Source organism: Rhinolophus ferrumequinum, chromosome 5, assembly GCF_004115265.2.
Source record: "Rhinolophus ferrumequinum isolate MPI-CBG mRhiFer1 chromosome 5, mRhiFer1_v1.p, whole genome shotgun sequence".
NCBI lineage: Eukaryota > Metazoa > Chordata > Mammalia > Chiroptera > Rhinolophidae > Rhinolophus > Rhinolophus ferrumequinum.
This window is the reverse complement of record NC_046288.1, coordinates 12,526,674-12,591,882: the sequence shown is the minus strand read 5'-3', so window position 1 is coordinate 12,591,882 and position 65,209 is coordinate 12,526,674. Positions and strand designations below refer to the sequence as shown.

The 65,209-nt window shown below is 42.0% G+C and overlaps 1 protein-coding gene across 4 annotated transcripts; it reads right to left on the bottom strand.

Moving 5' to 3' along the window:
* Positions 1 to 5,817: 5,817 nt before the first annotated feature.
* Positions 5,818 to 40,718, bottom strand: BEND4 (BEN domain containing 4). Of its 4 annotated transcripts, none has more exons than XM_033106792.1 (5): positions 40,099 to 40,718; positions 31,805 to 32,371; positions 22,276 to 22,367; positions 15,789 to 16,029; positions 11,791 to 12,136 (listed from the first exon to the last, which is right to left on the bottom strand). In XM_033106792.1, the coding sequence occupies exons 1-5, from the start codon at positions 40,574 to 40,576 to the stop codon at positions 11,919 to 11,921; spliced, it is 1,596 nt and encodes a 531-aa protein (XP_032962683.1). In that variant the 5' UTR covers positions 40,577 to 40,718; the 3' UTR covers positions 11,791 to 11,918. The 4 variants fall into 4 exon arrangements, with proteins under 4 accessions (XP_032962685.1, XP_032962683.1, XP_032962686.1 ...); XM_033106795.1 differs by having other exon boundaries at positions 11,995 to 12,136; positions 15,860 to 16,029; XM_033106794.1 differs by lacking the exon at positions 15,789 to 16,029 and having other exon boundaries at positions 5,818 to 12,136.
* Positions 40,719 to 65,209: the final 24,491 nt, after the last annotated feature.

Below are 65,209 nucleotides of genomic sequence, written 5' to 3'. Positions count from 1 at the left end.
TAGCTCCTGGTTTTAATTACTTTTCTAACCAGTTTCTCAGTCCTAAACTCAAGATTACTCCTAGCCTATATCACAAAATGTTTCTCACCCCTGCTTCAGATAACTACTTAAAAGCCTGTGACTTAGGCTTGTTAACTGTAATCATTGTAGCCCAAATCCCCCCCGGCCATTCCAGACCTCTCTCTCAGAGAAACAAACCAAATGAGTTTTTAACACTCCTTCAGGCCAGTCCATACCTAACCCCTGGGTGAAATCAAGATAATTGGGCTTGAGTCCTACTCCTGGGGCCAGCACTTTTAATTTATTAACTAACATCTGTTTCTACTCATTTAGGGGCCGTCAGGGTACGAGTTATGTCCCAGCGAGGCTTCCAGTGCAGCCTGACCAAGGAAAAAGAGACCCCCTTTTTCCTTATTTAAGATCAGATAGGGTGAGAGTTCCATGAATCCCCAATAGGTAGGGACTACTCCCTTTCTCAGCTTGAAGCAGATACAGAAGAGAACCCCTGTCCCTCAACTCCCCACAGAGATTTATGGGGATCACATCTCTCAGGGAAAACTATGGCAGGCAGTTAGAGACAGGTCATGGGGTCTCTGCATTCTTACATGTCCAACACAATCTATGGGGAACACCTCCTGGAGACCTTCCCAATTTGTCTTTATCTGCCCTAAGCATTAGCCACTGGTAGAGGCCACCACGACCTCCATCTCACCCTAGCCTCATTACACCGTCATTATAATATCATACATATGCCCAGTAGTTCATTAATATCGTTATAACAGACTGAACTCTGGGAAGGGACATGAGCAGTCTAAGAGGGTGAGGTAACAGCCACTCACCAATCACAGGTGTCAATCAAGCATCCCATACCCAGAGGGCAACAGCCCATCCCAAAGAAATCAAGATAAGCCCCCAGGCTCCTGCGAGCCACTGCTTCTTGAGCCTTGCCTTTGCTTGGGTCCATTCCAAACCCTTTGGAGTGTACTTTTTCTCCTGACAATGCCACCTTGAGCCATTGAGCCTTGCTTTTGCTCAGGGCCTGCTCCAAACTCTTTGGAATGTACTTTCTCTTCTAATAATGTTACCGGAGAGTGGGCCCTTCTCGGCGCGATGTCCAGGTTCTTGGCGTCTTGAGCAAAGAACTGAACGAGATACCGAAGTAAAGTAGCGAAAAAGCAGTTTATTTAGAAGAAAAAGTACACTTCAAAGAGGTAGAAGTGAGCCCAAGCAGAAAACAGTGGCTCAAGGCCATTATTAGAAGAGACAGGGATTGGAGTGGGCCTGAGCAGAACAGGCTCAAAAGGCTCAAAGGTTCAAAGGCACTGACTGGCGAGGACTTGGAGTTTTTATCCCTTTTTTTTCTCTAGAATGAGCTGTTCCTTTCGTCTTGGGACCACTTGATGGACACCTGTGATTGACAAGAGGCTATTACCTCATCTCTTCAGACTGTGCATGTTCCTTCCCAGAATTCAGTCTGTTACAATATTAATGAACTTCCGGGCTTATACATATTCTAGTGATGGTATAATGAGGCCCAGGCGAAATGAAGGTAGTTGTGGCATTTACTGTGCAGGTGTGAGTGACCGGTTTAATCTAGTTGGGTATTTTGTACCCATTTATTTTCTACAAATGGGTAGATAATTACAGTGAAAAAGGGAAGTTTTGGGCGCAGAGGGGAGGTCTTTTGGGTGGTCGCATTCTGTGGGTTGTGTGGACATGCAGGAATGCAACGACCCGATGCCTGTCTCTAACTGCTTTCTCCTTGGGAGACGAGATCCCTGTAAAATCTCTATGGGAAGTTGAAGGACAGGAGGTCTTCTCTTCTGTATCTGCTTCCTGCTGGGCAGGGACGTACAGCTGTCCTTACTGTGTTTCCTCGAAAATAAGACCTAGCCAGACAATCAGCTCTAATATGTCTTTGGGAGCAAAAATTAATATAAGACCCAGTATATATTATTTTATATTATGTTATATATTAAAGACCCGGTCTTAAAGTATAGTAAAATAAGACCAGATCTTAATTTTTGCTCCCAAAGACGTATTAGAGCTGATTGTCCGGCTAGGTTTTATTTTCGGGGAAACAATACCGATTGGGGGATTCATGGAACTCTAGCCCAATCTGATCTTAGATGAGAGGAAGAGGTCTCGAGATCTGCCTGGAAAACCGTGCTGGCTTCTTTGGCAAGGGCCTGGTAATCTTGCTGGGGTATCATCTGTATCCCCAAGGCCCCTGAATAAGGAAAAATAGCTTTTGGTTAAACACTTAAAAGTATTGGCCCAAGCAGCAGGACCCAAAGCCATCGAAGCAGGGTGGCTGTGTGATAGAAATTCTTTTTAGCTTCGTGGAGCCCGTGGTCTTTTCTTCTGGTTAATCTGTTCATTCAGGTGGCGGTGTTCACCTAGGAGCCTGGAGCAGGGGTAGGGGACTTCCTATGATTCAGGTTTGACCCCTGGTGTGGAAACCAGCCCGGGCATTGTGCTGAGAAGGGCTCCCCTCTCCGGTAACACTTTGGCTGAGATGGTCAAATTGAATTGCCTTGGTATGATAGAGACAGACTCAGTGGTACTTACTTCCTCTCATTTTATACCTCATTCAGCTTTTTTTTTTTTTTTTTTTTTTAAGATTTTTCTGTTGGGGAAGGGGAACAGGACTTTATTAGGGAACAGTGTGTACTTCCAGGACTTTTTTCCAAGTCAAGTTGTTGTCCTTTCAATCTTAGTTGTGGAGGGTGCCGTTCAGCTTCAAGTTTTGTCCTTTCAGTCTCAGTTGTAGAGGGCACAGCTCAGCTCCAGGTTCAGTTGCCGTTGCTAGTTGCAGGGGGCGCTGCCCACCATCCCTTGCAGGAGTCGAGGAATTGAACTGGCAACCTTGTGGTTGAGAGCCCACTGGCCCATGTGGGAATCGAACCGGCAGCCTTTGGAGTTAGGCGCACGGAGCTCTAACCGCCTGAGCCATCGGGCCGGCCCCCTCATTCAGCTTTTTGAATATTTTATTTGGGGGAACAAGTTGCTCAGTGGAAGTTGGGGTTTTCTCACAATTTATAATAGGTCTTTGTTATTTTTCTCCATGTAGGTACCAAGCCATTGGTTGTATTACTTTGATTTTCAGGACACGGGAAGCACATACAGTGCTAAGCAGATCAGGCTTTCAGTAAATATATTGCATGACTGTATAATTAACTTTATAGGGATTATATCATAATACATTTGGTTCCTTAATTATGTAAACTGTGTACTGAACAGTGTTTTTTAGAATTTGCCTATTTTGACTATTCTGGACATTTCATATAAATGGAAACATGAAATATGTGGCCTTTTTTTGTCTGGCTTCTTTCATTTAGCATGTTTCAAGGTCCCTCCATGTAGTATCAGTATTTCATTCTTTTTTATGGCTGAATAATATTCCGTTGTGTGGATATACATTGTGTTTATCTGTTCATCAACTAATGGACATCTGGATTAGTTCCACTTTTTTGGGTATTATAAATAATGTTCCTATAAACATTTGTGCACATTTTTGTGTAGACGTGTTTTCAATTTTCTTGGGTTTATACTTAAGAATGGAATTGCTGGGTCAAATGATAACTCTATATTTAGCATTGTAAGGAACTGCCAAATTGTTTTTCAAAGTGACTGCACTATTTTACATTCCTACCAGCAATGAATGAAGGTTTCAATCTCTTCAGGTTCTAGTCAACATTTGTTAGTGTCTTTTTCATTTTAGCCATCCTAGTGAAGTGGTGTCTTATTGTAGTTTGATTTGCATTTCCCTAATGCCTAGTGATGTTGAGCATATTTTCTGTGTTTATTGGACATTTTTGGATCTTCCTTGGAGAATGTATATTCAGATCCCTTACCCACTTTTAATTGGACTATTTGTTTTTATTGTCAACTTTAAGGGATCTCTATATGCTGGCTTCAAATCTCTCATCAGATATATGATTTCCAAGTATTTTCTCCCATTCTGTTTTTTGTTCTTCATGGTGTACTTTGAAGCACGTAAGTTTTTCATTTTGAAGTCTAATTTACCTATTGTTTTCTTTTGTTGCTTGTGCTTTTAGGTGTCATCGTGAAGAAATCATTGCCTAAGGCAAGATCATAAAAATGTACTCTCATGTCTTTTTCTAGGAATTTTATAATTTTAGCTCTACATTTAGGGTCTATTTTGAGTTATTTTTTGCATATGGTGTGAGGTAGGGGACCGACTTCATTCATTTGGTCTGTTGTCCCAGTACCATTTGATGAAAAGACTATTCTTTGTCCATTATGTTGTCTTGGCACCCTTGTTAAAAATCAATTGACCACAAATGTAAGGATTTATTTTTGTTGGCCATCTGAGTTCCTTGCATTTCCATATGAATTTTCTTTAAAGCTTTTTAAAATTTAAGTGTTTTTCCAATCTAGTAGTGGAGGGCACAGCTCACACTGGCCTATGTGAGGATCCAGCCGGTAACCTTGTTGTTAGGAGCACCACGTTCTAACTAACTGACCTAAATGGCCACCCCCATTTTAGGATCAACTTGCCAATTTCTGCAGAGAAGTCAGCTGAGATTTGGATAGGAACTGCAATAAACCTGTAGATCAAGTTGGGGAGTATTCCCACCTTGACAATATTAATTCTCCCATTCCATCATCATGGGAGGTCCTGCCATTATTTTTAGATCTTTTGAAAATACTTCCAATGATGTGTTGTAGTTTTCACAGTGTGTTAAGTCTGGCACTTATTTTGTTAAATTTATCCCTGAGTATTTTATTCTTTCTGATATTATTGAAAATGAAATTGTTTTAATTTCATTTTCAGATTGTTTATTGCTAGTGTACAGAAATACAATTGATTTCTGTATATTGATCCTTTATCCTGCAACCTTGCAGAATTTGTTCCTAATACTTTTTTGACTTGTAGTTTTACCTTGTGGGTCCTGCTACAAAATATTAAAAGATCCAAGTCACTTAATAATCCCCTTTTACTGTTTAAGAATAATAAAATAATTTTAATTTAACTTTCATTGAGATCCCAATTCGAACCCATATTATTTGGACTAAATTCTTGCTCTTTCATCCAAAACTACCAGTTAAAACATTGCATTTTCTAGTGCAAAAATAAAACATCTTTATATTTTTCCTAAGATGAAACTATGTGTTTTATCTTAGTTTTTACTTAGTCTGATTTATGAAATAATACTTTTTCAATTTCGCGGTTCAATAGGAGTTGATATGTCACATATTTTATGCAATAACTGAAAGTGAGAAGCCACAACCACGCCCCCTTATTCAGCCATAGCTACTTTGCTTTTGTACTCAGATCACTGCCTAAAACCCACAAACAACCAACATTTGTTTATTGTTAAAGGTCATGAGTAGCAGCTGTACGGTCTCCCCCCTCCATATTAGAACGCTACTGTGAGTACGAAGCTTGTGTGTTTAAAGTGTGAATGTACAAAATTCTGGATGGAAATCTTGGATTACATGTCACTCCTAGATTAGCATTGGTTGTCTCTTTCATTCACTAAATCAAATAAAATTTTTCGATGATTTTTGGCCAGTTCCCTGACATAACTGTCTTTCATTTGGGTATTAAGCACTCAGAGACCAGCAGAAAAAAGCCTTAGTATCAGGGAGAAAAATGTGAAAAAACCCCAAACAAACCCAGAAAATCACCTTCAAAGAATTGGAGAAAGACGCAAAAAGTTAAGACACTTAACAGAGACTTGACATTTATTGTGCAATTTTTATCTCCCAACAGAACATGTGGCATTCTAGAGGTATATGAGGTAATAAAATCAATACTCCAATTAGAACACCTGAAATAATTGGCTCTAGTAACAAATGTTTCTTATAATTAAAAATATTGAATGTTTAAAAAACTCTTATAACATTTTAAGTTCCTAAAAGAAATGTGCCTAACACTTAAAAAACAACTTACTCTTCTATATAAATTGTTCACAAAAAAATCTTGCTATTCTATATTACACTATGCATTTATAGTTTTATTAACATATCCCTAGTGGGTATTAACTCTACACAGTACAATCAAATAGAAATTATTCATAGAGAATCAACAAGACTCCAACAATAAAAATATTAGGATCAATGGATTTGTCACAGTTTCTCCACAAGTGTTCATCATAGAAAATAGAGTAAAGGCAAGTTGGCCCCAGTGTTAGGCTGCTACATGAAGTTCCAGAGAGAAGAGACATAAAGGCAATGCTTAAATTGGGCAGGGTCAGGCTGGACCAGTGACCTTGAAAGTTTCAGGACCCATCTCTAGGTCTGGCATGCCCTGTTCCCAAGAAGCACAAGCTAGGCCCTCAAGGACTTGGCATGCTCTTGAACTTAAACACAGCCAGAGGTGTTAAAGCCACTACAGGGAAGAATCAACAGATTACTGTATTTTCCTACAAAATCTTCACAACAGTTCTCACAGTGACATCATAAAGTAAAACCCTCTCTTCCACACCTGACTCATCAATTCTAAGGCTACAAGTACAACAAATGTGAAAAGTGAATGGAACATTGGCTAACTGATGTCCAGTGCCACTTCTAATATCTAGGAGTTCCAAAAATATATCAATTCACTCAGTTCTAATTTTTGCTTTTATATCCCTGCATGTTTGTACCGGGAAAAAAATCTGAATACGTGATTTTAATATATTCACTGTTTTTAAGATTTTTTTCTACTCTTCATCACAGGATCTTACATAAGTCAAATCTTATGCAGAAACCTTGGCAGTTCCCAGAGGATATGTGACTTATATGCTCCTACTTAAGTGTCAACATACTTTAAAGGTGGTTTTTAATAATACAAATAGCAACTTTCTCTCAAAGGCATAAAGAAAACAAATCCATTCCAAAGTGTTGACGGGCTCTGAGAACTTTGCTTTGACTACTGGGGAAAACTCAATTAGTCATTCTGCCTGCTGAGCCCTAACTGACCCTTTCATTAGCTGAGGACCTTGGGCAGCAGTCTTATCTAGAAAACGGGGATAACAACAGTAACAGCCTCAGAAGGTGGTTGTAAAGTGCTTAGCAAAGTACCTGGCAGACAAGAACTCAGTGAGTATTAGCTATAGTTACTACTCTTGTTGCTGTTAGTGGCTTTGGATGGGCCTAGTTTTCCAACATGGCTAAGGCCCATGTGCCTACTGGTATTGGTGAGAGTGAAGTGGTTTTTGAATGAGTCTCATTAACAGATGTACTTTTATTACAACCTGGGGAATTTTGATTCAATGAAACCCTAGTCAGCTCTAGATGGTCATGAAGAAAATTAATCTGGTCAATTTTACCACAAAATTTGGTAATTTAGTGCTTTCAATAGCCAAGCTAAGCTGGTCATTAGATGAGCAAAGTACAGTCCTCTCAATGTTTCTTGCAATTGAATATACTGTGGAGGGTAAAGTCGTCTCCAATGTGTAAATGTATCAGTTCCAGTTTTGAGTTTTACATATTAGGAGGCAAATATTACTGGGTTATTATTCTTGCACTCCATGTAGTCTGGTATCAATTCTTCACTCTCGTCTAAAAAGCAACAGAAACAGAAGAAGCAATGCCATTGGCTGGAAATGCAAGTAACTTTACAGAGGGCCATCAACTGGGTGACATCTTCCTGTATCATTCCAAGTGAAGTGGTTATTTTTAATCCAGTACTTACACCAGTGAAAGAAGCCATCACTATGTTTACAAAAATATATCATAATGAGACATACTGCTGTTTAGACACATTTATGTTAGAGTTCTGACTCAAGCATTCTGTTTGACATGTTTTGCCAAGCAGTTTTGGTAAGTGTCGCCACACACATCAGCAAGACTTGCACCATATGTGCAAAATCGTTTTCTGTTACATTTCTAAAAATTTGTATGTAAGAGCTGTCAAAAATTACACAGATCTGTACTGTGAAATGACATAGCACCGAATGAGAGACGTTATAGATTTAAATCTTTTCTAAAAAATGAAGTTATCTAAGAGCGATTTTAAAAAATAACTGAAATCTAAGAAAAAACTAAGGAGGTAGTCAGTGGGTATTAGGTTAAGGTTCTAGAGTACAGAATGAATGACAGACTCCAGATGAGGGCAACGTCATGTTTGGTTTTCTAAAAACAGTGCATGTTTAACCTTCTATGATGGTCCATCTGTCTTTCTGACAACAACAGAAGGGAGGAAAAGCCACTGAAGGTGGCAGGAAAATGTAGACATCATGATGCTGTAGATCCCCAAGTCTGGATCACTGTCTAGACTTGGAAAAACATCTGATATTATAAGAATAATCAGTGAACTGAAAAAACCATTCTCTGACACATGGAGTAGCTGGATCAAATAACAGAGTATAATAAACTTTATCTCCCTATAATCCTAATGGAGCAGTCTCTTAGGTCAATGTGTTTATGACTAATGAAGGGCTAAGAAAGATCCAGAATATAAAATCACCCACCAGCTCAATCGCTGTGAAGTAGCTACACACACCTCTCAATTCCCCTACCAAAGAGATGGTAGCAATTTTCTGCAGATGCTCTAATATCCTCTACATTCCTCGTGAAGCCTTATGAAACACAAACGGTGACAAGAACCTAACGCTATGATGAAAATGAGGAACGAGAGTAACGCCTGGGTTCAGGGCTGGATGAAATAGTTTCAAGTAAAACGGGATGGTACAAACTTTAATGTTTAGTTTTTGCCCCAAAGTACTTGACACTGAGGTTAACCATAGATTCTGAATGTGATTTCAGTAACCACTCGCAGGACAGGGCTCCCCTCCATAAGTTCCCGGGCTATGTCCTCCAGTACAGATCACTGAAGGGTTAGCCTAAGCCCCGTGGGACGTGGGTGGAGCTTCAGTTTACTGGGAAAGCAGGTATGCTCTCGGTGGTGAGATGCTAATTTGGGACCCGTCAGGCATCTCATGCTGCAGGCATGGGCTCTTCTGGGAGCCGGGATGCTGGCCACACCCACTCACTGACAAAATGTCAGGTTTAGTCTTTGGTGTCAGGCCAGTCCTGCGACCTCCTCCTTTCACCAATGAAGTGGAGCACAACTGCATCCTGAGCTGTTTTAATTCAATCTACTTTACACTAATGCTCAAATGACTAAAGGAAGATTCTAAGAGCTGACATGAGTCTAAGTTTCTTGTCATGACAGCAATTTGTCCAATTCCAGAAAAAGATGGAGAAACTTAAATCAAGAAAACAAGCTACCTCTTCAGGTCTCCAAAGAGATCAACTGAAAGGCTGACAGAGGAGTGACAACATCCAATCTCCTTAGTTGTGAGCTTTTAACCTTGCTACACAAAGGCCATACTACGTAGTTTTACAAAAAAAAGAAAAAGAAAAAAAAGTCAGTGAACAATCTTCGTAATCCCTGATTTGAAAACTCAGGTGACTGTGCAGGCACCCACCACGAACCAGGTAACACCCAGCCTTACAGGTGAAGCCCCTATGGCGGCGTGGGACACGAACCGCGGGGAGCAGACAGCAGAAAACCTAAGCGATCCTGAGCAGAGCCGTGTGCTGTTAGCGCCTGCAGCAGGCGGTGGGCTAGGCTAAAGGAACACGGCTGCACAGTGAAGAGTTCACGGAACATCGCACCGGGGGCAGGGGGTCGTACGTCCTAGATCCAGCAGAGGCATTGGAACTGGCTGTGTGACGCTAAGTCACTCATGTTTACGGGCCAATGTGTAGTAGTTCCAGCATTTTGCAATTTGTGAAATACTGAAAAACAGCTGATAGAGAAATACTTCACCCAGAAAGTGGGGGGTGGGGAGGGGAAAGTGAGAGGCGACCAGGTGTGCCTTTGGAGCAACGTTAGTATGCAACCACGTGGCCTGGGCACAACACAGACGAAACAGACCCCTGTGATGCTTACATGTGAAGACGTGTGCTATTCTCAAGCTTCCAGGAAAATGTTTTGAGTTGCAAGTGTTTGCTTTTTAAAGCAGTGATCAACTACTGCTGCTATTGATCAAAAAAGGACACGTGCTCAGTCAGCAGTAAGGATCACTGAAGTCCAATGCAAAAAAAAAAAAAAGATGATAGATGAGATTATGGTATTTTTCTTCTGGCCAAGATTTAACGTCACCAAGAACCTTGTTAGATATTGACTTCCTAGACCTCTAAACTTTTCAAGAAGTAGCTTTCCTCTTCCTCGGCTAGCCAAAGATTAGTTGCCCAGTTCTCATACGCAACATCACATACCTGTAACCAATATCCTGTAAACAACATTTGCCTTTAATTCTTTTACCTCCAAATTTTAGCTAACTTGCCCAAAACAGGACTGAAATATTTGTTCTCCCCACACCAATGAACAGATCCAACAAATGACCATCTCTATAAACATTAAATTTTTCAATGGTTGAAACTAATAATCATTACAAAAACTAAAGAAGGACCTATTTCTAGGGGTGTACATATAATTGGTGCTAATTATTGAATGTAAAGGGTAATTAAAAAAGGCAGAAAAAACCCTCCTTATAAATGGATGCTCATAAACTTTAAATGAATTTCCAACCAATTTCCAAAATCCTTAGTCACGTCTACAGATGACATTACAGCCTTCAATAAATGCTTCCCCTGGAGCCCTTTGCTTCCAAAGAATGTAGTAATCTGGACTGGTCTCATCAATGACACTTCTCCTGACATCCAAACCCGAAGCCCTCAGAAGTAGATTCTAGCATCGCTACCGCATTTGTTGATAAGAACTGTTTCCAAAGACACTACTAATTTCACCTACGGAACTCACATTAAAGCGGGGAAAGTGGGTAGGAGTGGTCCAGTGTGAACTTAGCCAGAGCTTGCAGTTCAGGGGAACGTAGGGGGAAGGAGGGATACAGCAGCTGGGATGAAACATTTTCATCAGTGACAATGAGAAACATACGGTTTATGCAAATTCTAAAGATCAACTCAGCACGGGAAGGCCCTCAAATTTCAGAGAAATTTCAGAGAAACAGACAAGCCCATTGCATAGTTGTCAAAATGGCCTTGAAGCTATGTGTACACACTTCAGAACATCTGGCCAATTCAATGAATACCATCAGTCATACGGCTTGTTTGGTCTTCAGTGCACCAAAAACCTAACTGAAATTCTCATTGATCAACCCATCACTTTGGCACCGTGTCAACAAAGTCTGATTGAAGGTTGTGGGAATTGTGGATTTAAGAATCTAGAAAATCAAGCATTTGAAAATGGTTTTGGATCTTTGGATGTTTCTTGACTGACATAAGGAAAACTATTACTGTTTGTAAACTCCACAGATCACACAGTGCGCCTTCCTGATCAACAAGGTAGGAGTTTTGTGTTTTTTTTTGGTAAAAAATAACTGAGAAAAACAGGTGACTTCTAATTAATTACTGTCTAGAGCTGGCCTCTATTCCCTAGTTTCTATTTAATAACAGGCTCTGTCAACGGATACACAGCATACTTGTATGATGTCACCTATCCTATGTCTTTGCTGAGAAGTATGAATTCAAGTCTTTGGAAAACATAAAGACAACTTATTTGAATTAAGAGAACGCTTGTTCCTTGTCCCTTTAAATAATTCCGTGTCTCCACCTTTGCCATGGCCAGGACACTAACCCCATCTTCTGTGGGGACCAGCTCTGTTCAGGAAGCAGACTAGCTTACTTGAAGATTTCAGACAGGTGACCAGCTCACCTATATATTCTTTTCACCCTCACTGTCTAGCTAGTCATCATTTAAAGTCAATCGTAGCTTTTTCTTTTTATAATATTCTGAAAATCTGTTGTAGGCTTCACAGATGCCCCAAACAGCCCTGAAATGGATTTCTATTCGGGAACTGTGGCAATAGGTTATGGTTTACGATGTGTGAAGTCTGACAGAATGACATGCTTTGGACTCTAAAGTAATGGTAACAGGACATTCACAATTGGAACTCTTGAGAGGACCGGCTGCTACAGTGGAAAGATTCTGTCCACTACTCCCCAGACCCATCCTGGGAATTCTTACTGAAGACTTCATCCTGGGAAGCCTGGTGATCGATCCCTTCATAAAATGAGCCGCCATTGTGCAGGAAAGTTCCCACCGCTCGCCCCTGCCGGGCGTGGCCCACGGCATCACTGAACACTTTGTTGATTTGTTCCTCTGAGGGCATCCACCAGTCGGGGTTGGAGGTACAGTGCATCCTAATGAATTCTGTGGGAATACACACAACAATAAAAAAAGAAAGAGAGAACAAACAGCTGGTTTTTGCAGAAGGGGGTAGGAGAGGCTGCTTAAACTTGAACAGAAGCTCTGTAAGAAAGGCTTTATGGGAAATCCAATGCAATGCCATGATGATGTCACTCATTAGACCCAACTTACTCCATATGCATTTTCTACTCACGTGCAAAAGTCAAAGTCACGCAAGTGAGAGCAACATTTGCTACTGAAACGAAAGGTACACTTGATTTGTAAGACATGGTAGGCGCCCTGCTTGGTGAAAGTTACAGAGCACATTTCAAAATCCCTGTTGTTACTGCCTCCCATTTTTAGAACGTTAACGGTCTCCAGAATCGGAGCAAACGTCATTAGCACGGGAGTCTTCAACCAGCTACTGGCTGGGAGGTGAAGGGCAATAAAATAAACTCTCAATGAGTAAGAAACTTCCTGAAGTTTAGTTCAGAAGAGATTTCCACATTCTTAAAATGTTATACGCTAGGCTACACTTCTCTCTCTCTATCTGGTGTCTATACATGCACTGACACATACTTTTAAACTGGGATTTCCTCTACATATTTGATTTCACCAGAAAGCAATGAGCACACCTGGAAGAGTGAATATACACACAGTACCTAAGTCTCCAATGAAACCAACTGGGCCTCCTTCGGATTGCGCCCCATTTCCCCTTTCTGTGTTTTTGGAGGGCGTTGGAGCACATACATAATTGCTATGTAGCTATTTTCATATGAAGAGTTAGTTGTAAAATGAAGTGAGCGTTTTTGGGAAACGTTCTAAGTCGAGCCACATTTTTTGTGCACAGCTGACAGCAAGTTCAGAATGACTGCCATTTACACACCATTTCCTCTCTAGCAGCGCTCCCTGTCCGAGACAATCATTAATAGTTCTGATGACAGGACGGGATTTGTCTGAAACTTCTTGTAAAATTCTGGCTCTACCTACCCTTATGAGAAGCTAATGCTTTTAAGTACCTGGACCAGAAAAATCTCAGGAACTGAACTGTCCCCATCTCAGGAGACTCTAGCTCAGCAGAGAAGCACGGAGTTAGTTGGCACCCCTTTCCATTTCGTGCCTGTCGTGAGAGACTCACTCGCCTCACCTCAGTCCCCGCTCTAGTGGCCTTCTTTGGGGGAAAGAATTGTGTTCGTCACCTCCTCAACCTGCAAAATTGCCAGGAACCAGATGGCTTATTCTGGGGTGCAGGCCTGGGAAACACGGAAGGAGAATCCTCAAACCTTGGTCATGGTCATTATGATGCTGGGCAGAGAGAAAAGAGATATTCTGGGACCTCAATGGCTCAAATATTTAGTCCACTTGCTGTTATGCTCCCTGTGGTTGCAGCTATTCAGTTGTCCTCCAATCATCTCCAGCCAGACTGTCAGCTACAGAAGCCAGGGATTCTGTTTTCTATTCCTCTTCTGTGCTCTTCCAGTTCCTACTGTATTCACTAAGTATTCAGTGCCTGTTTAGGAAGTTCCCCTATCTCTGTTCTGATCCCCAACTCTCATATGAACACAAGGAAAAAGGAAAGACTCACAGGATCAGCGAGAGGAAATAAAGGCTAATGGATGAGGACGCTGCAACCCTGCCACTCTGAGAATGTGTGGCTCTGTGACACCTCCCACCCCCACCGCCTCAGCAGTGCCCAGTGCAGTGACAGGAAAGTCCTTAACACCATGGCAGACTATTAAAAGCCCAAAGCAGAGCTCATTCTGTTACACAGATATGAAGCATCTTCACAGGCCTTCTTCCCTCTAAGGTTAAACCACCTTCAGATTTGATTTCCTTCCCAGAAGCCCCCTGCTTTCCACCACTAACATGTCCCACGGTCTGAGGCTTCCCTGGCCGCTGTAATCTTGCTCACCACAATGAGGACGTCTAACCCAGGAGTCGCCAGGGCTAAGCCTTTAGGGAGGGAATCCCTTGTAGGTCCCAGGAAGGCCCCAGATTTCAGCCTTTGGGACAGACATGCAAATGCTCTAACCAGCTCCCCTGGACACACAATCACCATTTCTTGCCTAGGTAGTCTTCACCCAAGGGTTGGGTGGAACCCAAAGAGGCATGAGCTGGAGAATGCAGATCCTGGTGAGGCAGCCTGGACTGCATCAGTGGCAGGGGGTCTGGCAGCATTCTCAGGGCAGCAGCACTGCTGCTCTGGGATGTATGTTAATCCCTCAGTTTTACCGACTTGCTACTTAACATGTAAAATGTTTAGTAAAAATTTCTGGAAAGGACTACCACTGAGGCCCATCATCCTGATTCCCTTAGAAGCCTGAGGGCAACTTCCAGCGCACACCCTGGGGAATCAGGGGATTCCCCAAACTCACCACTGCCTCTTGTTACTCTTGGTGAGTAACTCTGTCAGCTCTGATGATGTTGGAAAATAAGGAACACTATGACTAGGTGACTCAGACAGATGCTGGAATTTTCTATCACACCCAGTCCCTCTGAGTAAGTGAAAATTTTTGGACTGGCCAACGGGGTGCTCTGGAGCCCCTGGGACTAGTTAGTATTGGTGTTTCGTTCCAGGTGGTTTTCTGACATATGGGCCACCTGCGTCAGGGTCACCTGGGGTGGTTGTGAGGTGCAGCGATGCATGCCTCCCCGTCCCTGCCCCAGACCTGCTGAATCAGAAGCTCAGGGTGGGCCTGGGAGTCTTGGCTGCTAACAAATACTACGCATGTGTCTTCGGTAGCCCCGGGGCAGCGCAGGAGTGAGTGTCCTGTCCCATAACCGAGGCCTGATCAGTGACCGTGTTTCTCCCTGACTTCCTTGCCAGGAAATATTTTCATCCCTGTCTAGAGCAAATCATTGTTAGGTCTTCCAACTAATAAAATTCCTACCGAACTGCATAGGTTAATCTTTGAGCTTTTTGACATGAACTTTTCAGGTGTGAGCGGTGTTTGCTGGCACTGTACTGTTTCTGCTTGTTTGTGTCTGTGTTTACTTGCACCTGGGGAATCAACTGCGGACCTCTTGATTCTCCCCCTCACCCTCCGCCTAATACACCAAGTGGGGATCTGCTGCAACCTCATCAGCCGTGAACACTGAGGAAATGGTATTCTCGAAGCAGTATTTTTAATACAAAAACCCCTTTTTAAAAAAAAAAATTGAAGGAAGGTTGACTGGGCAAAGAGTACTCCAGACACTAAGGAAAATTAACTCTAAAGAAATGTAAGGAATTAGGGGCAAGTGCTCCTCAGAAGGCAGCGAGGTGACACGGGGGTGGGGGTGGGCCGCAGGCTGGCACATAGAAATGGGCTGTATCATCTCACTAATTTAAAACACATACGACGTCTTCCCTTCCTCTGTGCGTTTCCCAACGCTCCAGTTTTGCTGGAGGTGGCCTTCTCTGGCAGCAAAGAACATCTGGATTTGAAGCGTGAAACATGAGATGCTATGCAATGCTTATGTGTGCCATTCAGTGACAACACCACGGCTAAAAAGCAAAGGGAGATTTTTCTAAAGAACTTCATGATCCCAAATAGATGGGCCACCGGAACCCTACACGGTCTCAGTGGACAAAAACCCCAAATACAGTAACGGCTGAACACTTGCACGGGGGAGCCACAGCCAATGCGGTGAAATGAGATCACAGATGGTGACACTGAGCGGAAGGATGCAGTACCTCGGAGGCATGTTACTTTAACTGGATCCAGAGGGCGTCTTTCAGGACCTGTCTCTCCTGACTGCACTGACCTTTTCCTTTTCCCAAGGCCGCATGAGTACTTAAGCTCATCGGTTGTGAAAACAAATCTGATGAGGTATCGAAGGAGCCGTCGCCCATCTTTCTTTGAAGAGTTTACAGCCTCGTCCCACTGTTTGCTCGTTATGTAGACAGGATAGTTGTTCAGCAGCTGCTTGCTTCCCTGCAAAAGTGAAATATTTTCTCATTACCTACTTAGCCAGCCAGCCAGCCAGCCAGCCAGCCAGCCGCCGAAGCCATCTCCATTTCAAAGGCAAACATGCTTTCTAACCAAGTGGCTAATGCTGACAATAAACCAGGTATTGAAGAGCACAAGTAATTGCTCACACTCAGAATGGGCCCGGTTCAAATTACATTTGCATTTTCTGTAACAAGAGCCAATGAGGTATAATGAACACCTTTGAAAGAGGAGCTATTTATAACTTGCATTTTAACAGGTAGGTTAAAAGGTGTCAAGATCCAATGACAGGGAACAATATTTAAATATAACCCGGAACTTTCTTTTTCAATCTATTAAAATATGCAGAAATGACTTTGAAGAGTGTGATCAAAAAGGTCCCTGCACCCTTTGGTTGGCAGTTAGGTACTCTGAGAAATGACGCTGGTGGTCTGTTTTCCTTAAGGTATAATTTGTGTTTACGCACCTACCATCCGATAGCCATTGATCACATCACAGTGGAAACATTAGAAAGTAAATTTAAAAAAGGGAGAATTGCGAAAACTGAAAGAAATCATTAATGATAATGCAAAACAGGTCTCTTCAAATTATAGCTTCTTCAAATGCCACTATGTCAACTGAAAATTTTTCTTACCTTTTCACCTTCATAATTTATGTCTGCTATAAAATTCCCTGGCTCAATAGCTGCAGTGGGACTAATTATGGGAATTTCTGTAACATTTATAAGTTGTGTTTAGTCAATTGCACCTGTACAACCATTACTTTAGTTCTGGTTGGTCATAAAATTCTACAGTCCAGGACAAATTAATTAACCCATGATCTCTGTTTTAATGTACTCCTTCTCCAGTAATTAAGGTGTACAAAATAAAGGAAAACACATTCAGTTTTTACAAGTCTGCAAATTTACTACAGGTTATAAATTTGGGTCTGATAGGGTTTTATTTAAAAAAGTGTTTTGTTCAGTTAAACACTGAGAAGGGTAAATGGCACAGGAGCCAACAGGAAGGAGGCAGCCAGATTTGGCTCTTACTCTGTCACCGAATTATACCCTTTAAGAAAGGCCTCTTAAGGGTGTATGGTTTGTGACTGAATTTAGAGTCAGCTTGGGTTTGAAATGAATCTTGGTTCTGAATATTATTTGTTGTGTTTCTTTCTTTCTTTTGAAATTAGTTTCAGGTGTACAAAACAATGTAATAGTTAGACATTTCACCCCTCACAAAGTGATAACCTCCCTCCCCCAATCGATTACCCCTCTGACATCATATATAGCTGTGACAATTCCACTGCCTCTATTCTCTACAATGCGCTTCATATCCTGTGACTATGTATATATTATAGTTGACATTCATTATTGTTCAGCTTCAGCTTCAGGTGTACAGTGCAGTGATCAGGCATCTACATCATCCCTGAGGTGGTCTCCCTAATGAGACAAGTGTCTATCTGACACCCTACAAAATCTTTACAACATTATTGACTACGTTCCCCAAACTGTCTTTCGTATCCCCGTGCGATCTTGTGGTTGGTTACCGACTGCGCTTTCTAATCCCCTCACTTTCCCCCTCATCGCATCCTCCTCCCATCGAGCAACCCTCACTTTTTCTCTGTATCTCTGAGACTATTTCTGTTTAGTTTGCTCATTTATTCAGTTCTTTAGATTCCACATTTATTGTGTTTCTTGAGCAAGTTTTTACTTCAACTCGTTGGACTCAAGTTCCCTGTTTGTAAATGGAAAGAACTAAATTATCATGGGTTTAAGACACAAGTATTTGGGAGCACAAGCCACCTCTGGCTCTGTGTACTACAGATAATCAAATGATCAGCAGGAGCCCAGATGTCCGACAGGGTCCCTCAACGCAGGCAACGGCCGGAAGTAAGAGATGGAGGGATGACGCGCGTGTGTGGCCGAGCAGATGGAGAAGCGAGCGTTAAGATATGGAATCAAGGGATCAGGCAACTAATTCAGTGAGTCGGGGGGTTTGTGGGAGACTGAGAAGTCAAGACGATTCCCAGGTGAAATGGTGGTGCCCTTCACAAAGATAAGGAACAGAGGGTTTGGCTGGGGGAGGATGAGGCAGAGAGCAAGGGAGAGAATCCCACCGATTGCCAGGCACAGGGTGGGAAGGGGTTCCACGGGTTCTCATTAGTTGACTCCTCGGCCCTCAGGGCGGCCGGTGGGGCCTGGGGCATGGTGGGATCCAGGGCTGGTTGCCTCAGCCGGTGAACTGCGTCAAAATATTTCTGTGGAAGAACCTTACTAATTCCAGTTTGTAGGTGTGCGGTGAGGAGTCCACCCATCTCCCCACCTGAACATAATCCCATGAGGACTGGAATTGTCATCTGCTCTATTCAATGCCCTACTCCCAGGGCTGAAACAGTGCCTGACACATAGTAGGTGCAACACACATATGTCAAATGACTGATGCCGCAAACACTATGTGGCTGGCACAAAGCAGACACTCAACAATGGTGCTACAACGAAGAGTTGTTTTTTTGTGTGTGTTTTTTTTTAAACCGCTGTGGCACTGGGACATTTAAAGAGCTTCTCATGAATATTAATTGGCAAATTTAAAGAACTTTAAGGAGAGCATTAAAGACAAGGGGCCACTAGAAAGGGCTACTGAAGACAGAGGACTTCCACTATCCTTGATTTAAAATCATCCTCCCAGGTATGGCCCCTGTATGTACACTTGTCAGCCTTAGAAAAGGAGACTGCGCAGCTAGTTTTTAATTCTTTCATGTATTTAGCACTGTACAAGTTTTAAATCCTTTCCCAAGTTCTCACAAGTCAAAAGGCAGAGCTGGGAACCCTGTCTCCAGATTCAGAGTTCACCCCTCAAACCAGAGTTCAGTCTATTTCAAGATGGGAGATAACTCAGATGAGGCAGCTGACGATCCAAGGAGCTTTCTCAAACCCTTATAAAAAAAAAAAAAACAACGCTACTCAGACAAAAGAGCTCTACAGGATTTTCTAAAATGTAGTTCTCCATAAAATGTAGCCCTCGTACAATGTGGAAATACCATTTGGAGGTATTTTTTCCCCCAAAAAAGACAAAAAGCAGCTCAAAATAACTCAAAATGTTCTCTGTTAAGGATGACATTTATCATATGTAGTTAATAGAAATAAAATGTGAGAAATAATACTAATGAGAAAATGCTCAAATGCCTGATATGACAATGAAACTAATATAGTAATAATGAGGATGATGGGTAATTACAGGGTAATAACCCTATCCAGAGGAAATGGTGGTATTTCCCCTAGTTTTATGTTTTTATAGAATTCTGATCTTCAATTAGCCACCAACAGGTTATTAAACTCTGACTTATCGTTGAGTCAATTTTGAAAAAACTAAAACGAACAGTGTTCTTTTTATGCCTTCACATACTCATAACCAAATGGAAGATACAGGTATACATTGATTTTTAAGTAAGTTCTGAATCTTATGACATTTATTTTGGATCTGTATTTTAGAAAAATAACTTCAGTGGGGAGAATGGAGAAGACAGAATCTGGTGCAATAGTTCAGGTGAAAAGAGAGTGAACTAGACAGAGGAGAAACTATTCAACAGGCCTGTAATATAAGTGGATGTCAGAAATGAGGAAGAGGAAAGAGTCAGTGATGCCTCAGAAGTTTCTGCCTGGGCTTGGTGCTGCTTTTATTGCAGAAAAGAGAGGAGTACGAATGGGTATTAAGAGGAGGTGTCATGAGTTCAGGGGCGCATGGACATTCCACAGCTGGCCAGGCAGGTGGACACACTAGCACTGAGCCCTGGGGCTGGTGGTCTAGATCTAGTTTGGGGGCTTGTTAACCTACATGTATTTGATGTTCAGAAAGAATGGACAGAGAAAGGCAGTGGAGAGCAAGAGAAGGGGATGAAGGATAAAATTGTGGAGAACAGTAGGTGGAAAACTTCTTAAAGCATCCTGGTGAGAAAAGGATAGGGAACCAGCAGAGTCCTGACACAGCAGAGTCCTGACACCAAGGGCAAGAGAAAGGTAGAACATGGAGGAGGGTGAGGGCTGGCAAAACGGCCCCTGGGCTGACAGCTGGGAAAGCCAGCCGAGTCCGCGTACAGAGCATTCTGACAAATGGGGGGGTGCAGCCGGATTATAGGGGTGGAGGAGCAAAAGTAAACTAAGAGGGTGGAGACAACAGATACAGACTAGTCTTGGAAGTGTTTAATCACTTAAAAAAAACGGGGTCACCATTCAGCAAGTGCCTTCAATGACAGGCACTGGGGATGCCAGTGGGGATGAGACCTGGGCCTAACCTTCAAGCAGCATGATGTACTGTGGTATAGCAGGACATGTGCTGACAGAGGATGTTTTAGGTAATAGAAGGAGAAAGAAAAGATAATAATTGAGAGAGGAGCGAGGGAGAATCAAAGGGAGGCTTATTTTCAGGATGGGAAGACTTGAGTATATGTGGCACTCAGGAGAAATGACCCATTAACAGGAGAGAAATCAGTGCACAAGATGAGGAATAACTGATACCCAAGTCCTAGAAGGGGAAGGGCAGTGCTAGGTGAAAGGACAGCTATGGACTAGCTGGCACTGGCCAAGGGGGAGTGGCATTGCTGCCCATGGGGCTGTAGAGTATGCAAAGGCTGAAATAGTGTGGCGGAACTCAGCAGGTTGAGTTCAATGTGGTATCTCTAACTTTTTTGCTGAATTCAAGAGAGGGAGGCTGGTAGGACTTTGGGATAGGCTGGGGCTGGAGGAAAGGGGCAGATGCTGAAATCCCTCCTCTAAATGACAGGGAAAGGGAGCAGTTTCCAAATAAGTCTCAGGCCTCCCCGAAGATGAGAGAGTCTGAATCTGCAGTGAACTGCCTCCACCTTTTTCATGTGCACGGAACTGGAAAGTCGTGTGTTTTTGTATTTCTTCAGCAGAGAGGCATGGGGTCAGGTGGGAACAAGAGTGTAGTTGGATCTACCAAATGGGAAGCACAGGGATGGAACTTTGATGATTTTAACTAGACACAGGGAATGCCAATGGATATATGACCACAAGAGGACAGAGGGTCAATTTCCTACCATTATTAGCATAAGTCACCTTTCTAAATAAAGAAAATTTAACTACTTAAATAGAGCATTATCTATTATTGTCAATCCTAGACATTTATAACCCCAGTAAGGTACAGTTGCTTCTTCCACTGGATTTAGGTTCTAACGTCCCTACTGTGTTTCCCTGAAAATGAGACCTAACTGGAAAATAAGCACTAGCATGATTTTTCAGGATGCTCGTAAAATAAAATAAGCCCTAATGCGTCTTTTGGAGCAAAAATTAATATAAGACCCGGTCTTATTTTCAGGGAAATACGGTAGGGCTTATTTTATATTACGAGCATCCTCGAGGCGGCTGCATGGCTCACTTGGTTAGAGCGTGAGCTCTCAACAACAGGGTTGCCAGCTGGATTCCCACATGGGCCAGTGAGCTGCGCCCTCCACAACAAGACTGAAGGACAACGACTTGGAGCTGATGGGCCCTGGAAAAACACACTATTCCCCAATATTCCCCAATAAAAGAAAAAAGTATAAAATATGTTTTTTAAAAAAGCAAGTTTTTTTATATTACAAGCATCCTGAAAAATCATGTTAGAGCTTCTTTTCCAGTTAGGTCTTATTTTCGGGGGAAACACGGTAAGATGAAAATAACATACACTCAAAACTGAGCCTTGAAAATCCTATAAAACCGTACCATGTTTTAACAATGGTTACCATTACCATCAAAACAGACCACATCTACCTGTTGGAAGAGACGGGTGTAAGATTTCTTCCATTGAGGTCCAGAGGAAGAAAATGCTCGTGTTCAGGGGCCCTAATTCATGGAAAACACCTATCTAAACACTTGAGAATCTCACTCAGCGTGGGAGATGCCCCAGAAAAAGGCATTCTGGAACACTGGCTCTGCCTGAGTGAAGGACAGGTTGGTGGCTCCCATTTAAAGACCCCTCTGTGCCAAAAGAATGGTGGAAAAGTTGCCCACACTATTTTCACTGCTATTTCTCTTTTATTCCCCTTAGAGTACACAGTTGAATCTTTGTGAGTTAAATACATGCACCATCTTTTGGCACAGTCTATCTACTCACAGGTAATAGACCCCAAAACCTCAGAGTCAAAAATGTTATTTTGCTAGCCAATCTATTCCGGTATAGATGGGTAAGCCATTAAGATGCTTCATCTGCAGGAAATTCCACAGGGAACGTCTATCTTTTTATAGTAGAGACCTACCTCGGTTGGCTGGTCAGCTGGCTGTGGGGTCATGAGTTGGTTGTGATGCTGCAGCACTGTCTTCAAGTAATCTAAAACAGTCTGGCAGGGCACTGGGGGGAAGAAATTGCAATGATTACACGTGAGCTCTTCTGTCACAAGAAGAAAAAAAACACTTTGAAGTCTAAAAAGATTTTTTGCTGTAATTTCTAAAAACAAGACTTGCTAAAGGAAATAGTCTTGCATTTGACATCCACAGTTATTTCAGTTTGCCAATACAAAACAGATGCTATGTTTTGGGGAGAACTTTCAAGTCAAACTTACTCTAGGATGGATTTGGGTCAACAATAGTGATCAGTGAACAACTCACAGACGAGACATGTCTTGTCTTCCCCGACTCAAGTTGTAACATTAGTAACCAATGATGGTTTTTAAAATGAAAGCACTGAAAACTAATGTTTGACTAGTTTTTAATCAAGAATAAATACTCATTTTTAATGACAGATTTATGTCTAGTTCTTGAGTAAGCCAGAATGACATGCGATTTAGTCCTGTTTCCCAAAAGGAATATACTTGACCACATGGTTCTTACTGGAAGTGTCCCATTCTCTCTCCTTTTAAGAAACTCAATTTACTTGGTCCAATTCAGAGTTGGTTATTATGCATTTCATTAATTGTGGCACTATTTTTTTGAGGCTTAGTCTTATAGAATCATGAATAATTACAATAAAACTGAACAGCTAGTCATTCAACACAGAGCCTGACACTTTTTGTGCCACTGCATAAATAATTCCTACATCTTAAAAAGATTTATATTAGAGCCCTTACAGGAGTATTAACTAATTATTTTTAAATGTCTTGAAAGCTTAGTTAGTAACCTAATTTATACAAATTGATGCCACTATCTGTCTTAGCTATATGTTTTCTTAAGATGTTTTTGTCAATTAAAGAAAATAATATTTAACCTGAGCCCCAATTTTAAAGTATCACCAGTGAGCTTTCTTCACTTTTTCTCAGAACTTTTTTTCAAAGATGGCAAACAGAAATTATCATCTTTATCCACTGTTAACAGCTTTGGTTTTTTTAGGCAATATCACATTGTGACAACAAATCAAAAACTACATCAACATCTTTTTGAAGAATGTGAATGATGGGAAGTAGGAGTAGGTTAGGGAATTTTTCTTCTTGCCAAAAAAGTATCTTCTTAAATAACCATCCTTACAGACAAGTGTCTTGCAGTCCTATGTCACAGGCCACTCTTTAATAGTCATTTAAATATATTCTTCAAACTGGAGAAGGCTCTGCTCAACAACCACAAAAATCAACAAAAAGAAGGCATACCTGTATCACTCTGAAGTAGGCTTTTTGTTAAACCAAAGTTTAAAATGTTTATTAAACCAAAGTTAAATAAAACCTGTCAAGTAAGTACCCCTAATTTCACCAACCTATTCAAAGTCTAACCCACTTTACTGATTCCATAGTGAGAATGATATCTTCTTGCGATGGGCACCAATTACAGGAAAAAAGCAGAAGACCTGAGAAGCTAATGGAGACAGGAAAGAGGTTTGTATCTGAGTTCTGGTTTTCACTAACTGTGGCCTCTGGGACCCCATTTAACATCTGTGTCTAAATCTCCTGTCTAACGAGGACTAAGTCTCTAAGTCTAAGAGAGGAGACAGATACAGAAGTTAAATGGGGTCCCAGAGGCCACAGTTAGTGAAAAGATCCCAATAGAAGGACTTTGTCCTCATAGTTTGTGGTTAGAATCAAACACAACTGTACATACGTCACTGCTTTGCCAAGTAACACGTGCAAGGCATTACTTTGGATTTAGTTAGGAAGTTTTGGTAAAATTTGTCAACACTCATTGACTGATTAGGATTTGAATGAAACTTCTTTTGATCTTTTACCCATATTTTAGTTATTAAGATATTTATGAAAAGAATGTTTAAATGAAGCACAAAAATGCTTACAAAACTCAGTATTCGGTATGACTTTAATCATGTCAAACATAATTACGTACATAGAGAAGAAAGTGGAAAGAAATAAGCAGAAGTGTTAATAATAATTAATCGTGATATTTTAGTAGCAGACTTAAGGTAATTATTACCTTTATCCTTTACCATCCTTGTAAAAACCAGTTTTAAAAGATGTCTGCATGGGCATGTATTGTAATAATTTAAAAGCTGTCTGAAGAATGTCTATACAACTGTTGTCTCCCCTTCCTTTGCTGTACGCTCCCTTCAGGAGAATGGCTCAGAGGCCGACGCTGCCATTCTCTACACCCCCAACACTTAGGCAGCAGTGCACAGCCAGCAGCAAGGCCCACTGACTCAAACGTGTGGGGAGAAAAATGGCATTTCCGGTGTATTTACTGCCTGCAGGGGGCGCTATTTAAGGCAAATAGGTTGCCCAGGTTGATATCTGGGGTTAAGGCTGAAGGCCAAGAAGACTGAAGAAAAGGTTCATACTGTATTTCCCCGAAAATAAGACCTAGCCGGACCATCAGCTCTAATGTGTCTTTGGAGCAAAAATTAATATGAGACCTGGTGTATATTACATATTACACCTTATATTATATTATACCCAGTATTATATTATACATGTTCTTATATTAAAATAAGATCAGGTCTTATATTAATTTTTGCTCCAAAAGACGCATTAGAGCTGATGGTCCGGCTAGGTCTTATTTTCGGAGAAACACAGTACTCTGCCAATTGTTAAAAAACTGAAGAGTCACGGCCCTGGGCCCTCTGAGTTTTGCGCAGTCCAGGCCAGACATTGCTCTTTTGGCCTCCAAGGAAAGAGAGTGAGGTCGGGCTTATGGCAGCAAAAAGATCTACAGGGTTGGTTCTCAAAGAGCTGATTATGCCCCAAAGGCCTTTATATCTAACGTCTCCTCCTGCAAATTATGAATTTTAAGCAAGTCACTCTAGCTGATGGAGAAGCTACCACCTCAGACCCACTGGGCAGGTTTCATTTATTCACTTACACATTCTGCCAAAGGAAGTCAGATGTATCTAGTACGTTTAATGAGAAAATAAATGAGGGACCCCAAACTGTAGTTACTTCTTATTAAAGGGAAGGGAGGATAATGTCCTTAGCACCTATCCTGATATTGATATTTATCATTTTTTTCCTCCTCTATGTAGTAACATTTTACAATGTGTATCGGACAATCCTGGAAAGAGTATAAAACACCTGTGAGGAAAAACAGCAAGGTAGGAAGATCAACAAAGTAAAAATTGAGAGGAACGGGTTGCAAATACTCCACCTGGTATCTAAGCTATCTACATGAATGTGCTGCTCTCACAAACAAAGATGCCCTCTGGCCTGGATGGCTTGTTTCCGTCAGCATAAGTTAGTTAAATCCACACAGACAGCGGCTTTAAGACATTCTAAGATAATACTAGTCCATGAGTGCACTGACAAAAAAGGCGGGGGAGTGATCCTTGGGTCATTCTTGGGAACTATTTTTTTTCTTAATGTATCGACTCTGGCCTTTACGAACAGTGTGATCCTGGACAAGTTACTTAACCTCTCTTAGCCTCTGTTCGCGCATCTGTAAAATAGGAGTATTACAATTATCATGCAGATTAACTGAAATAATACATATAAAGCAGAAGGCACCCAGTAAATATTGTCTAATGTAAGCTATTGTTATTTTAGGATTAGGAGCCTCGTGAATCCTTGGAGAGGCCACTTAATGGACTTGCTGACTTGGAGATTGTATTGTCTGAGTGATTGTTAAGGTTCTTCCAAGGGAACTGTTCCAATTGTTTTTGCCCATATTCAGAGGGCCTGATTTTCACTGCTGATCACTGCTTGAAAGTCCTGGTCAGAGTTTCTCTTCTCATTCCTCAAGCCTAATTTACCTTGCTATATAACTGTTTTTAATACTCAAACCATTTATCTCAAACACATACAATTTTATAGGGAGACTGAAATAACTAAGTTGGTGCAAAAGAAATTGTGGTTTAAAAGGTTGAAAATAATTGCAAAAACCGTGATTACTTTTGCACCAACCTAGTATTTACTGTCCTCAGATGCCCATGCCATCTGTGTGCTGGTATCATCTTTAAGTGTCCTAGTCGCATCATTTCTGTGAAGTATAAGCTCCTGAGCTGTAAATATCTAGAAATAAATGATGGGCTTTAAGTATCACTCAGCCTGCAGATGCACGGTTACGCTTTTGATAAAGACAAGGTTCTGTCTCTGCTTAATTTAACTAACGTGTAAATGCCACATACCTGACACTGGGTTAGGAATTGGGCTACAAAGATGACTTTGATTTAGTCTCTGCCCTCAAGGGCCCTACCTGGACTGTCTCTCCTTGTATCAGGCCATGAGGAGAGACAGATACACAAAAAGTAAAACCTTCCCGATACCAACTTCAAGAGAAATATGCTTGATATAATATGGAGCGTGGTTCCTTTGCCTGGGAACTGACAGAAAGGTTTGTTACAGAAGACAGTATCACCTGAACTAGGTCCTGAAGGATGAGTAGGAGTTTCTCAAGTGGAGAGACGAATAGGACCTTGGATTGAAAGGAATAGCAGGAGTGAGGGAAGACCAGAGGCATAAAAGTGTACGGCTGCTCAGAAATCACTAACTATCCAGTGGGTTGGAAAACTTGGTGTATGGTGGGAACCAAGGGCCAAGTCTACAAAAACGGACAGGGAAAGATCCACGCAGTGAAAGACCGAGGGTGCTGGGATTTCTTTATTTCATAAACCACGTAAAGCCTTCAGAGGTTTTTTTGGCAGGGGGTGACCAGGGCCTTTTCAGTGGGGAGAGCCAGGTGTCTGGAAGAGGGGTTACTGCAGTAGCCCATGCTGTGAGATAAGCCCCGATAAAAGCAGTGGGGCAAAGGAGGGCTCCAAACTGGTGGATATGTATGAGGTAGAATCCACAGGAGAGAATGACTGGAAGTAAGGGAAAGACATGCTTTATGGATAGATCTGCGATTCTTAACCTGGGTAGCTAACTGAATGGTGACCTCTTTACAAGGTAAGAACACCACTTATGATCTATGAAAACTACTTACGATTCCTGTATTACTAGGCACAGAACAGTCTCCCTCTCTGTTTCTTAAAGTCCCCATTTATTGAGTACCTACTAGAAGACCTCGTAGGCACTCAGTTGCTACTTAATTCCAACATTCCTGTAGTAGTATTAACTTCAGTTTCCAGAAAGGGGAAACGGAGGCTCCGAATGGGTAAGCGATTTGCCAAAAATCACAGCTAGCAAGTAGGGGCAGAAATCCAAACCCAGGTTTGACTCCAAATCCATTCTCTTCACCTCACGTTGTTCCATCTCCCTCAACCTCGCCAACAGCTATCGCCAAGAGTTGTGATGACTTTTACCAGATTCTACGTAAAGGAACTCGGTTCTTTATTCCTCTCTGTTCCTATCATTTGCTCTAAGTTTTTATTCAGAACATATTTACATCTCTTCACTGTCCTTACACACCCCACCTGAAATATGATCAGTATGTTTCTCAGGACAGGAAGTTGATCTGAGCATTTTCCCACAGGCACTTCTGGGCACCTGCGAGTTGGGAGGCGGTTGAGAACACTGGAGGGTTATCAGCAAATCTATAGTGCATTTACTCCAAGGGCTTTTTGTTCTGGCAAAATTACTACTATCCAAAAACTGACACTATTGATTTCTCTTTTTAAAAAAATCTTATTTAAAAAATGACAACTGTGGACTAATAGGTTCAAAACTGCATTATCCAAGGTTAGTTCTCTAATTTGTAGCCTGTTGAGTTTGTATAATCGATCTTCATTACTCACAGATTCCGAATGTGCAAATTTGGCAACTCTCTACAATGTATCTGTAACAATCAAAGCCAGATTCGTGAGGCTTTTGCCGTCTTTTGCAGATCACTGAAAAATTTGAGCAGCCTGATGCACACATTCCCAGCTGAGGGTGAACAAGGTAATGCTCTGCCTTATTTCAGCTCTCATATTATAAACAAGTGTCCTTTTCATGGTCTATTTAGTGCCACATTTTGCACATTTTTGTGCTTATCGCTGGTGATTTTGATGTTTAAAATGTACTCCAAAAGTAGAGCTGAGTGCCCTCCAGCGTTCCCAAGTGCAGAGTTGCTCAACAGATGACTCTGGAGAGGTAGAGAAGTGACTGCAGAACAATGTCTCGCTCTGACCTGCGGCAGGTGCCCCCATCTCCATGTGAACCTTATTTCATCTGCTAATTGCTGGGTGCTCCTATCTCCTTTGTAATCATCCATCCTGCTTGGCTGTAAAAAAAAAAAGTGACCCCACATTGTAAAGGTAGATTGTACCAGGAGAAAGCGCCAGCTCCTTTTGTAGAAACAGACTACCCCCAGTACAGCACAGGCCTGCTGGGGCCACTGGGAAGCGGTGACACTACTTGGGGAAAATCGATCCCAAATTATACTGGAGAGTTACTGCTTGCAAATAGTTTTGTTATATGCAAAACCAGAGTATTACTTGCTGTATTTTCCTTTAAAGGGGTATCTAAAAATAACAGATTTTCCTCCTCAAAATGCATAGCTAATAGAGTGAAAAGTGGATTCTTGGGTGATTACCTAGACTCTGATTTGTTGTTTAGCCAAAGATGGAGGTTGGGAGGTGAAGGCAGGAGGGCAGTGATGTCTCTTTTTGATTCAAGTTTTCATTTCTAAGTGACACTTTTAACTTGATGCTTAGTTAGTTCTACGGTGTCCCTAGGTAGTGAGTACATGTGTTAAGTAATCCCAAATCAACTGTTATTTCCTGCATTTTAAACTGATTTTTTTTTCCTATTCATAATCGACAAACTGATTTTCATCTATATAATTGGGTTTCAGCATGGACCATTAGAGCAATAATGGGTTCCCCATGTAAAATGGCTAGTGGTTCAAGTTCACGGAGATTATCAACAGGGCTGAAATGTTTACACTAACAGTAATTAGCCTGTGTCATTCCATATCTGACCATCAAGAGGACTCAAGAAATTGCAGCATTTTCGTCTTTCTGGGAAATAGAGAAAGATAGCGAGCAGTGGCAGGCCAGAGTGATAAGTTATCCCTAACACAGACACTTTATCTGGTACGGATTCAGGAAGCTGGACTGAACCCCAAATGTGCTTAGGACTTACTAAGGACAGCTGGTTTGCCAAACAGTTAGGATTAGGAATTCAGCAATACTCCTTTACATTTGTATCACCTGTCCTTGCATGCGAATAAAACTCCATCCACAGTTCTGAATAGTTGATGTAAGTACGTATCTGTAGTTGGTTGAAAACAGTGTCCAGCACACTATTTTCCTTCCTAATGAAAAGAGGAATGGGGAATAAAATAGAAAATACCCCTTGGAGGGGGGTAAATCTCACACGGTGTTAGCTGCACCCACATCGCTCTGACTTGGAGAAACCAAGCATTCTGGTTCTGTTGCATTTTTCTGGGTTCTACCCACTCTTTCTCCGGCAGTCAGTGAAGGCCTGGCTTGGAAAGGAAGACACAGTGACTCGGAATCTAGCCCCAGGGCTCAAACGCAAAAGAAGAGAATGGATTTGCTTTTACCTCTTGCTTCTCCCCTATAAGACAACTGCACTAAATCTAATTCCAAAATATTCTGAAGCAAACCTTAGGTCTATTTGGGGAACTCTTTTATTTTTTTTTAAATTTTTTTTTATAGTGGTAAAGGGATTGTGGATGATTTTATTTTTTAATACTTTCTGACTTTTCAAGAAAAGTCTATGCAGGGAGGTAGGAAGCCAGTGTAAATTCTCTCTGGCGAATTCTTTTAAATCAAAGGATGAAACGAAAATACATTTCTGATCTGGCAATTCTTAACACTTGTTTTTGCTTTCTGTGTTTACTAATAACAAACAAGTGGGTACCTTCCTTCAACATTTCCTTCTTTCCAGATCAGTTGCCAAACTAGATGGTGCAAAGATACCGAGTTAGGAAAAGAATGTAAATTCCATTTGTATTGATGTGTCAGCCTTAAAAAATTTATATTTACTACGTATGCTTTGTTTTGAACATAATATATTCGTATAGTGAAAAGTGTGTAATTAACCAATAAATGTGCATATTGGTGGATGCATGCTCAAAATTTTTTATCAATTGGCTGCATGATTAAAAAGGTTTGAAGATATTGTTCTAGCTAATGATCTTACTATCTTTTGTAAGCCACAGTCATGTAGTAATGAATTCAAAGATATAAGCAAAATCAGTACCTTTCCAAATACTGAAAAAATGGCTTTGCAACCCAAAGAATATCTTGCCATATTCTACTCTGCAAATCTAGTGTCTCTAAGAGTCAAGAAATGACTCTTATTTAGCCAGGGGCACAAATAGTTTGGGATCAGCCTAATTACTGGTCTGTTTTTCATCTATTCCTTTTAGTTTACAGTTGCTTATTAACGTTAAGGGGCATTTACATAGTAACAATAGATGACACATGTTGAAACTTGTCAAGAAAAGTGAGAAATCAATGGAATAGAAGAGACCATTTGTCCAGCACTAGTAGGGTCCTGTCACTGAAGGTGTCATTTTATTTTAATATCTAGCGCTGGTTAATAAAACACATATATCAAAGTCTTTAAAAATACAAAAGCCATTTTAAACGAACAGGCATTTTTTGAGGGAAGCTCAGGATCACAGCACTTTGGCCTATTTCAATCTTACTGCACCACATACAGGAATTGCTTTCCTACCAATAGAAACATCTTTTTTTTTTTTTTTTTTGATTCAGCATAACTTATTTTAATATTTTACTCGAGTATCACCAATTTGTCATTGTGGACATGTCTGTAGTGTGGGTGACAGTGGGAATGGATTCAAAGTCTAGAGACCCATCTTCACTTAGCACCGGTGGACTGTATTTTCTGAGATTGACTCGTATAGCAAACTCCTTGATTGGTTAATTTTGCTAATGAAAATGGGAACCAGGATTGGGAGAGAGAATTCATTCCTTTAATAAATTATTACTCAGCACCTACTTTGTAACAATCCCTATGTTAGATAATGGGTAAACAGCACCAGAACTTAAGGTCTAATAGGGAAGCAAATACAACAATTTACAAGTAAGCAAGCAATTGTAACAACAGGCATTGGATGCTATGACTGAAGTAAAGTTTAACAGACAAAGAACAATTTCAGTTCAGCTTCCCTTTGCAGTTGCTTTTCCATTATCGATGCTGGTAAAATGTAAAGGTAGAAAACACTAGATTAAAACATTTGGCTGGGCTGGTGGATGACTGGCAGGATAGGAAGGGAAACACCCTTCAGATGTAGACAGAGACATCTTTTAACAGGACTATTAAATAGGTCCTCAGGCCTATACCCAAGAAGACTCTGGCTTAAACATAGCCAGGACTAGGCTAGTGGCTCATATTGAAATTTGTCTGGTACTAGCAAGCTAAGGGTCCCCGTGTATGCCTGTTTTCCCACCTTTTCTACATGGCTGGCCAAACCCCAAAAACCATATATACATGCATACATGCACACATACATACACATGAGACGACAGAAAGGAAGCGCAGTTGGCGTGTAAATAACATGGCAGCGTACCTGGGATGTTCTCTAATTTCCTTCTGAGCTCTTCATTTTCTTGCTGCAGTGAAATAACCTCCTGCTCCAGCTCTTGGCACCTAGGACAGTAGCCTTCGTCCTCCTCCTCTTCTTCCTCCTCCGGCAGCGTGGAAGAGGACGGGTGACCGTGGGATTCGGACGTTGCCGGGGAGGTCCAGCCACCTAGGGTATGCACGGGGGAGGTTGACAGAGGATCCATGTCGGCCAGGTGGCCATACTCACTGACTGAGGAGGTGTTCGGCGTTGGAAAGCTCCCCGAGAGCAGGTAGTTTTGTAGGGAGTCAGTGAAAACTCTCAAAAAGGCAGAAGTCTGTTGTTTCCTTTGCATATATTGCATCTCTACGTCTACATTGTCTGAGGTCTGGCTGTGGACCCCTTTCCCAATGTGACACTGCTCCTGTCTTTCGGTGTAACTCGAGCCTTCCTGCTTTACATAAGAAATCATGGACTGAGAATGGTTGGAGTCCAGAAGTTTTCCTCCGCAATTTAAGAGGCTAAGAACTCGACTGCACTGCTGGGCAAAGGCATCCAAGATCATACGACTCTCTGAAACACAGAAGAAGACACGTCAGAGACCCAAAGCCAACGAGACGGGAGAAGCAAGGTCCTCAATTTTGACACTCACAAATGTTAGAAATATGTATTTCTACTCTGCCACAAATCGAGGTGACATGGTGAATCCACTTTTAATACGATGCATAGCTTCTTGTTGTTCTGCGACTGGTGGGGTGCCTGATGAGTTATCCCCAGCTGGGAAATGGCTGGACTGTGGCTTTGGGCACCACATAAGAGATTTCCCTCTTTATGGCCTTACATGGCCCGCACAGGTCTACACTCACACCTTTGGCTTCATTAATACCTTTCCCTTAATGAAGCCAGCCAGCCACTGCAGACTCAATTCCTCACTGACAGGAGGGCTTAGAGCAATCATTACTTCTATTTCTGGAGTGCCCTTGTGCCCTTGCTATTAATCAGCTGATACAATCCCTGCCAAGAGTACGTTGCTCCCAGATGCAAACGAGAGAAGACAGATAAGTCTTTTTGAAGAGCTCACTAAACATCTAAGGTAAAAAAAAAAGAGTGGGCCTATAAAGCAGATGATGACGAGACCAAAAGGAAACCTGTATGTGTCATCCAGTACCTGTGTTCACTATTCTTTTAATTTACCTGCCAAGCTGGATTTCTTGTCAAAGCCAATGTTTAGGCTGATCTGTATCAGTGTCAGCTGAAAAGCAGTAGTGCCTCTTCTTAAAGCCTCTCGCGTTAGATTGCCAAATCTCCTCAAATGGCATGTACTATAGCATGCCAGTTACTTCACATACATGAATTCTAAAGCATATTAACTGTTAATCAGCGAAAAGCAAAAAGCAAACATAAAGCAATCAATTCACTGCAAAAACAAAGAAAGAAAACAAACCCCTAATTGTGAAAATGTGATTTAATGTTGGCAGTCTGAGGGGCTTGAAAATTCACCCCAAATGTAAATGTCACAAGGTGAATTCTCTTCTTTCCTGACCACCACCCAGAATGGATGTCTTATAAATACAGAGAGAGATACTTTTTAGGACTTAGAGTGCTGTGAGGGTGCCTCTCGTTTCCTCCCCACTCCTAGAATAAAGTCAACTAACATATTGTAGATTTTTGATGCCAATAACTATGGTTGAAATATGGTAGAAATGTAACTAGCTACTTGCTGTCTCTAAAAATGTGTTTTTTTTTCCCCTGAACACAAACAAACAAACCACAACTTTTAAAATGAAAAATGGTGAGATCCTCAAGGGCTTTTATGGGAACATGAACCAGAACAGTTGTGATTAGAAATTGGTTTCTCCAGAAAACCCAGGTTGTAGGACCAATGAAACCACACTTCAGAAACCTCCACAGAGTACTACCTGCTCCACATTGTTCTTTTTTCTTAATAGTCCTAAATGAAGTAACTAAGGTACTTAGTTACTTAAGGTACTTAAGGGGTGGGGGTCCAAGTCTCCTTTTTCAACCGTTTAATAAGAATATATACATAAAGCCCAGAGCGCAGCGCCTGGCATACATGAAGCACCGTTCACATATCCCAAATCTGTAAAATGCTACCATTCCTAAATCCCTCTGGGGAAAAAACCCAAAACAAACAAACACACACAAAAAAACAAGACCAGTCAGAACACAGAAGTCAGTGCTCGTCGGTTCAGGAAAGGAATAGAGACAGACATTCCATGAGGCCAGTGGGTCTGAGTGCACTGGAGTTTCAGGGCCAGCATAGAACCTCAAGACAAAGTTACTGAATATCTCCAGGGACTGTTGTCAACAGAGGATCTTAGTTTCTAGCATTTTGAATGCTAGAAACTGGCTGGGTCTAGGCAGGCTGAGAGGCCACAGGATTTTCTTCTTGGCAGAGCACTTCCTCACTCTTGGAAGTGGTACTGCCCTGGACAGAGGCAGGAGGGCGCCGGCCCAGACCTCCCCCTCCAGCCCTCCGTTCCCCATGGTGAGGTACCCAAGACCCAGGAATTCAAACTGCTTTGAGGGCCTGTGCTGGTCTTTTCCCTGAGCCATCCTCCCAAAGACAGACCATGGTGCCAGAGCTTGGCAGTTTGAACTGGGGTACCCATATATGTATGTATGAGGTCCCTCCTAGAGGAAGAGGAAGCTGGGGGTTGGGGGAGAAAAGACCATGGGCTGGCTGAAAACTCCCAAGTCAAACCTGGTTAGTATGAAGGTGTCTTTGTCAGGGTAGATGGACAGAAAGTATTCTAACAGTTCGTCAGGTGATTCATGCCTTTGTCTACATTTGTACTCTTGTCCCGAATCCCACCAATATTAGGCAAAGGCCTGTTATTTTACAGCTACTTTGAGTGCTCAAGAAGGAACCAGATGCCAGCTATAGTTTCAGGTGAGAATTGATTGATGGGCTGAAGAAGTTGCCAACATAAAGTCCGTTTACTACCTTGGAGAAAAAGGGATGTGGATTTGGGAAGTGTCCTTTACACACCCACCCAACACTGGAATTGATGAGACTTTTGCCCCCTGCTAGGTGGAATGAAGAGCTGAACTCATGATTTAAATCTGGAAAACTTAATGGGGGAAAAGCCTCAAATACTGGGGTACCATTTCTTTACAATGACCAAAACCAAATAAACAAGACAGTAAACAGTTTAGTCACATAAGTGGAGAGATTTAAGATGTTGCAATCTCATTTCTTTACTTCGGGGTTTTTCTTTTCATTAGTAAAATCAAAGGATGATATTGATTGGGAATTTTCAATTCTAGCACACTAGCAGTTTTCATTCATTTTAATCCTATAATCCCATTCTAGACCTGAAGTTGTATTTACTGTTTGCATTTTAATCAGCATAGTCCCAATTGATTTCCAGCCTATACACTGTTAACATAACCTTGATGAAAGGAACAAAATATGAAAGGAAAGGCTAAAACAGAATTGTCTAGAAAGAATTGCTTGATATATTTGTTCAGTGTCCTAAAGAACACACAGTAGTTTTAATCATGTTGATAAATCACATTAGGGTATAGATTTTAAGGGAAAAAAATCTGACTTAGGGACAAGTATGATTTGTTTTCTTAATTGAAGGATAAACTGATAAGATGCTGAGAAAAAATCATTATGTAATACCCTACATTATGAAGATAATGTATTGAAGTGCACTCAGAATATCAGAGAATAGCTAAATCATAAAGCAGTTCTTTCCTGCAGTTTTTTAAAAAAATGCTTCATTCTCAGAATGGATATATGCAAAAACAGCAACTATAACCCTTAAAATTGAATTTCTCCTCTTTTCAGTATCTTAAAATATTTGAATAGTATTTTAACATCAATACATTGAAGAGTGTGATGAAAAATATTACTACTACACTTGATAGAAAACAATAAATCTTTCCACTTAATACATATTGCAGCCGGCAATACTTTAGCTTTCCAGACAGAATATAATTAGAAATGCAAGTACTGTGCGATGCCCATTATTGCTAAGAGATGGAGAAAAGTTCTGTTTTCATATGAACACAATTGAATGGCCACTGATCCATGATTCTTAATTGAGCAAAGTGTGAATATGTATTTTGAAAATTTTTAACTGTTTCCCCCCCCGCCCCCCGTAGTCACAGACTGCTCCATTCAGAGGATGACAGGGAAGAACAAAGTCAACAATTTATAAAGGGGCTTTAAAACTACTTACTTCATCCCTAACTTCACTAAAATTAAACACCATGAAATGTTAATAAATCACAATCACAAAGCACTCTAAAATGACCAGTTCTAATTTATTTTGTCTTATTGTGCAGTTTGTGAGGAGATAATACCATGTTTCAAATTGTGCCTAGTCTGATTCTAAAATCTGAATCCATGATTTTTTTTTTTAATTAAAAAAATTCATTTCTAGAAATTCTTCTGAATTTAAGTGGTTTAATCCATCCTAAATCTGATAAATGAGTAAGAAGAGGGATGGGAACTCAGCAATCAAACACAGGCTCCCTACTTAAACGTCCTTCTTTGTAAGTAAAGCCCTGAATGGAATTTGCCCATCGCAGCATATCCCCAAGAGTACTCTGTTTCTATGAAGGCGATCACAGTAGTTGAGATTAGTGGTAACCTTTTGATTTTAGCCCAGCGAAGGGTGAAATATATTAATATTAAAAATGCAGAGCAGAAAAAATTTTTGTGACCTACTATCATGTATCCATATATTATATGTACCCAAAGGATTTCCAGCTAGTTCAAAATAGGTAATTTCCTTAAGACATTAATATAACTTCTTTTAAAGAAAAGATTTCACGATATAAAAAATAGAAGTTAGAAAATGAAAGCCTCTTTGGAAGCATCATTCTTGTCTTAAATCAATGAACTATGTATCTTTTTAAAAAAATGCCATCCCATTTTTTTTCATAATGGCAAACATCAACACAGCAAAACAGGATGCAATTTTTCTAAATAAATAAATCAATGATGTGTCAAAAATTAACAGATGAGTTAATATACTTGGTGCTATCAAAACCAGATGGTGCTTCCTAATACTTATCCTGCTCAGTCAATCCCTGAATATTTTCTGGACCATCGGTATATAAAATAGGATGCTGCTATTTGTGATGGCAAACAAAAGCAATCATGCCTGCCAAGCACATACTATAACAGGCAGCATTTCAGCTCTGCTAGACAGAAAGTAATTAGAATGCTTTTAATGTCCAAAAGAATGATGCTGATAGGCTGCCACAGATGTGTAGATTTATGAATATTTATATGGTGGTTTATAGCTGACACTTTTATCAGTTGAAGAAGATAAAATATCTGCCTGACTCAAAAGCTTGACAGTCAGGTTAATAAAATCTCATTAAAGAGAATGACCTATGCAATTATATAGGATTTATTGTAATTCATTTTTGATTGTACTCTGCTTAAAGATGCAATTTCCCATTTCCTGACGCCAAATTTAGGCTGCATATCAAGATCTACGTGGGTTTTAACTCTAAGACTCCCACAGAGGAAAAATATGCTTTTAAAACCATGGTATACTACCTCTTTTAAGGAAAATCATACTCTTGATGAGATTTTATAAGAATGTTGGAAAAAAATCTATTCTTAATCACAGATTTCTCTTCTCAATGGTTTATGGCCCTTAATGGCAAATAAGATTCACTTCAACCCTTTCATCTTTTCACTGCATTTACTCTGGACACTCAGTTATCTCTCTTCTTCTATCCTTGACTCATTTAATTACATCAATGTTCTGACTATTTTCAGTTTACTAGGTGGCCTGAGACATTGCAAAGACACTTTTGTGAGTGTAACAAGCAAATCACCACCCCCACCCTCACCCAGTATGCTGAAGTGGCCATCCCTCCATGCACATGTGCTCATTGGTTCAAAGTGGAACCACTAGTTCCTCAAAGAGCCAATCAGCTCTTCAGGTGACTGTCCCTCTGATGGCCACTCACATGACTGTCTGTTAAGAGATGGCTTTGTCCATCAATGATTATGACCACAATTCATGATGTCTAGTACTATGAGCTTTTTTTTGCCCCAGACCATTTTCATCACCACATGGAAGACACCTGCCATTTAATTCACACCTTTCCAACAAGCATGTGGCATCCTGCCCGTGGTGCTATCAAGTTTACCTCTCCTGAACAAAACAGCTTTGACAGAAAACAGAAATAAGAAATATAGGCAGCTTAAGGGGCATCAACAAGCCCATTTTCACTCCTTTAGATTCAGTGATGTGATTTCCACTTGGGGACAGAAGACAAAGTAAACTAAACAGGACATTAAAAGAAACACTGAAAGAAAACATTCAGAACAAGGTGAGAAGGGAAAAAAGAAAAACCCAAACTACTTATAATGACCAGCAGGGAAACTTCCAGAGTAGGAAGGACCATGGACAGGACAGCAAGTGACTGGTGCAGAGAAAAGAAGGTAAAAGCAAGGTTAAAACTTTGTATAGAAATGGAAATGAGAGGGGGGCAGATTTATAGTGTATAAAGGGAAGTAAAAGACTGAAAGTCAGCAAAGACTGAAGAGAGAAAGCAAGGTGAGATAAAAGACTGAACTGGGCAGAAGAGAGGGAAAAACTCCAATGAACATGGCGGAACTAAGGTTATGCAAAGGAGTAAGCAAAATATAGAAAATGGGAAAAGGAGCCAAATTTCTGAAACAAGTTTAAAATATAGAAAGATAAAGCAGAGCTGGGAATAAAAATGGGCATGAACAAGTAGTATAAAAGAAGACCACAAACCCAGAAAGAATACAAACCTCTTAAGAGGAGAAAAACAGAAGAAAAATAAAGAGGAAAATGGAAATAGACGAGTAACCTAAGGATGACTATAAAAACACAATAGAGTATTGGGCCAAGAGCGACTGAAAAATAAAATACACCATAAACAATAAGGACACCCACATAAGAACCCCACTCAAAGCCGTCAAACATCTCCAAATCTGTGAGGGATGTGACAGAACACGTCTTCACTATAACCTGTAATTAGATTTTGTTTCTCAAAACCAATTCTTCATGTGTCAAAACATTGACAAATAACAGAACATTAGCTTAGGTATCTATAACTTTTACAGACAATGCTCATATTTTCATTTGAAATAGTCTTGAATTCATTGATATGCAGAATTGGGGGTGGGGGTTTGAAAGTGTCATAATAAGCCTGAGCAGGAACTTTAAGTTGCGAAGAGCGGGATGAACGTGGCTGGGCGTCCTCCCGGAGCAGAGAGCGCCCTTGAGCGCAGGCCCCAGGCTCTGGCCTTTCCACCAGCCCAGCTCCCTCCTTGCAACCGAGCAGGAGAGCTGGCCCTTCCCCAGGGGACCTCCTGCAGGCTCCTGGTATAGGAGAAGAATCTCGTACCCTGGGTGGATGCGCCCCACGAGTCATTTCCGCAGGCCCGGGCCCAGACGCTCAGGGGAGCTGGGCCCAGAGGCTCAGGGGCACTGGACCCCGACATACAGCAAGGGGGGTTGTGGGCGGAGGGCCTGAAGCGCCCGGGTACTCGGGGCTGGGGGGGGTGTGTGTGATGTCTGCTTCCCCGAAGTCTGCCGCAGGGGCGAGCGCCAGTTCCATTGCGTGGCTTGTGCAGAGGAGCCAGGAGTCTTACACCCCCAGGCTGGAACTCTGGGGTGGGTGGGGAAAGAGGAGCCCAGAGAGAGGAACAGGCAAGGCGCGCGGACGACAGCCAACCGAGTACACGGCGACAGAGAGTGCATCAGAGGAGGAGAAAAAGAGGGAACAGTAGGCAACGTTGGAAAGAAGGAAAAACAAATTAAGAGGGAGTTAAAGGGAAGTGGAAGGAAAAAAGTGAAGCAGCGGAGGATAAGTGGAGGGTGTCCTCGAGAGCCGCAGGAGCAGTTCCAGCTTCTCCGGGGGCGGCCGCGACTCGCACCCTAGGATGCCTGGCCCCACTCCTGGGCCGCGCCCGACCTCGGGGCCAGGGCTGCTTTCCCGGTCCCCGCCCGAACGCTTCGAGGGCGCCAAACCGAATCCAGGTGGCTGAGCCACCTGTTAGGAGGCGCGCGCGCCGTCGGAAGCCCGGGATGCGGCGGCTGCGCCACGGAATCCTCCAGAAGTTGCTGCCCGCTTGGGGAGGCCTCCGGGATGTGCTCAGACGCCCCGACTCTCCCTCCGCCAGGTGTGCGCCCCCCTCCTCTCACGCCCCTCCAGCCAGGCCCATTACGCGGGAGGGTGTCCGCGGTCCCCAGCTTCCCCTTCCCGGGTCTTCACCCCTCCCTCCGGCCGGAGCGAGAAGGAAAGTTGCGCCCAAGAGTTGGTACCTGCGCTGAGCTCCAGGCTGGCGCCGTCACTGCCCGCGCTGCTGCTGCTGCCCGCGGCGGCCGCCGGGCCCGAGCCGTACCTGACGACGGCGGCGAAAGACGAGGACGAGGAGGCGGCGGGGGCCGCGGGCGGCGGCGCGGAAGTCCTCAGGTGGCCCTGGGACGCGGCGGACGGAGACGACGATGAGGCGGTGGCGGCCGCCCGGCCGGGCCCGGAAGGGTAGGTGCTCTGCGCCTGGAACTGCTGCGGCGGCGGCGGCGGCGGCTCGCTGCTGCTGATGGAGACCGCGGCGTGCGGCGCGAAGGGCGGCGGGGGCGGCCGGACGTGCGGCAGCTCCACCAGGGTGGGTCTCTCGTAGCGCTTGGCCAGCGCCGGTCTCTTGCCGGGGAACGTCTTGAGGACGCTGTAGGGGCTGCGCTGCTTGTAGATTTTGGGGACGCTGGGCCCCTCCTCCGCCGGCTGCATTTCCTCCTCCATGCTGCGCCTCGGGGCCGGTCCCCGGCCGCACGTCCCCTCCCAGCTGGGCGCCGGGCTCTGAGGATGCCTCCGCCGCCCGCCCGCCGGCTCTGCCCGTATGCGCGCGAGTGGGAGGGTGTGTGTCTGTGCCGTGGCCGCCGCCGCCGTCACTGCCGCCTGTCGCTAAGCCTGGCATCGCTGAGCCCCCGCGCGGGGGGCTGCCGCCCGAGAGCTGATTGACAGGCCGCCTCGCCAATGCCTGGAGGGAGAAGGGAAGTCAAGAGCAAGTGTTTAGGGTAATATCTGCTAATGATAATGGGGGCGGGGGCGGGGCCTGGGGCTGCTGCCGCCCGCGGGGTGGGGCCCACGGGGCGTGCGCCTTCGACGGGGAGAGGGAAGGAAGAAAGGGGAAAGAGGGCGACCTGATAAGAGGGCGAGGTTCTTTCCAGGGCGAGACTTCGGGGTCCCAGGGCGAGACTTCGGGGTCCCAGGTGTGGAGTCGAGGCTTCTGCTACTGGCGGCGTCCAGCTTTTGAGACGAGCTGCTGGCGCCCCCTACTCGACCCCAAACTCTCAGACTTGCACGGCGTGGCCGGTGGTAGTCTGGACGGACGGGGCGGGGTGGCTAGAGTGCGTGCGTGCGTGCCTGGGGCAGGTATTACAGCCAGTTCTGAAGATTGGGAATTGCTCCCCCAACCGTCGAAAAGATGATGTTGAAGGTCTTGACTCATGCTAATCATAAGAGCGCACAGGGAGTTGGACTCCCACAATGTTTCATTAGTTCCCTTTAGGAACTCTAAGAGTGCATAACAGAATCTTATTTCCCCCATTCTACAGATGAGACAACCGAGGCTTCTCGAGGAAATAGCTCAAAGCCACACACTCGGGAGTGTATGGCAGAGCTGCACAGATGTATCCAGGTCATTTGAATTCAAATCCTCACTTCTCATAGCAGATAGACTCTGTGCTATTGGGGAAATATGACCCGATACCTCCCTTTGGGATGGTGATTAGACACTTTAAACAATGTCATTATATAGTATATACTTGTAGGACCAAGGTGGCTGGAGAGGTCTCTCTCTGCATTGCCCGGCCAGTTTCTCTCTGTATCTGGGGCCACCAGGCCAGGGTTTCTGGAGGACACACAATTTCACTAGTTGTTTGAATGAGAGAACCGCCTCTGTGGTTTGGAGGAGGATTCCTTTGGGGGTAGAGATGTCTCAAATCTAGAGGAGTGTCCTGGCTTCTCCCAGCCACTTTTTAGAGCAAATCACCCCTCCTCTAAGCCAACTCCAATACCAGCACTTCCCCTCCCAGGTTTGGTTTCCAGCCTTCTATCTTCATTCTCCAGGTTGGAATTCTGGGTTTATTTCTTCCTTGATGTATGACCCTCATCTCGCCACTCTGAAGTTACATTCCTTTTCAGAGCTTTCCTTTTAGTCTTGGGAAAGTGATCCATTTTCTTTTCCTGGGAATTCAGGTCCTTGGCTTTTCATTTCCCACGTCTCCCTTCCTTTGGAAGCCTCCTCTCTTTTTCCTGGTTAGCTTCTGTGTTCCACTATCCTAGATAGTCTCCCTCTCTCCTGCAGCCTCCTCAGATTGTGCTGTGGTTCCTCCCCAACCTCCATTTATTAGAAATGAAATAAATAATGCCATAAATAAAAGTATTTGGGAGTCCAGGAACTGTCAGGGCTGATTAGGGCATAGAGGACATTTTCTTTCTCATTATGCAAAAGCATTTCATGGGGAAATAAAAGAGGTTTCATTGTAACTCATGCATGTCATATTTCAAGGAATTCAAGATATTAATCATATTTAACATTATTTGTAACGTTTCTCCCTGGCTTCTGAAAACTGCTAAATGAGGACACGTGGATCACTAGGAAAAAGGGAGACAAGCATGAGAGGGACAGTTAAGAAATAATGAAATGCTGGTGAAAGACAGGGAGAGAGAATGAGATGCCAGGGATATGTTTCTTAGGCACATAAGTGAGAAATGGTGAAGCTCCTTCTGAGATGTGAGACAGCTGAAATTGAATGATATATTGGAAGAAATAAATGATAGCAAACCTCCCCACACTTTTCTTTCTATAAAGCAGTTTTGAATTTTGCATTGAAATGTGTCCCTCCCACTTAACTCCCAGATAATTTGCCAATAAGTCCTGGCTTTTGAAAAGAAACTGGGGTAGTGGCAATGTGTGTGTGTGTGTGTGTGTGTGTGTGTGTGTGTGTGTGTATGTTGGGGGGTTGGGGAAGGGAGAGGAGAGAAATTCTTGAGTCTTTCTACTAAAGAAGTAATTTCCTGTACCTGGGAGCTTTCTCTTTTGCTTATGTATTTTTAATTTGTATCATCCTCACCACTTAAAACATCTTAAGAGACTGAGAACAATACTTCTGTGTTATATTTTACCAACAGAAAGGATCTGCCATCCTGTACGTCAAAAACTGGTCGCTTCTGTAAAACCAAACACCAAATGAGTGGTTTAGCTTTGACAGAAAAGGGGGAGGGGGCGGGGGACAGAGGGCTCCTAGAGGGAAAATATTATAAATTTAGAAATGATCAGCTTTCAGGTCCTCATGCTAGCAGTCACCTATTTCTGGATTCATAGAAAAATGAAGTGCTTAATAACACTCTTTAAAAAATAAAATGGGCATTTATTCCAACTGTGGAATTGAACTCAATTTAAAAATTGTAACTGACCCACTGACTCCTGCCTGAGACTGTACTTAGGCGAGTATTGTACATAAATGTATGTATTGAAGTGTTTATAAAATCACTGGTAGCACTTTGTAAGCTTCTTTCTGTAAGTTATAGTCTATCAGATGGTGGCTTGGCTGTTATCTTCTCTTTAGGGTCTTACCGGGGCTGATAGGATGGTAATTACACTCATGCTTTAAATCTCTTTAGATATTTACTCTTTATCTCAAAAAAATAGATAGTGAACTTTTAAAAGTCAAGCGGCTATTTATGGACAGGGTGATTTTTTGATTGGCAGCATGTCAATTTCTTGAACCATCCAGAATATAACTTTTAAATAATGTCAGCCATGGGAAATGCTTTTTCTTGCACCAATTTCAATGATATTTAATGAGCTTCTGATTGACTGTTTGATCTCCCAATGTTTTGTGCTACTTTTAATTCATTTCGTATAATAGAAAAAAAAGTAATTGGAATAAAATTTTGTGACAAGATAATGACCTTCCACTTTGAAATTAAATGTCTGATTAGCTTCAACATTTTAATGCTGAGATGATATTGCGGTAGGAACAGGGGTGTGCATATTATCATTTGGTGGAAAGTGACTGAGGAATACTCCTTTGCGTTTCCCTTTGCATAGCAGAAAGGGTGTGGTGGCCACAGAATCATAGACTCATAGTTCTAGAAGGGACCTTGACGGTCTTTTATTCTTGTGACTGTGCCTATGCCTATAGCTTTTCTATGACCCTGTCAGGTGGTTGTCACAGTGTTGGGAACCCTGCTACTTCTAGAAGCATCATTCACCCAGGGATTTATTCAACAAATATTTATTCAGTGCCTGCTATATTTAGTTACCTTTCTAAGCACTGGGGGATATAATAGAATCAGATTCCAAATTCCTATTATTATGAAATTGGGGTGAAGAGATGATAAAGTGGTAACTAACAACAATATTAATATAATATGTAATAAATATGTTTATGTAATTTATCAGAAATATGTATTATACTTATATAATGTAATAAAATATAAAGTGTATACTACAGAATACTATTATTGTTATTATTATATTACTTTAGATAGAAATAACTGATGAAAAAATGGGGGGGGTTGTTACTTTGGATAGGGTAGTTTGAGAAGACCTCATTGAGGTGGAACCATTGAGCTGAGAGTTTACTCATGAAAAGAGCCATGCAGGGCGGCCGGTTGGCTCCGTGGTTGGAGCGCGGTGCTCATAACACCAGGGTTGCAGGTTTGATTCCCACATGGGCCAATGAGCTGTGCCCTCCCCACCCCCGCACCACACACACACAGCTGGATTGAAGACAATGACTTGAATTGGAGCTGAGCTGTGCCCCCCACAACTAGATTGGGAAGGGTGACTTGACATGGAGCTGATGGGTCCTGGAAGAATATATTGTTCCCCAATAAAAATTAAAAAAAAAAAAAAGAGCCATGCATGAGAAAAGCAGTCCAGGCTGAGAGATGGCGGGTGCAGGAGCATTAAGTGGCAACATGCTTGATGTTCTCAGGTTGCTGAAAGAGGGGCAAGTGGTTGGATTGTCCTGGCATGGGGCAGAGAGAGGAGAGGAGGCCCTAGAGGCAGGCTGGGCCCAGGCTGTGCAGGGGGTTTATTCTAAATGCAATGGGACGCTTGGAGGTGGTAACACTGGGGAGTGACATGACTAGATTTATGTTCTTAAAAGATAATTTTCAGAAAAGGTAAAATCATGACTCATACAGACATAAAAATGAACAGATGTTAAAGATTTTATTTAACTTGCTCCATGCCCTCATAGTATTCAAAGGAAAAGTCAAAAAAAGCACAAATTGATACGGAATAAAGGAATGTTCAGTTGAATGCATACATTTTTTTTAATGTATAATCTGTTTGTTTTTGTCAATGGGGGTTATGGGGTGTGGGGGGGAAGGGAACCTCTACCAGACAGGACAGTGGGCATGTCTGTCAGTTATTTAAACTTTCAAAGTTGTAAAAATAGTTCAAAGACAACAAAAGTGTAGAATCAGATAACTGGGCGGGGTGGGGGGTGTGCTATATGTAGACAATGCATATTTTTTATAAGTAAATAAACAATTTATTTTCTACAATGCTTTCTTTAAAAAAACCTTTTCTTTTGAAATAATTAGAGTCACAGGAAGTTGCTAAGATAATATAGAGAGGTCCCCGGTACCCTTTATCCATTTCCTCCAGTGGGTACATTTTTTTATAACTATAATTATGTACATGGAATAATGCAGTATGTGATCTCTTGAGATTTTCCACTTAGTTTAATGCCCTTGGGATCCATCCTAGTTGTTGTGTGTATCAGTAGTTTGTTCCTTCTTATTGCTGAGTAGTAGTTCATGCTGTGGCTATCCCAGCTTGTTCAGCCATTCACCTATTGTAGGACATTTTGGTTGTTTTCCGTTTGGCACTATTACAAATAAAGCTGCTCTGAGCAGTTACGTACAGGTATTTGTGTGGATGTAAGTTTTATTTCTCTGGGAGTAAATGTCCAGGAGTGTGTTGCTGAGTTGGTCTACAGTGTTTTAAAAGATTCATTCTGCTTTGTGGACAGAGGACTACAGAGGATCAGGTTGGTAGCAGGGAGACAATTTATTTCCCAAACAGTGACCGAGTGACCCCTTTAAAATATAATCCTGTGTCTCCACCGCCTTGCATTGTCTTCCTTCGTGGGAGACTAGAATCCAGAGTCCACACATTTGCCTGCTCATGGCCCCGCATGATCTGTCACCATCCCATGCCGTTTGGACCTTGTTCCTTCTACCCTCTCCCTCCCTCACTCCACTCCAGCCTCACTGGTCTTGAATAGGCCCCAAATGTCCTGCTTCAGGATTCTTACTCTCAATAGTCCTTCTGCTTAAAATGTTCTTTCCCCAGATATCTGTGTCACTTCCTACCTTATCTCCTTCCAGTCTTAGCTCTTGTGTCTCTTTTTCAGTGAGGCCTTCACTTGATTACTGTATTTACAATTGCAGCCCAGTTCCCTCCAGCCTCCAGCAGGCCCTCAAATAACGTCTTTTCATTCAACCTCCTTTAGTTATAATGTTGATGAAGAAAAAAAAATTGATTCTAGGCAAGGCTACTGTCTGTGTGTGGAGTCTGCATGTTCTCCCCATGTCAGCGTGGGTTTTCTCCAGGTACTCCATTTCCTCCCACGTCCCAAAGATGTGCATGTGAGATGAATTGTTGCATCTAAATTGTCCCAGGAGGAGTGAGTGTGGGTGTGATTGTGCCCTGTTCCTGCCCAGGGAGAGGCTCCAACCACCTGTGACCCTGAACTGGAATAAGCAGTTTGGAAAATAATGGTTTTACTTGTTTTTAACTAATCTTTCTTAAATGTATGGATAGCCTATATTTATTTCAGTGTTTAATATTAGAAATGTTTTGGGTCTTTATTTAGAAGTTTGGTGATGTTTTTGTGACAAGAAATATTCTGTAAGAACTTAACTCTTACTTATATCAAATAGCCTATGGTACCATTGGTTGCGTTATATGCCATTTCGCCTAAAGTGGCAGTTTCCGTGACACTAAGTAAAGACTTACTGCACTCCCCATCTTTTTTCCTGTCTAGCACCTATCACTGTCTGTCATGCTATGTAGTGTATTTGTTTATTGTTTGTTTTCCTGACTAGAACGCAAACTCCTCGAGGGCAGGGATTTTTGTCTGTTCTGTTCCCTACTGAGTCCTCAGCATCTAGAATAGCACGTAGCGCAGAGTAGAGACTCAATAAACATTTGTTACATGCATGAATGATTGTAGGAGGCTCTGGCAATGACCCGTTAACTTAATATGGACAGTAGTTCACATGAGATTTTAGACTGCTTGGATCAGTGTAATCATAGTGACAACGGAAGAAAGTAGACACAGGTAGAACATATCCAAGAGGTGGTCCATTCCATTTTATAAAGCCTGAACAGCAGGAAGTTTTTCCTTGCATTGAACTCCAATGTGCTTCTTTGCTTCTTCCAACTGTTGGCCCTTGGGGCTATTCAGAGAAAGTTTAATCCCCTCCCCAATCTCTCTTTAGAATAAAATTACAACACTTTTTTTCTTTCCTTCCTGTGATGGTTTCTAGGATCTTTTTGGAAGTGATACATCCTTTTAAAGAGTAGCAAAGGACAGTCATCTTTGATCTAATTACTATTTTTCTCACTAATAGGATTCTATATTCATTAGGACTCGTGTGGGGACAGAGCCCCAAAAAGCAGTTTCCAGGCTCTCGGCCTCACATAGAAAGGTGCTGGCTCAGGTAGTAAATGGCCATCGACTGTGATCAAATGGCCATCAGCTGTGGCTAGTTGGCCGTCAGCTGTGACCAGTGAGCCATTGGGCACTAATATAACTGCCGTGGCTAGGCTAGCAAAGAATGGGGGCTAGCAAGAAGATGGTGGCTGAGCCTGCAAGCGGCACAGTGAGGGTTGAGAATTGTGTGGCTCCTGGTTCCTGTGTCTCCAATCCAGCCACCAGTGAGAGTATAGTGGTGTGACTCCCCTACCTATGGCCCTGTGGGTGTTCCTTTTTGGCCTCACCATGTCCTGCGTTCTTATGTGGGGAGTGGGAGCAGCGACCCTGCAGGCCGCCCCACACGACACATGGCGCAGCGAGCAGGGTCTCCTGCATGACAACTCTTAGTAGCAAGTGATAGAAACCCATCGCAAATGGATTAAGCATTGAGAGGCTTGTGGCTCACGTAACCCTGAAGACTGGAGCTATGTCTGGTGTAGAGCAGGTATGGTTGCTTATATGACGTTATTAGGAATCTACCTCTCTCCCTTTCTCGCCTCCATTTTTGTTTGTGTTGGTTCATTCTTTGGCAGGCTGTTCCTTTGTGGTGCTCATCTGGCCGCCAGCAGTTGTTACCTATGTGGAAGGAGAGCCCCTCTTTCCCATTGGCTCTAGCAAAAGGACCAGAATTCACCATCATTGTCTAATTGGGTCTTGATAATGGATTAGTTTATTTGCTCATTGACCCTTCCCGTATGATGATTTGGGGGCTGTTTCCCTTGAAGCAAAGATAACTAAAGAGCAAGGAATTGAAGAAATTTCCCAAAGTCACAAAGCAAACCATTGAAGAATTTAACTCAAGTCAAGATTCTTCTGTTTAATCAAATTAGCAAATATTTCTTGTCAAGCTTAGTAAATTGAATCTTTTGTTCTCTATTCTTCACTGTCCTACAATTTCTAAAGAGTATTTTTCCCACAGACCTGAAAGCACCCTGGACGGATGTATAAGCTTCAGATATTTATGAGAATAAAGTTGGATATTAAGTTTGAGGGAAAAAGTCATTAGGAGAAAGTTGAGGAGCCATAGTAATGAGTCAAAGTGTGGGTATTCAGTTTCTAAGAAGAGCTTGCAGTCTCCACCAGCAAGGTTTCCATGTGTCCTTTCCTAATTTTTCTATACGAGTATTCTATTGCAACAGGAAATGATCAGTTTATAATGTGAATTAGTGTTTAAGCCAACATTTTAATCCATGGTACCACAGAAGGACTAACTTCCGTGGAGAAGGTTCTGAATTGAGTCAGTGAAATACAACCTTAAATATTGGCAACTTGAGGTTTTGTAACATCACACATTATATGCTTATTGTTTTTTATTCAAGAATTAATCCCTGCCATGTGTACTCAACCAGAAAAGCAATTGGATTTGTCTGTTTTCCTGGTTGCTGTAGTGTTTCATGGTTTACTCATATACTATATATATTATGTATATAATATATGTATATATAGCATATAAAGTATTTAATATTATTATTATTTTAGATAGAAATAGCTGGTGAAAAAAATAGGATGGGGATGTTACCCTTTTTTTGGGGGGGATGTTACTTTGAATAGAGTAGTTTGAGAAGACCTCACTGAGGTGGAACAATTGAGATAAGAATTTACTCATGAGAAAGAGCCACGCATGAGAAGAGCAGTCCAGCATGAAAGATGGCAGGTGCAGGAGCCATAAGTGGGAACACGCTTGATTTTCTCAGGTTGCTGAAAGACAGGCAAGTGGTACAAAGCTTCTCTAAGTACCCGTTTTAAAAAAACCAATAGAAATATAGTTTTGCTACAAAAATTGTGATAATTTTTAACTGACTTCTACGTGATGTCCAGGCAGTCGGGCTTTTTGGATCTGTTATCTAGGCTAGGGAAGAGGAAAGTTTCATTTTTCTCTCTCTTCTTTTGTCTTCAAAAAGCAGCAGGTAATAAAATTCATGTGTTTCATGAAGATTAACAATTACCTTTTAACTTACTGTTTTTAGTCTCCCCCCACAACCCAACTTCAGACAGCATCAAAGACAGAATTATAGACTATTCTTTTCTGTACGGAACTATTTTAAAAGTTTCCTAGGGCTGTCGTAACAAAGTATACGCCAAACTGGACGGCTTAAACCACAGAAATTGACTGTCTCACAGTTCTGGAGGTTGGAAATCTGATATTTAGGTGTCAGCCAGATTGGTACCTACTGAGGGCTGTGAGGAAGAATCTGTTTCCTGACTCTCCCCTGGCTGCTAGTGGTTGCTTTGCTGACAACCTCTGGTGTTCCTTGCCTTGTAGACGAATCAACCCAGTCTCTGCCTTCACCTTCACATGGTGTTCTCTCTGTGTGTCTGTCTTTGTGTCCAAACTTCTGTTTGTGATACTTTTCTTACCACAGCCCTAGCAAACTAATATATATGCATACCATGTAGGACCATATAGGTAGGTTGTATGATAATGTCTATTAATCAAAGTGAGTTATGTCAGAAAGTGCAAGTATTTGATTGCTTTAAAACAAGTCTAGCAGAATTATATGATTTGATAGATATGGACAGAAGACTTAAATGGACACAACAGATATGCACACTTGGGCACAAACAGTGGTTTCCCACGAGGCCACAGACCACAGGGCTAATGTGTAAGTGATGTTAAGAACAGGGACTTTTCATCATTCCCATCACACCTCTGGAGATGTCCAGTATGCTCTAGTAAATTCAAGCACATTCCCAGAAATGCTGAAGGAGAGTTAGTTACACAGGGCTAACACCTCCGTGCCTTTTCCAACCTCACCTCCAAAAGCTTGTTCAGAGAACTTTATTCTAGTTGAATCAAACATAAAAATTATTGAAAAATTATGTAAATATATATTTTAGTCAGCCAATCTTAACTTTGGCTGACTTAACCTTGGCTGGGAGAATTTTGAAAAATGCTGATGCCCAGGCCCTTCCCTACACAAATTAAAACAGTACATCTGGGGTGAGATTTTGGCAGTGGTGATTTTAAAATCTTTTTAGGTGATTTGAACATAACAGCCATATTGAGAACCACTGCTTAAAGCAATGGCAGTGTGACTGGAATAAATGCCTCATGGTATCAAGGTAACCACTTAGAAGCAGTCCACATTGGGATGCCTGAGCATTTTGCTGTGCATGAGCAAACAGGTAACTCACTGTCTCCCCAAAGACAGACTATGTTACTACAGTTAGAGAGCAATCACATCGACCTGAAGTCCGGGCTAAGTGGGGAGTGAAAAAGAATGAAATGGATTGAGTGCAGAAGACGATGGAGACGAGCGAGACGACAAGTTTGTTGGGTATAAAAGAAACTCAGTCCTTTGTAAGAGAGGGAAATACCTTCAGTTCAGGCAGGCACCTTCTGTGAAAGGTCAAGTCAGTGATTTAAACTTTAGTCTTTTATATTATGACTCTTGGTTGCAAGAGACAGAAATCCAACTCAAACCAGATTAAGCATAAAGGGAAATTTATTGGCTTATTCAGTTCAGAAGGATGCTAAGTATCTCATAGGAAAGAAGAAAAGACTGCAGAAATTAGAGAAAAAGAGGCTCACTGATTCCAGGATATTCTCTCTCCGTCTCTTATCTCTTCACGTTGCAGGAAAGATGGCCTCCAGCAGACGTAATGCGTCATCATTCTAGCTTAAAATCCACAGCAGAACGACAGTTGTTCACATGCCATCCCTGGGCCTGTCTTTATTGCTTGGAAAAGAGGGTTCAGTTATGGGTTAGGCCTGGGTCACTGGGCCACCCATGGAAACCGCACACTGGGGAGTGGTTTCCTAAGTAAAGGATGCTGGGCAGACAAAAGCAGCTGTTCTCGGCTATATCTTTGAGAATGAACTAATAGCTCCTCTTTCAACCTTGAATAAAAGCCATTTCTGTGGGATAAAAATGTTCCCTAAATCAAGGGGAAAGTCTTTGGAATTGTAAAAGAAAAATGAAATGGCAAAGGAAGACAATCTTGAATGTCAAAAGCAAGAGTCAGATGCTTTTATGCTTTGCTATCTCTCTTTTCTAGTTGGTGAAATTTAAGAGGATCGATCTGGACTTGTTTGTTCACAGACAGATACACCCGTGCAAACAATGTGCTCTCAACACACTCTGCTCTGGAAAGCAAGTACTGTATTTTCTGTAATATGCATGACAACAGCTGTTTCTAGCGTTACTTTAATGAAAGAGTCTAGTGGTTTTGTTTTGTTTTCTTTTCTCCAAGTGGGACTACAGGCTTCAAAAGAAAGGTCATCCATGAATTCAGAAGGTAAGAAGAGACCCATCGGTGTGAACCCTGCTTGGGGGGCACCCATCTTGAACCTGTGAGGGCATGTGGTTTCAGCCTGTTGAAACTATCATAGGTGGATTTCCAAGAACATAGATATGGTTTCAAGTATAGAATTATTTTTCTATGGAGTAAAGTATTAGATTGGTGCGAAAGTTATTGTGGTTTTACAATTACTTTTTAACCTTTAAACCACAATTACTTTTGCACCAACCCAATAGCCGGAGATCCTATTTTTTCCTTCAAAATGTGTAAGCTGCTCCATGTCCCAAGTGTCTCATTTTTACCAGTAGAAGGGTAGCATGAGTGTTGTTCTGAATAAAAGTCTGAGCGGGACTATGTAGAATTACAGAGCTGTAGGCTGTGTTAACTAGCCATCATCCATGTGTCTGAGAAGCAGGGGAGTGTGGAAGTTAGGAGTATGAGCTCTGGAGCCAGTCGCTTGGGTGGTATGTTGGTTCTTCCACTTAGCAGCTGTGTGTTCTTGCACAACTTAGCTCTCAGTACCTTGGTTTCCCTATCTATAAAATGGGGATAATAATAGTACCCAGTTGGCAGCATTGTTCTGCGGATAAAAGACATTAATATATGGCACATACACAGATCTTGGTACACAGAAAACACTAGATGAAGCTTAGCTCATATCATTATCTTCATCATTAGATAGAATCAAGTGAAGTCCTTTCTGTATATCTTAATTCCAAATGAGCAACTGCCCATGAGAGGGATCTTTGTAGCTTAGGCTCCTCTGCTGGCCTCACATTAAGCCGTGTGAAAAGCACAGACCTTGGAGCCAGGAGTCCTGGACCCAAATTTAGGCTCCATCACTTATTGGCTCCAACATGGTGGGCAAGTTGTGTGACTCTGGGCAGATTAGGCACGCCTCTGAATCCCATTTTCCTCAATTGTGGAACCGGGATAATCACTGAATTCACTCTTCTGCTGGGTGGGCAGGTCAGGGAGACTGCGTTTGCCAGCTGCCCCAGGCCTGCGTCTCAGCATCTGTGGGCGGCCACTGGCTCAGATACACTTCAGTCTTTCCTTACACCCCACTGGGAATGTTTCAGCAAATGAAAGACACCCTAAAAATGCATTATGACTTGTTTTTAACAGTCTCCCATTTTGTCCCTGTCTTGCTCTCAAGTTTTTGCCGTTCTGGATTTCAGAAAATAATTCCGTTGCCAAAATTGATTGAATGAGCTACTTTTAAAATTAGCCAAGTGATACAAAGTACTGCTTTGCAGAGTGGTTCTAGTAATTCCTGTTCACAGAACCATCATGTAACAGAGTATTTTGACAAAAGGGGAGGATTTATAAAATTCACATTATGAGAACTCCTCTTACCATCCATACCCAAGAAAATCTCTGTCATATAAATCTCTTGCCTTCTTAAACCAGAGCATAAAGGTGAATCAAGACATGGATGGTCATCAGACAATTTTACATGGAGGTATCCAAAGATAAAAACTTTAAATTTATTGTTATTACTCACTTCAACAGGGAGTTCCCTTCTTGGGCCACTGGGTTAGTCCTGATGTCTTCAGGTTTTAACCTTAGCTATTTAATTTAAACTCAGTTCAGTAGCTCATGTTTATGGATAAATGAACAGAACAGTAAAGATCAAAAGCAAAAAATAAAATTACTATGGAACTTAATATTTCAGAAACCAGAGTGGGGTAAATGTTAGTGAAGTGTGGTGTTCAGGACTAAAGGCCCACACGTATGATAATGTGCCTAACAAGGAAAGGAGATTGACACAGCAATGCTCTGTTTTTGTTGTCCCCTGAGGTTAGAGATTATGCAGTGCATGTTTCTGTTTTTAGCTTCTTTGGTAATTCCTATGGTGAGAGACTACACTCTGCATATTTGTCAAGGTTGCACTTCTGTTAGGTGCCAGGTATTTGAGGTAACGCATTAACCACGTTCTTGTCAGAGCCTTGAGCTCCATCCCTCCCCACCCCAGCTGCCCTGTGATGCCGAGGGCCCCCTTCCCCTTCCCGTGGCTGATTTCTTTATTTATGTTCAGTTGCCAGGGAATTCCACAGAGGAAACATAAGTCTATCTTCACAACATTGTTGCTATGAGAAATATTGGAATGGGTGGCCGATGACAAATGTTTACATTCTTTATTTGATGTCTCATTGTAATCCTGAGGCCTTTTAACACCAATTGAAGGTAAACTAAGAACAGGAAACTGGAAGATCAGCATGGATTTGAATGAAAAATAAACTACTCAGGCTTCTTTTATGACAAAGAAACATGGGTTTGGATTCATTGCTTCTTTGATAATGGTTATTGTAGCTAAATCCTTGGGTTGAAGTGTCATCAATAAACTCAGGGCAGCTGAAGGAGCAAAGGGCTGTATGGACTGACGTAGCTGGGAAGGTTACAGGGGTACCAGGTTCACCACAGCCATGAAGGATGTAGCAACTGGAATGAAGGACTAGGTGCTGGAGGGACTCCTTCCCTCCCCACTCACTCCTCCTTCCTGCTTGTCTCCGTTTCTCTTTGCACGTTGTCCCCATTCTCTTCTCTTGCACATCCACTTGTCCACATGCCAGAGCACACAGCTACCCTCAGTCTCAGTGTAGTACCCAGGAAAGAGAGCTTGTTTTACCCAGTGCTTGCTTATAAATCCCATGCAAGGACACTGATTCACTTTACTTTGGGACCTATGCCCACCCCTTGGACCAATCAATCTCTGATGCCAAAGGCTGGATATTATGATTGGTTGACCTGGGTCTGAGGCTTACCACTGTAGCCAGGGCAGAGAGTATGTTCCCAGGAGAAGAGGGATGAGACAGTTGTCACTGGAGTCCGGGACACTCCATCCCTTGGCTGCCTGACATACATATCACACAATCACAAGAATGCATTTATTTATCATAACTGTCCCATGTTCAACCAAAACATAATCACGTACTCCCCATGAGAAAGTCAACCAAATGTCACATCCAGTTATTACAGCTCGCTCCAAGGGTACATTTCTGGGCAATGCCCTTTCCTCTAGGTCAAGTTCAACTGTGCCTCTTCATAGTCTGGCAACCTATAACTAACAATCCCCTAAATACCCAGAATATATATATATAATGGAGGTAAAAAATTACTCCAGTTAGAAAAAAAAGGGAAAATGGAAAGCAAAGTGTAGCAATCACTGGTCCTCAGCCTCTTCCGTATCCTGCTAGACAGGGATAGCATGAATCCTGTTCCCAGCAGTGAAACCCCAACACAAATCCCGTCGCTTGATTTGAGGCGTTTTGACTGGCAAGCTTATGATTAAACAATAGAACGGGTATAGCACACTTCCTTGAAGAGCCATGGAAGACATACTCTACTCTGATCTCTAACGTCCATGCCATCCTCAAACCTCTCTGTTTATGGGTTAGAAGATGTACTGGCCATATATTCCAGAACCCAAATTGGGCTTCACTGATGGAACTACTTCTGTTACCCTGCAAAAGTCCGGCTGCTCGCTGCACGAAACCCAAAACTCGAGAGATGAGGTTGGTGGAAAGAAAAGCAGGTTTATTCCAAAATGCCAGCATTAAGGGAAGACAGTGGACTCCCAGTCACAAAGACTGCCTTCCCGCTTCTAATACCACCGGAAGGTTTTATAGGCATGCAGGGAGGCAGAGCAAAGGAAGGAGAAGTTGGCCAGGCAACTCCAAGGACTAAAAAACAACAAAAAAACGCTTCCCAGAGTCTGGCCTGCCTCAGGGACAGGAGTGGATCCCACCCAGATGCAAAACCCTCTCCCAAGTCCCAGAGCCAGGCATGCACTCAGGCCCAAAACAAACAGAACCATTGAAACTGGTATGCATAGTAAATGCTTAATAAACAGAATCATTAAGCTTTGGTGGGAGGGAGGGAAGCAAAGAAAAGAAAAAAGAACTTTCAAAAAGTCCCAAACTAAAGCACAGTCAAATCGAATTATACCAGAGGTTTAAATCTCAAAATAGAAGATATAGGGTCACCGTTATACATCCATGTATGTTTAGATGACGAAGCATTAGCGTTTCAGGGACTTTCTTTTTCATGTGAGCTATTTGTATTGGAAACCTTTCTACAATGTAATACATACTTCTCTGCCTCTAAAAAAATACGAGTAATCCTTGTTTATTGTGGACAAAGAAGAGATACAGATGAACAACAAAACATTATCCATGATCCCACTATCCAGACATAGTGACTGTAAACACTTGACTGACATCCCTTTTTAGTATGGACTTGTATGTTTGTGTGTATGTTTAGCAAAAATAGAATCATATCATACTTGTGTAAAGCCCGCTTTTCTCTTCCTGCCTTCCTAAAACATGATAGGATGACTCAGAGAAGAGGGAAGAGAACTGGACTTTTTGAGTGCCAGGGTGTATGCACATTGTGCCATTTACTTAGGATTATGAATCCAGGTATGTAAGAATGAATAGTGGTCCCAGCCCAGGACTCAACCACCGTGCACTACCTTAACCTCCCCTACCCTGCTTCCTCATCACTCCTGAGAAGTAGCTTCCCTTGGTATCATCTCTTCCTCTAGCCTTCTCTCCTCTTTCTTCTCTCTGTGACAGGACCCCTGATGTTTTCTGTTTGCAGCTTTGTGGGAAGTTCCTCAAGGGCATTTCAATGAATTGTGGGGCCAGTGGGATACACTATATGAAATCATGACTCTCCTGGAATCTCTAGGACCCAGGGTCACCATCAAACAGAGTGAGTGCTTAGATCCTGGCAGATAGGGCATACTTCAGTCAGGGGGCGGCAATCTGTGCTTGTTTCATCAAGACTTAATTTTAGGATTGGGGTCAGATACAGTCCTTTCAGTTTTTCCTTTCTTTTCTCCTCATGTTCTCCTTGGCCACTGTTCCCCCAAATATCTAACTGGACCAAAACTGAGTTCTCAGTGTGGTCCAGAAGCCATAGACTTGGACACATGTATAAACTGACTTATTGTGGCGTGACATTCTATCCTGTAGAATACTCCATCCACACCATCCTCGCTGTTTCTGGGACACGTGAGGAGCAGCCCATTTCAGGGTCTTTCTGCTTGCTGTTCCCTCTGCCTGGAACTGTCTTCCCCCTAGATGCGCACAACTTGCCCCTTCAGCTTCTTTAAGTCTTTGATGAAAATTTCAGTGTGAGTAAGCACGTCCCAGAGTGAGAGCAAAATCTTACCTTCTCAGTGAGACCTGGCCTGCCCGCACACCCACTGACCTCCCTGCTTCCTCACCAACGACTGTGTATTTGGTACTCTTGCTGCTTCCTGCCTTTGCTTATAGTCTACCTCTCCTCACTAAGGTGTAAACTCTGGAGGCAGAGAGTTTTGTTCACTGCAGTATCCCCTACACCTAGAACAGTAAGTACCTAGCTCAATAAGTACTTGTACCTAGCTCAATAAGTACTTGTCGAATGAACTGAAGGCAGTCCTCAGAGGCTAGATGATCATCGCCGAGAACCCCTTCTTGTTATAAATACAGATGTCCACTCAGAGGACTAGATATCTTTTTGTAAATTGGCTGTAAATCAAATCTATCTGCCTCTTTATTTTCATTACAAAATTAAAGATGCATTTCTATGGGGAAAAGAAATCTCCCAGGAGATTAAACAAGGATTAGGAAAACTTCCAAGCCTTTGGCATGGCAGGCATCATTGCCAGGCTATGTTGCTTGCTGCTCTGGCATTCTCACTCGTCAGTTCCTGCTCCTTTGTAACGTTTACAGCCTAGAGTGGTGATTCTAATGCTGTCTTTCTCTCTCTCCAAGGAAGGATTTTTTTTTTTTAATGCCAGGATCCTCTCACTCTCTACTCATAATGTTCTGAACTTTATTCTCTTTTCCTTCTCTGTATGCCTAATGTGTCATGGTATTATCCAAAGGTTGCCAAGCACACAACCTTACAGATACAAGTGAGGTCCCAGCAGCGTCACTTTAGATTTCCTGTTCTTACCCTCACTTGCACTGCAGTCTCTTGCCCTGAAAACATCTCACCTAACAAATGTTTCTTGGCATCCTCAAAGCGGAGCCCCACAACTTGGATGTCAGATATGGACACCATGTGGTGTCCGCCATGTTCTTTTTCTCTTGCTTTGGCTCTTTGGAGTTGACACCCAGTGCTGAAGACACCCCTCGGGGGATTCTCACCAACCTCAGTGGTGCATCTGCTGGGAGCTGCTGCTTCCTGATGTTCCCAAGCCTGCTAGCTCTCCGGGTGCGCGGGGAGTTCTCGCCTCTGAACACTGGAGGAAGGACCCAAGACCAGGGCTTTTGCCGCATTTGGCATTGAAGAGTACTCCTTGGGTTTTTCTTTTGGGCTGCTGTTTGTTTGTTGTCTGTCTGAAGCTTTGGAATGATGGTTGACCTGACTTCTACCACTCTTACTAATGTTTCAAAAATTTTAAGGTTAAGTTTTGATCAGAATTCAAGCCCAAGATTCCATGAGCTTCCTGACCCTGTAGGTTCACCTGCAAGGATTTGAATTATCCCATTAGGGAGGTTTGGGAATGGGAGTCATGAGAAAATAACCCACATCCTCCTCCAAGGATCACTGCTTTTCCTTGTGTAGGGGAATCTATTACCCTAATGAAGTGGGGCTGTTTCAAGTATCCATGGTACTGTCAGCGCATAGTTCAGGTTGTGTTCCATCCATTTGTTTATTCACCAGATCGACTGAGCACTTACTCCGTGCTAGATGTTGGGTTACAGCAGTGAGCGATACGAACTTGGCTCCCTCCTGCCCACCTGGAGCTCTCCTGTGTCTAGTGAGGGAGACAAATAGTAAATGGAAGCTCTGCACACTGGGTACAGATGAGTTAAGAGCATTAAAGGAAAAGTCTAGGTTTTCGGAGACTGCGTGGGAGGGGCAGTGGGACAGCCTCCTGGGGTGGAGAAAAGGAGTCAGAGACGGCCTCTCTGTGGGACTGATAGAAAGGGAAGCTGAGACCTGGGTAGGAGTTATCTAGGAGTAAAGAGAAGAATGTTCTAGGCAGACAAAGAGAAACAACAAAGTTTCTGAAGATCAGTGTTTCGGGGTTCTATGAAATATGTAAAACATTAATATATCAATAACAAAGTGGCTGACTGCAGCATGTTAACTTCAATTTAAACATAGGTTATAGTAATGTCCAAAATAACCCACCTGTTCCCAGTGACCCGGGCCATATTACTCTGCACCTGCTTCCTGCTCTGATAAAGCCTGTGTTAAATGAATATTAATGAGAATGCCAGGACTCTTTGGTTGAGCACTTTTTAAGGGTGCAGTTCTGTTTATTTAAATCGGTTCCAGAATCTAGTGCTTTGCTTTTGCCATAGGATTTTGTGTTCTCTAGGTGTGTTTTCAAAGTGGTTGTCGGCTTTGTGCTTTGATAGGCCCGGTCCGCAGATGGAAAGCCCCTGAGAGTACATATAAGGGAAATCCCTGGATCCTGAGGTGCAAATGAAGTAAAAAGAGACATTTGAGTACAAAGGTGCAGCAAGAATTTCAGTATGAGACTTTGGACATCAGGCCTGGGTGATGTGGCTTGATGATAAGCACTATTAATATCCTGTACATGAATTTAAACTGTTTCTGGGAACTGACATGATTTTTCTGGAAGTGGGTGGTTAGAAGCAAGAAGTTAGGAACCCCCCTTTGTGTGGAGACCTTTGGAGCTGATGCATCACAACCCTGGGGGACGCCAGGAAGACACAAACATCAAGGGCCTTTGTCTCTGTCATTCTCAAATCCTTTTTGATATTCCATGAAGCTTGTGATTAAAAATATTCTGCGTTCATGAGATTCCTTTCCACCATTCACCGACCTCCGTTTCTCCTAAATCTAAGCTTAAGACACAAAATTTGGATGTCCAAACAACTTGTACTCTTGGGTGTTATGTTTGTGGCACCTTACGTGTCTCTTTTTATGCCATTTTTGACAGTTCCCATATTTGCGTATAGAATAATACTGGCTTACATATCACAGAAGTTTAAATCTGCTTAGTGAACCATGCATAGGTATCTCACTCATTCAATCAGTACATATTTACTGAGCACCTACTATGTGTCAGGTGCTATTTTATGAACTGGTAGTGAATAAAACAAATTTTCTATCCTCATGAACTCACATTTAATTGAGAGATGCAGGCAATAAATAAGTATATACATCAATGGAGAAATATGTCAGTAATATGTAAGTGTTAAGAAGAAAAATGACGGGTTAGAGAGCGATGGGCTGGAGAACACTGCTTCGTTCGGGCAGCCAAGAAGACTGCTCTGAGGAGATAACATTTTAGCAGAGACCCGGAAGAAATGAGGCAAGAAACCATGTGGTTTTGTGGGGGAAGAGCATTTCGAACAGAGGGAACAGTAAATGTGAAGGAGCTGAGGAGCAAGTGTGTTGCACTTGTTTGAGGGAGAGTGAGGACAGTAACAGCAGTAGAGTGGGCATCAAGCTGGTGGTCGTAGTGGGACGGTGGTGGGTGGGACGGAACTGTGCTAGGACATAAAGGACTGAGAGGTGTCAGAGACCAGAACAAGTTGGGCCAGCTGTGGACCTCAGGGCTTAATCTCTACGTGAGGGCCAGTTGTTCGAGGGCCTTCAGCATCGTCTATGACATGACCTCACTTATGTTTTATTCAGGAGATCTCGGGGGTGGCAGAGACCTTGGTGGTTGGGCTGGGAGTGGTTGTTCCTAGAAGGGCTTCACACCGTCCCCCTCCTTTCAGCCAGGGCAACCTCACCTTGATCTGTCTTCCATAGTTAGCTTCTGGATACATTTTTCGTTGTTGTTGTTTAAGGAAAGGTTCTTATTGTTTTAAAAACTTCTGAAAATTATTGTTTTGTATCGCGTATGGTATTTAAAAAAACGAGTGGCAAGTGGTAAATTAAATTGATAGGAAATGAAAAGCTCATAAATTTTACTCCTTTAAGACAAAGATAGAAACCACTAAGAAGGCGAGGGGGTCTCGTCAGTCTTCACCTCAGCTTGATCATCCACTTTTAGGTCTGTTCCTTTGTGTTAAGTACAAAGGAAAGGGGCAAAATTAAAGATGAGGATGATATAGGGAATTTGTAATATTTTTTAGTTGGGAGAATAGAAGGAAGTAGGTTCAAAACAGGAAAAACGTGTGGTCAAGCCAGGGATGTCTGTACAACCCAACGCTGAGGTTTAAAAACGCACGCTGTAAATTAACATCACTTTTAGTAAAATTTGTTATTTATGCTTCTTTCCCTCTTCATTACCTTGGTGAATGGAAAAGAATATGTAATGTTTGAATTTTTCAAAATTGATGCCGTGAGGTTTTCATGAATTTTTAAATTCATTATCCTGGAGAGGTATTGCCTTATTAAATTGTTACCTGACATTTATTGAGTGACAACAATGTGCTAGGGCCTGCGTTTTTAATGTGATTGATTTAAAAAGACATAAATCCTTTAAAACGCAAAACCCTGGTGAAAGTATGTTATTTGTAGGAAGCCTGCTTCCTGCTAGGCTCTGTATGCATGAGCCCTTTTAATCCTCACAACCCTCCCGCTAAAAACTTTAGCATTCTTTTATCCATGTCATAGATAAGGAAACCGAATCACAGAAAGTAAAGGGATTGACCCTGCGTCATAAAATGGAGCGTTGAGGTGGCCCTTGTGCTGCAGCCGTCTCCCAGGATGGGAAAGGTGGTTTATCTGGAATGCTCTAGATGGGGCCTAGATCTAGGTGGCAGAAGAGAAATTTCACATCCTCTGCGCCTTCACAGAAGGCCCATCTTCCGGTGACCACATGAGAACTCTTCCTAATTCTCTAAGTTAATGGAATTTTAACTTACCAGCATTTTTGTATTCTTTTGAGGATGGATAGTTACTGTTTGAAAACGGTTTTTTAAACATTACATAATAAAATCTCAGAACTTTGATATCCCTAAAATAATATTAATAATGCTTGTTAGCAAACTGTGTCCCTGGATATGAATCACTGATACTTAGATAGGTTAGTCTAAGTCTTTCTCCTCAAGAAATTGAGAAATATAGGAGTATCGGTCCTTAGAATGTTCATTGCTCTAGTATATTTATTCCATAGTCCTGAAAACATAGCCTTCTGCCTTGTTTATATTCTCTCGGGCTTAAAATGTAAAAGAAAAATGGAATTGATGAAAAGTTACATATTGACACTAACGTGGAAGGAACTGCCATAATTTATATGAATGTGCTTAGGTCGCAATGTATTCATTACATGTTGATGGGATCTGGATTTCTTCAACTAGAGTAAATCAGGCTTAGAAGGAGCTAAAACAGTTCTTAGAATCATTTCATCTTCAGTGTCTTTTCTTTACCTTCTCTTTCTCTCTCTGTCTCTCTCTATCTGTCTCTGCTGCCTTCCCTTCATCTGAAATAAAAAAAAAAAAAGGACTACGTTGACCAACAAAATTTCAAAAAAGTGGGACAAAAAATGGGGTCCTAGTCCAGTAGATTTTAAAACACACTGTAAGTTTACAAATATTGAAATAATGCTTGGCCAGGAATTAGGCAGCAGATAATGAATCAGACTAGAAGGTCAAGAAACAGACTCACTTTCAGTTTAGTAAAGGAAAACAGAATCACTCAGTGACTGAATGGATTATTCAAAAAATAATTTTTGTATAATTTTCTAATTCCTTAGAAAAAAGAATAACAGTATTTTCTCATTACTTACATCAGAATAAATTCCATTTGGAAAAGATTTTAATGTAAAAGCAAAAGGCCATAAAATATTAGAAAGAAAATGAATATCTTAGGATGGTAAAGGGTTTCTAAAGCATAACTTTAAGGCAGAAAAAAAAGAACAGTTGATCGATTTTATTAAATATTTAAGAACTTCTATATGATTAAAAATATAATAACCAATTGAAAGGCATATAAACTTGGACCAAAATGTGCAATCATATAAAAGTTAATGTCTTTATTACATGTAGAGTCCCATAAATGGAAAAGGTCACCACCTCAATATCATAATTTAAGTTCGTGAACAGAAATTTCACTGAAGAAACAACTGTTTAGTGTTTTAAAAAATACCTTTAATGTCATGAGTAAACAAATATGTGTATAGTGAAACAAAGAAATTCAATTTTTTTAATTTCTCACTCTCAGAGATTACAAAGCATAATGTCTTGTCCTGCCTGGGGTAGAGGGAAATTGGCACCATGAATGAGAGGCTTATATAACATTTCTGGTAAAATTGGTCAGTGTGCAGCAGAGATTTTAAAGATGTTTATAGCTTTTAACCCAGTGATTTCACTTAAAGTATTTATGCTAAGGAAATAATTAGAAATGTGGATAACAATTTTTGTATAAAAATACTAATTATGGCATTAAAAATCACAAATACTTAATGCTATAGGAAATTGCTCATGGCAAAATTACAAGTAAAAAGTATATATGTTATGCATACACACACATGGATACTGGAAGAAAATATATCAAATTATTAATAGTGATTATCTCTGGCATTACAAGTAATTTTTATTTCTGTCTTTAAACATTGTGAGTTCTCTGAAATTTCTATAATGCTCATGTGTTTCTTTTATACTTAAAAGGAGGATTAAATATTTTTTTTAAAAGTTCCTTCACTTTGGCTTCTGACAAATTTGAAGCCAATCTTCCTTGGATGACTATGTAGTTAAATTATCACTCTTTGGTGCCGCAGTGTCAATTCATTTCTGTATCTTTTCCTTTGTGGCTAAAAAAGAACCCTTGGCGAGGCGGCCAGAGAAAGAAGGCAGACCAAGGCAGGCCGCTTTATGCCCTCAGCACTTTTGCTTTTGTGGATCCCTTCTTCCTTAAAAAGTACACAAAATCGTATTTTGTGATTGCGTTAGCATATACATAAATAGAATCCAGCGTGGGCGTGGTTTCTTGTTTTCTGACTTTAAAAGAAATTAAAACACATTTGTAGGCTCCTGAAAGGACCAGGGCACTAGGCATTGTGCTAACTGCCCAGTGGAGGAGTGCGGCCTGGGCCCAGGTGGGAGGCTCGGGTGCAGGAGCCCGGCATTGGGGGTGGGTGCTCCATGGAGGAGTAGGGTCCTAAAAGGTAGGGTGGGGCAGTGCTGTCCTCTCCACTGAGTGGCCTATGGCAGCTCACCGTGTTTTGTTTGTGCTTGTGAGCACAATCTAAATTTCAGGCTACCAGGGGGTCCTCTGTCAGCCCTGCTCTGAATTATGCATTTCACTACCAAGGCCCCTGATGGCAAGGCGTGCTAGATTCCATGTGAATTTCTGTGGGGAGTAAGACTGCTTAATAAGAGGCAGGACGACTCCTAGATTTCTGACCGGGATACCTGGCTCAGCAGTGATGGCATTCTTTACTGTAGAGGTCACAGGAGAGGAAGATTTCTATTAGTTATGTTGAATTTTAGGTGACTTGGGGCATACAGAAAGAAGTGGCAAGTACAGTCATTGGTTATGTTCTAGAACTCAGAGGGAGATGTGCTAGATTCATGGGCTTGAGACATCAGGGGACAGGAGGTGGATGGTGATGGAAGCGAAGGTGAGTGGCAAGAAAAGCGGTGAAAACAGAGGTGGTGTGAGAACAGAATTCGCAGAATATTTGCAGAGGATGTGGCAGAGGGCACCTGAGAGTAGGAAAGAGGAACATTTCAAGAAAGAATGCAGTTCCTGAAGGAGGACGGGATCCATGGTTTCAAAAGCCAGAGAGGTTTAGCAGGATCAAGATAAAAAAGTAAGATGATTAGAAAGTTAGGTGGTGGTTGGTGACTGCGCTGAGGACATATGGTGCCAGGCCAGATGAAAGTGGTTTTGGAATAAGTGGATGGAGAAATAAAGAAAGAGATTTTACTGTTTTTGAGAAGCTGTCTGTGAAAAGGAAGAGAAAATTAAAACCATAATAAATGTTATTATATTTTTAGTTTTATTTATTAGAAGGGAGATAATAAAACATGTTTCTATACCGAGACAATGTTACGGGTTGAATTGTGTCACTCAAAATTCATATACTGAAGTCCTAATCCCTAGTACCTCAGAATGTGATGTATTTGGAAATAGGGTCTTTGCAGCTGTAATTAATTAAGACGAGGTCATACTGGATTGTAGGGTGGGCCCCTAATCCAGTATGACTGGTGTCCTTATAAAAAAAGGAAAATTTGGACACAGACACTCATATGCAAACAGGGAGAATGCCATATGCACATAAAGGCAGGACTTGGTGTGATGTGTCTACAAGCCAAGGAACGCCAAAGATTGCCAGTAAAACACCAAAGCTAGGAGAGGGGCCTGGAACGGATTCTTCCCTAGCACTTTCAGAGGAGGCGTGGTCCTGGCAACAACTTAAATTCTAACTTCTGGCTTCCAGAACTGTGAGATAATACATTTCTGTTGTTTAAGCTACTCAGTTTGTGGTACTTTGTTATGGAGTTCTGGGTGCGGGGAGGGAGAGAGA

What these genes read in the sequence shown, in the direction of transcription:
- BEND4 (XM_033106791.1), bottom strand. Translation starts at nt 40,576, where the DNA reads ATGGAGGAGGAAATGCAGCCGGCGGAGGAGGGGCCCAGCGTCCCCAAA. An exon ending in CAGCCTGGAGCTCAGCGCAG is followed by an intron (nt 32,372 to 40,098) that starts GTACCAACTCTT and finishes TCTGTGTTTCAG; the next exon opens with AGAGTCGTATGATCTTGGAT. An exon ending in GAAATTAGAGAACATCCCAG is followed by an intron (nt 22,368 to 31,804) that starts GTACGCTGCCAT and finishes TCTTCCCCCCAG; the next exon opens with TGCCCTGCCAGACTGTTTTA.